Below are 54,920 nucleotides of genomic sequence, written 5' to 3'. Positions count from 1 at the left end.
TGTTCCCTGAGCAAGTTACAGCTATTTATTACAATATTATCCTAGGCGTTTTTCAAACGCCTAGGATAATATGGAATAATTAAAACGAAATGTATTTCCATATTTAAATGACTGATCATGTTTCTTCTGTCAAAAAAAGGTTGAGAGTAAAAAATTAAACCATAACAGATGGCATTGCAACAAAAATGACTTGTTTCAGAGAAATATATTATCATTTGAACATTTAAATACAAACACAAACAGTGAAACAAATTCAAAGTGCAAATTAACAAAGTGCAAATTATATTGAAACTATAAACAAAGTATTAGGAATATATAGAAAGTGCAAATGTACAAAGAGCAAATGATCTTCAAACTATAAACAAAATATTAGAAAAATATATAAAGAGCAAAGGAAATGTATCCACATTCATCATGGTCTGGGTCGCTCAGGTGTACAGCTCTGCTGATTGCCATGAACCGGTCTCTTGTCATGACAGAAGCAGGAAAGAGAACACTCAGGTGTGATCCCTTCCTCCAGTAGTCTCTTACTTTTGGCAGTTTTAGAAGTGCCATGAACATCATAAGGCCGACATACATGAGGAATTTTACCGGCTTTCCTAAACAAACTTTTCCCCCTTAGCCTGCTCCTTTTCAACATTTTTGTTTGTGTTCTTGCAGATGATATTTACAGTTGGGTTGTTAAAAAAATGTCTAAATATTTGTGCAGGAGTATACTCCACACCAACAAAACCTTGAAATCCAGGGGCTCTTTTCGGGCAAAAGTGTGGTAGTTGTTGGGCAGTATCTGGCACCTCAGGTCCGTTCCAAACAGCTCCTGGCTCTTCTGGGGTCAGAGATGTTTTTTTCCCTTTTCCTCTTCCTCTCCCTTTCACTGTCAGGGGGGCTGGCATTGGTTTGGCTTTTTTTCTGGATGCTGCACCCTCCTGGCCACATTCTTTTCCCTCTCGGTTTGAAGGAGGCTTACTGATGGGGACAGTGGCTTGTGCATCCCCTTTCTCATCCTCTGTACTAAAATAAAAGGGAGGAAAATATACAGATATAAATGTCTGAAGTTATTTTATTTCCTTTATTGCTTTTATTTCTCCAGTGTCATCCTATCTATTTTCTAAACACAGTCTCAACTTTTGATTTGATTCACACTTTATCCCTCTGCTAACATTACTAGTTGATGGAATCAGTAACTGAATTGTAATGCAATTAATCTAATAACTAGTGCTGTCAAAATCGCGTTAACGGCGGTAATTAATTTTTTGAATTAATTGCGTTAAAATATTTAACGCATGTGCAGAATGGCCCGCCCCATACGTGCCACCAGTGGCAGCGCCAGGGTATGGCTGGGATAGGCTACACCCATACCAAGAAATGGCTTAGCCCCACCATGAAAAATGATGTTAAAGTAAGCAAAATAAAGACTGCCAACTCGCGCGGAGTAAATTGCACAGACAGCAGTTAGTAAGATTGATTTCAGTAGCCACGGTTTTGAAAACTTTTGTCACGTAGTGATCGTCTTCTCAATAGAACATCTTTGATAACGGCGTGGTGTTGTTGCAGGAAGTCCCGACGGAGAATACTTTTGCTGTAGTACAGGGGTGCACATAACTGGTATGCAGGTTATGTGCGTAATCTGAAATGCGTACCGTCACTTGTGTCACAAAGCGCATTTACGTACCGACGTAGCCTACTTGTGAAGCTTTTCCAGAAGGCGGTTAGATCACCGGACGACAGAGTCGGTCTCCGTGTGCACAGACAGGGCTGCTGTTAACGTCGGTCTGTACAACGGAATTGTGCCAAAACTACGCCAACCGGCTGCGGAGGGAGACTCCCCCCCTTCACTGGAGAACTGCGCTAAAACAGCTGATCACAACGTTCACACTCTGTGGTCACGAAGTACTCCACTAGCCGCCGCCGCCCCCCCCCCCCTCTGTCGACTTTCCTGAAGTACTCCCCCGTTGATAGAAATCAACACGTAATGTATTAAGACCCCACGGTTTGATGATTGATAGGTGTGTGGGTTGTCTTTCATTTTGACACGCAGAAAAATGTTATAATAGGCAAGGCAAGGCAAGGCAAGTTTATTTATATAGCACTTTTCAACACAAGGCAATTCAAAGTGCTTAATAAATAAACATAGATCCTGTATGTTAAATGTATATATCCGCCTTCTTTCATTTATCTTTCCATTCCCACAACAATATACATAAATAAATGGCATATTTTGGACATAGTTCGAATGGTGATTAATCATGATTAATTAATTTTTAAGCTGTGATTAATCTGATTAAAAATGTTAATCGTTTGACAGCCCTACTAATAACATTAGACCTCATAACAAACAACCAAAGAGGGCAAGCGGAATGAGGCAATAAATGAAAGGTATTGCTTGACGTTTTTTTACTGAAATAAATAGTAGCCTCTATTGATAGTGAATCTTGAGCTCAGGACTTCACTTTATGATACAATTACGGCAAATGGCCATCCATTATAAAAACTCTTAGGACTAATTATTTTCGGCGTTATACAGAAACAACAACCGATAAATGCAACACAAACAATAAGAAATAAGCAAAGTTACTCACTTTTTATCTTCGAAGGGATCAATAACGTGATCATACTCCTCTTCATTGCCAGTTGTCATTGCTAAGCGGTCCGCCAGACAAAATAAATGCTACGGCTTCTTCCGTAGTGTAACGCCGTTTTGACATGTTGGTTTGAATTTGTCTTCGGATATGTGTGTGTGTGTGTGTGTATGTATGTGTATTTGTGTATGTGTGCGACTATATCTAGATATCTCGTGTTGTATTTATTTCTCTTACGCTGGCCAAATTACTCTTCTTTAGTATTACTCTCTCGTCTCTCTGTTTCTCTTTGTTTATCTCCCGCCGCCAAAAACATACACAGCAACCTATGTTGATTGGTCGAGAAGATGGTAGCATGGGCAGAGGTTTGCCTGGACCTTTACATTTGAAACCTATCCGGACACAGGGGGGTGGGACTTAGTCTAAAACCGTGGGTCTCCTTGACGAATCAAGGCTGTAAAATGTGATGACGTTGCCCTGATCACCTCGGAGCCTCTGAATCCCGGAAAAGGACATAGTGATACCAGCGAAAAGCCTAGAATAGCCGCTTTACCTCACTTTTTAAATCAGATGGATAGGATTAGCGGTTAAAAAGTTATTAAGCATTTTAGAACGCTACCTCTTTGAAGCCGCGGGCGGCTCGCTCGGCCTTTAAGGGTTAATACATGTTGCTGGAAGGCATCTTCTGTTGGGGGTAGATTTGCAGCTGATGAATCTGTTGTAGATAGTAGTGTGTACCTCAGCTCATCCAAGGTGGTGCAAGGACGGCCATCCTCCCTTTTCTTTTGGCCATACAGAGGAGGGCATACTTTCTTGCCACAGGAATAGCCTCCTCCAGACTTCCAGAAAGTCCAAAACTGGCCATCTCATTTAAGTCACTCAGATGGGTCTTAAGTCTTGTAAACACAGTAGCCTTCCCAATTCTGTACAAGCTGCTTGTGGTATCACAACCTGTGAGGGCGTGGCATGCAGGTAGACATGCACAACATGCTGCACCAAGCTTCTTTGCGATGGGACAGACTGGGACAAACCTCTCCCTTGGGCCATGTCCAGAGTGCATGAACACCGTTGAGGATCCAAACATTCCTTTGCTGGAATAATACACAAGCAAAACCAGTACGTCGGTATCATCACATCTGATGACGACCCGAGAATGAGACTCTGCTAGATGTATTGCATGTACTGCATTCGACACGGTGAATCATCAGATCCTCCTTCGCACTCTCCAAAAACTTGGAGTTTCAGGCTCTGCACTTTCCCTCCTCACCTCATACCTGAAAGACCGTACCTACAGGGTGACTTGGAGAGGGTCTGAGTCCGACCCTTGTCAATTAACTACAGGGGTCCCTCAGGGCTCTGTTCTTGGTCCCCTCCTCTTCTCCCTGTACACAAACTCGCTCGGATCAGTCATTAGCCCGCATGGTTTTTCTTACCACTGCTACGCTGATGACACCCAATTAATTCTGTCCTTTCCCCGCTCAGAGACCCAGGTCGTTGCACGCATCTCTGCTTGTCTAGCTGACATCTCTCAGTGGATGTCTGCTCACCACCTCAAGCTCAACCTTGACAAGACTGAGCTGCTCTTCCTCCCGGGAAAAGATTGTCCCACTCTTGACCTAACAATCAACATCGGCACCTCAGTTGTTTCCCCGACTCAGACTGCAAGGAATCTGGGTGTGACCCTAGATAACAACCTGTCCTTCACTGCAAACATCGCTGCTACAACCCGTTGCTGCAGATACACGCTTTACAACATCAGGAAGATACGTCCCCAGCTGACTCAGAAAGCGACTCAGGTTCTGGTCCAGGCTCTCGTCATCTCACGCCTAGACTACTGCAACTCCCTCCTGGCTGGTCTACCTGCATGTGCCATCCGACCTCTGCAGCTCATCCAGAATGCAGCGGCTCGTCTGGTCTTCAACCTTCCTAAATTCTCCCACACCACTCCGCTCCTCCGCTCCCTTCACTGGCTTCCGGTAACTGCTAGAATCTACTTCAAGACACTGGTACTTGCTTACCATGCTGCGAATGGATCTGGCCCTTCCTACATCCAGGACATGGTTAAACCGTACACCCCAGCGCGTGCACTACGCTCTGCATCAGCCAAACGACTCGTTGCGCCCTCGCTGCGAGGGTGACCCAAGTTCCCATCGGCGAAAACACGTGGGTTTGCTGTCCTGGCTCCAAGATGGTGGAATGAGCTCCCCATTGACATCAGGACGGCAGATACCTTGCACATCTTCCGGCGCAAACTGAAAACTCATCTCTTTCGACTCCACTTCGAGCGTTAGAACTATTAACGAAGCACTTTTATACTAATAAAGGATTGGCTTACCTAAAGCCAGTTGAGTAGCACTTGAAATGTTTGGCTCTATGAAACCTGATGTACTTATATGATTCTGTTTTCTTCAAGGTTGTGTCTTCCTGGTCGAATGTACTTATTGTAAGTCGCTTTGGATAAAAGCGTCAGCTAAATGCAATGTAATGTAATACCAATCTGGTGTCAGCCTCCTCTTGGTCACTATACAGATCTGTCAAGTTGTCAACACCTGACTTGCTGACCACTTTGACCTCCTCACCATTTTCAAAGCCACCTGCCAAAATGACTGTGTTCTCTGAGGAGATTCTCTTGGGCCCTGTATTGGCTATGTAGTTGCTTACAAAACTGAATAAAGCAGCCTTGTTGCCACTGACCTTGAGGTATTTCCTGTAGTTAGGAACTTTGGCTTTGCCTGTGATGACATGTGTAGATCTGCTTGCTTGGATGGTGCCTCTTCTTTGCCTTTCCAGGTCTTTGATTGAGTGTGGATGATCATACCTATCAAACACTAGAGCAACACAGTTGTTGTTTTCCTTTTCCATTAGTGTTGTGATCTTCTTCCAGACACACTCACCCAGGTCATTGAATGTCTGAAAGCCTGAGTCAGGGAGACTCTGTAGAAGAGCCATGTCTTCGATGATGTATGCAGATGATTCAGCAACATTAGGCAACTGCTGTGTCTCTTCAACTACTGACTCCAATTGTTTAGCAAGGTCTGCTTTTGTTGTCTTTCTCATGCTTCCATCATCATAAAACAAAGAGGGGGGGACAGCAGCAAGTTCATGAGACATCACAGTCTCCATGGATACCTCTCTTTGCTTGGATACAGCAAGTAATCTTCGAAAGAGCACATCTGAGTCCATGTGAACCTTTCTAGTACTGACTCCACCTGATGTTTTCATGTCTTTGAAGGTTGCACACTGTTTTCTTTTCTCAGGATCCCAGAAGCTCTTTGCCAGGCGTTGTTCAATAAAGATGCCATTCTGCTCAGCACCATCTTGGAGGAAACTTGACAGCTCTTTTGCAACTTTCTCAGATAAAACCTGACCACTTGCAATATTGATCAGTTCCTCAGGGATACTATCAAGGTCAAAGGGGTTCTGCTTCTGCTCCACAGCTTCCATTATCTTTTGTATGTCTCCCTCATCTCTGTCCATTCTAGAGGCTCCATGTTCTTTGTGTGCTTTTGGGCCCTTTGCATCAGTGTCACAAAGGTCTTTCATGGCATCCACGTATGCTGTGGTCACATGCCATCTTGTGAGAGCTGCCTTTCGCAATGTGAAGCCAACAACTCCACCCTGACTCTTGCCTTCTCGGTAAATGGTTTGCTCCAGTGCCTGATAGGTCGCCACACAGTTGAAGCTGTGATCCTCTGACCGGCGGACAGCAAATCCGCCTTCTTGCATGAATGTGTATGCTTCTGGTTGTTCATGTTCAAGAGCTTTCATTTCTGCAACGTAGACCGGCATGTACTTGGCATAATTGGTTCTTCCAGCAGCTCTGAACCAAGGGATGTCTTCACACATGCTATTCAGGTGAAGTTGAAAGTCTGCTTCACGTTCTGAACGAAGGATCCTTAGCAACAGATCAGCACCCTTAAGGAACATTAACCAATATCCAAAAGTTGCTGATTGCTTAGCCCCTTCACCTATGAAAGTCTTGATAATGTTCTGGATCCCAGTAAGTTCCGTCTCCACCTCACCGATAAGCTGTTGAGCAGTGGCCTTGTCATTACCATGAAATGCATGCTGTACATCTCGTAGGAGTTGCTCTTGTGCTCCAGTTATTGCACATTTGCCTTTCTTTTCAAGCCATGATTGCATGGCTTTCCAGAAGAGCCTGAACAGAGCCTCAGAGGCTAGCTTTATGCTCCTTATTCCTCTTGCCAGCTGCTTCCCCTGAAGCAACTGTCGGGCTGTGCCCTCTGCATACACGTCTGACTCATTGAGTATGTCAAACAGTCCACCATCACCATAGAGCTTTCCAATGCTTGCAAGGTAAGCCATTGTGATATGCATACCTCCTAGTCTCATTGTGATCTTCCCTTTTAAGAGCTCTGGTTTGTTCCACAATATCTGTTGCGCTTTGCTATAAATTGCAAGGTCTGCAGTCACAAGCACATGGTGTTGTCCCAGTTCTTCAGCTAGCTGTACAAGCTGTATCATAGCTGTATAGATGGTGGACAAATCTGAGGGCGATTCTCTTATGAAGGGCATGTATAGTACACTGGCTACTGGACAAGGTGTGTCTGATGTGAAGGCATTGAATGCAGACCACGCAGGAATATGCTGTTGATTCTCGCTCTGGTTTCGGGCCAGCTTCCATACCAGGTCTCTGCCTTCTGCTGCTTTGGAGACTGCTGTGTTTATGTGTAGTATCTCAGGTTTGGAAAGTTCGGGCGTTTCTGGTCGCTTTGGAGGTTTGATATATCTGTAACCAGAAATAATAAGATAAGCTTGTTATCATATGCATTAAATATCAACTCAGAACACTAAACCTCACCAAGTATTCATATTGAACACCCCCACCAATTAATTTGTACTGTGACTATACACATGAAAACGGAATGAATACAAATTCAAATAATCCAAACATATCTGTGAAGTTTCTCTCCATTCAAGTCAGCTGTGTTCAAGGTTGAGAGAGACCTCTCTGGGACTCGTGCTAGACATTCATATGCAGTGGAGACATGGCCTCTTCGGTACACAACAGATGCCATAGCATGAGTTGTTTGCTTCCCGTCCAGAGTATCCTCATTCTGATCAAAGTTATCGATGACTGCATCAACAATTCCATGTTCAGTGACTCCAGTGAGGCCAGTTGGGATGTAGACACCACTCTCTGTCCTTGATATCTGGTCTGCTGCCACAGATGTGAGGAACTGTCGAACCTCTGTATAGGAAACACAGTGCCCCATTGCACTGAGCTCATTGATGAGTGACTTACTGCCGAATTGATGATGAATCAAAATGGCAAGTCCCAGTGTGATTGGCGGATGGATGTGACGGCACTGTGCAATGAGATCATGGCAGATTGCAATGACACGCAGATTGCCCTTCAAAGCTGGTTCCTCATCACAGGTCTCGCAATTTCTGTGAGCATTTGAATAAACACACCAGTTCACAAAGTCATAAACATTGTTTGGTACATAGTTGCTGCAATGTAGACGTGATAGTCGATCACTGCTGACATATGATTTATGGTCATGGTCAACCTGCTCCATGCTCTTTCTCAATATGTCTGCAGCTCTATGTAGTATTTGCCTGTCAGAGAGACCTTGACTTTGCTGTTGTGTCTCACAGTATGCTGTAGAAGCTGTTGTCTCTTCTGGCTTGTCTTCGAGTTGTACAGCTCTCATTGCCAATCCCATGGGCACACTTTCAGAGCATACCAAATCAGACTTTCCAGCTCGTTCTACAAATACCAGCCTGTGCTTGTAATGCAGTAAGAGCTTTTCCTTCAGTTTCCAGGAGCTGTATTTAGTGTGTTGGACCGTCTCATCTTCTTCCCCAGACCTCAGTGTCATCAAACCTCCCAGCCAAGGAGTTGAGGGTCGTCACTTTCATTTATTTTGAGAAAACAGTTTTGTCAATGAGTTCAGTGAGCTTAATTAAAGCTTTGTCATAGATACTGGTCTGCTGTTCTGATTCTTTTTTTCGTCTGGCAGCTGCATATTTAGTTTAGAGATATAGTGTTTAAGGCAGCTTCTATGATATTTGGCATCATATGCAAAGAGATCTGGATATGAGAGCAGCCGAAGATGTACAACTTCATCAAGCCTTTCTGATGCTGCATGAAGGACCTTGTCTCGGGTACTCTTACCTGTACCAGTCATAATGGCTGTCAGAGGTTCTGGTCTTGATCTGGCCCTCCCACAAATGAAACAATCTCTTCGTATGTCAAACGATAATGTATCAACCCTACTCAGTCTTCTTGAAGAGACTGATGCAGGTATGCTCTCACTTTCAACATTTGCAACTTGTTGCTCACTGATATTGGTCTTACTGGAGTAGTTTGCTCTACATGATCGATGATATGATACCTTTATTTTAAACGAAAGTATATCATCTGTATATGGAGAGAGAGTTTTATGAACATCATCATCTCTCTGTTGAGCAACATTTCGTATACGTTGGAGGCCTTCTGCTGTTGGATTTTTGACATATGGATCTTGTTTCTTCCATTTTTCAAAATGTTTACCACAGATGATACAACGATTTGGATCCACTGTTTGTACATCACTCTCCATTCTGGTAAAATTGAAAAAAAAGAAAAAAGATACACTTCAGAATTTGTACAGTATCTATGTTGTACTTAAACTGTTTTTGTTAGGCTCTATTTACAGTATTGTTACCAGTGATACTAATTAAGCCATGAGAAACAGAGTCTATTGTGAATATAGGCTACTGGCCAGGCTCTGTTACATTAATGAAACATTAAGCTAGGTCACTTTCCAGTTAGCTAATTAGCCATTTTATTTGACAAGGTCCCATCTTTTCACAGTCCAAAAATATTTGCAATGATTTACCTGTCAGTTTGTGAAGAAACCCACGTAGGCAATGAGATGCAGATAAAGCAGGTGGAGTCAAATACTGTAGTATAACTTCTTGATTCTCTACAGAGCTGAATGACTTGCTGTTATGAGGAGCATAAGCTTGAGTTGTAAAATCAAGGTGTTGCAGTTCTTAGTGGATCAGTTTCTGACCACCAACATCGCCCGCGACGAGCTGATGTCCAACTACTACTTCGTTAGTAGTTCTATTGTATTTTAGGCCTGCATTTTCTCTGCACTAATGTTGAAGTTGCAATATTTTACTTAAAAAAATAACAATTCTCAAGTTATCATACCTTTTAGGAACTTCTACTCAAGATAATTTGTTATTATTTTCCACCCCTGATAAGTGAAGTCAAAATAAAACTAATTGGTGATACTATAGATTTAATTAGGACTATTTCATATTTTCCCCATTTGGGACACCTTATACGTTTAGTGACATAACTCCATGAGTATGTAAGCTACCTTTACACAATTAGTATTGCTGGATTCAGTAGAACCACACCTGTCTAACAAGCCCTCATATGTGTTGCTATGGCAATCCATGTCAGAGTCACTACAAAGTAAAGAGAACATTCTACATAGATTTACATTTCCGCCTATTGTAGGTATGTGTTCAAATGACTGTATCTCCAATTGACAGTAAGATATTGACATTCAATCTCTTCTATAATGCAGAGGGATGTCCTGACCTCAGGTATGCCAAGTTTTAAACCTATCAGACCTTCCATTGTAAATCTACATGAGTTTATATGCCTCAACCCCCAGACGGCCAGGCTTTATTTTTAGTTTGGGGTGTATAACTTTATATATCAATTTCACCACTTTTGCAGTAAAATATTTGTATACAACAATCCATTTCATGTATGGGAGGCCTTAGAGATGAGGAAAAAGTAAGTTGTGTTTTGTCCTAACTCCGGGAGCGGTATCTCGAAAACTAAAGCCCTTTTTGGCTGTTTGTCACAGGCCTATAAGGGCCGAGTCTGGAAAACATCTGCACGACGTTGACGTGCGGACAACAGTGGACTTGCGCGGATCGTCGAAGCCCCGCTCATCGCTGCTCGCAGCTTTAATTGGTAATAAAATATATTCTAATTCTGATTCTGATTGCTTCTACACTGAATCCCCCTGAAATTACATTTTGTTAACAGCGAAACACTGAAGTAATGCCTTAATATTTGATAGGGGAATTTGGGAGTTAAGAAACGTGGGGGTGTTCTGTATTCGAAAAATACCCTGATGCTGATGGGATAATCATCAGTTCTGCTAGTCATAACCAAGCCTCTAGAAGGGAGCCAGCCGTTGAAGCAAATTTTGGAAGTGGCCATACTACAATGTCGTTCTTATCCATGACGTCATTCGGGCCCAGAAATGTAGGGAATAACCTATATCAGTCATTAAAGGAAATGTCTGTTGACAGTGTTGAACCTTAATTAAAGCTGAACAAACTACAGTCTGACTGCCCTCAGATCAGAGCATATTTACAGCAGCCGCTGCACACTGCTTTTAAGTAAAGTAAAACAGGAACATTTGACATCATGAAGTACATTTTGAACTTGAGTTTGTTGGATGTTTATAGGATGGCCTAAAAATGTCAAGAAACAGCGATTTTTTTTAGGGCTGTCAAATGACTAGAATTTTTAATCAGATTAATCGCAGCTTAAAAATTTATTAATCATGATTAATCACCATTCGAACTATGTCCAAAATATGCCATTTCTTTATGTATATTGTTGTGGGAATGGAAAGATAAATGAAAGAAGGCGGATATATCCATTTAACATACAGTATCTATGTTTATTATAACATTTTTCTGCGTGTCAAAATGAAAGACAGCCCACACACCTATCAATCATCAAACCGTGGGGTCTTAATTCATTACGTGTTGATTTCTATCAACGGGGGAGTACTTCAGGAAAGTCGACAGGGGGGGGCTAGATGAGTACTTCCTGACCACAGAGTGTGAACGTTGTGATCAGCTATTTTAGCGCAGTTCTCCAGTGAAGGGGGGGGGGAGTCTCCCTCCGCAGCCGGTTGGCGTAGTTTTGGCACAATTCCGTTGTACAGACCGACGTTAACAGCAGCCCTGTCGATGCACAAGGAGACCGACTCTGTCGTCCGGTGACCGCCTTCTGGAAAAGCTTCACAAGTAGGCTACGTCGGTACGCAAATACGCTTTGTGACACAAGTGACGGTACGCATTTCAGATTACGCACATAACCTGCGTACCAGTTATGTGCACCCCTGTACTACAGCAAAAGTATTCTCGGTCGGGACTTCCTGCAACAACACCACGCCGTTATCTTGATTCTGATTGGCCAGAAGACATTATCAAAGATGTTCTATTGAGAAGACGATCACTACGTGACAAAAGTTTTCAAAACCGTGGCTGCTGAAATCAATCTTACTAACTGCTGTCTGTGCAATTTACTCCGCGCGAGTTGGCAGACTTTATTTTGCTTACTTTAACATCATTTTTCATGGTGGGGCTAAGCCATTTCTTGGTATGGGTGTAGCCTACCCCAGCCATACCCTGGCGCTGCCATTGGTGGGATATATGGGGCGGGCCATTCTGCGCATGCGTTAAATGCGTTAAATATTTTAACGCAATTAATTTAAAAAAATGATTACCGCCGTTAACGCGATAATTTTGACAACATTAATTTTTTTATTATAATGCTCTGCTGGAAATATATATTTGCTGTTCTTGGTCTTAATTTCCTGCAACATAAAGATAGGGGGTAAAGTAATAGCCTATTGGAATAAGTCATTAAAGGCACTGCTTGTTGCCAATGTTGAACCTTCATTAAAGCTGAACATATTGTCTAGAGCAGTGGTTCTCAACTGGTCAGGCCTCGGGACCCACTTTTTACTTGGTCAATACATCGCGACCCAACATTTTGAAGCACTCAAATCTATCTACCCCAAAAAATTGTGCTGTAATATATACGCTTTTCAGCATACAATGTTATTAAAAGTGAAGTACAGTGCATGTATCCTTTATATCCCTTCACAGAACTAAAGTATGCTTTTAAAAAAGGTTTAATGAGATGATGGAATCAAAGCTGAACAATATAAAAAGGCACACATGCTGAAAACCCAACCCCAGCAGGGGGGTCTGGGGGGATTCTCCCCCAGGAGATTTTTAGAAATACTAACATAAACTATGCATTCTGGTACACTCTGAGAAGAAAATAAATACATCTATTACTACCCGACATGTTAATAATATTGTATGCCATTGTTTGTTTTTCACTTTGTTCTGACATCTTGCTGCGAGAAGAGTAAATAGTCTGTGTGACTTACTTTAAATTGTGGGTAAGGGTAGAAAGCTCCCATTGTTCTGTGACCTGTCAATCATCAAACCGGGGGTCATATTTCATTATGTGTTAATTTTTATCTGAAGTTGTAACCATGGATGTATCAAGAAGAGTTCTACCACAAAGTTATTCTCCGTGGGGACTTCCGGCAACAATCTTGATTCTGATTGGCCAGAAGACTCGAAAAAAACATCAGCAAAGATATTTTATTGAGAAGATGATCACTACGTGACAGAAGTTTTCAAAACCGTTTATGGTCTCCGGTACTTTCAGTCCAACGCCGACTGCATGCACAGCGTTAGAAAATCGGGCCTTCAAAATAAAAGTTTGACAATTTTTTTTGTATTCACTCACACATCCGCGACCCACTTCAAACGGGTCCGCGACCCAAAAGTGGGTCACGACCCACCAGTTGAGAACCACTGGTCTAGAGTCTGTCAGCACTCACATCAGAGAGCAGGAGGCTGCACCCTGTTTGAAGATAAAATGAATACGAAATATTTGGCATCATCTTTAAATATATGCTCAAGTCCTACATCTCAAAATGTGTGCATTCGCTTTGAAACTAAAGTAATTTATAGAAGTCGAGTGGTTGATTGTCTATATGACCGGCTAAAAATGTCAGGCAACAGAGAATGAGAGAATCTGAGCAGCTCCAACAGTAGCTTTAAGCGTAGACCCAAAAGATAGAAAATCAAAGCAAGAGACACACACAGTAGCATGTGTAGTTCACAGCTTTAATAATTACTTTGGAAAAAACACATTGAATAATGAGAGGCACTTGATCTGCTGAATGTATTGCTATAAATACAATAACAGTAAACAGAGCTAGTTGTGATAATGAGTTCTTGATGAGTGAAGATCTGATGAACTCTTTAATAAACAGTGATTGAAATACATGAATATTCCTAAAACCAACAGAGCATCAGAATCTGCAGCTACAACACAGAGCTCTGGTTTCTTCTTCAGCACCATCAAAGCAAAAACACAAACAGTTACAGACCCAAGCAGCAGAGCGACAGCTGGGAATGAGTTTTACACACAACAAAGCACATGTTAAAGTTATGAAAATAATTGATTTGTTGCTGCTATCGGAAGCAGAACATAAAGCCAAAGTATAAGTAACCAGTGGCGAGCCGTCAGGGCCCTCTAGGCCAAGGGCGCCGGAAGCGTGGGGGCCAGGGGGCCATTGCCCCCCCCCACTTTGCGGCCCTGCCCCACATTTTCGCAACAGCGGATGCCGCAGAACACTGTACACATCCCGTTTCAATAATTCCCCTCTACTCTAAAGTCGCATCTAAAAAGAACGCCATCTGATCTAGCTGTGTATATTTAGTTATTTTGTATTGTTATATTCAATCTCATTAGCTACAGGCATTTTTTAAGCTTGTAAAGGGAAGAACACAGCTCGCCTCTCTGCTCTTCCGCAGCGCCGCTCCCCCTCCCTCCGCTGACATTATGAATGTAAGGCATATAGTCATAGATAACACCGTAGGGTCCGTTACAGTTTGTTTTCATCTGATTTCAATTAAACAAAGTCTTGGCTTTCAGAATATTAAACTTGTTTTGGCAAATTCAGATGATAAATACAGCTTTGAAGCTTTTAACGGCATAATTACAAGCGGAGAACGGAGTAACTTGACCTCACAGCAAGCATAACAACAGCCGGGGTTTCTCCTGAGAGTTTTCCCCAGGAAACAAACGCAAAAATACACAAACACACACATGTATACACGCACACACTCGCGAGCTTCCCCCAGACCAGTAATCCAAACAAAAATATCTTCCCCCTGTATTACTTTGATCATTTGCTCCGCTAATAATCAATCAGATCGATCCAGAGAAGAGGAAACTTTGAAGGCCTTTTTCTCAAAATGATGACTCGGTGACAGTCATTATATAATGTGACATATTTTGCTTAATATAGTACAAAAACAATCCTGATATCATTAGAAAGCTAGGAATCTCCTCTTTCCAGCAGTGTATACAACTCAAAATGTGTCTTCGGATCAATGCGACTGATTTCGATGGAGCAGGTCACTTTGCATTAGGTAAAATACAGCAGGCAGACATAACAGGAAGAATATGTACATTTTAATCCAATGAAATAGGACATTGTCACACCATTCAAATGTATCCATGTACATTACAACCAATAACAAAGCTTAGATGTGTTTATTTGTTACGTTGTTTAGTGTGTGTCAGCCGTTAACCTAGATAGATAAACTTGCAAACATGTCAGAAGAACCGGCGCATAAGAAAACAAAATACAGTCAAACTAGACTGAAATTCAACAACTTGAATGTCACATCCCTGACATCCACAACTCCGGAGCCTGGTCCTTCAACCATAGAACCAGCGCAGCCAGATGAACCCCAGCAGCAGCTCTGCGGCCGCAGAGGCTGTCAAAACCGCCGCCGCCGGCATCGTTGAACCGAAACAGGCTGGTTCCGACTGCATGGAGGTTTGTTGTCGGGACATTGTGACGGGCAAATAAAAGCTTATTTGGACAAAGAGAAGGTACTTCAATGCAGAATGGTACAAAAACCAAGAGTGGTTAATTATTTGCAAAACCACTAAACGAGCCTTCTGTGACATATGCAGATGTGCTGCTGTCAAACGGCTTGTAACTTTCTCCAAATGTGGAGATGACAGCTTTGTAAATACCGAGTTAATAACTGGAACTTTTCACAGAGCTTACTTCAGTCAAACACCAGTCAACATTCAGCTTGTCAAACAAGAGCTTAGCAGGAAAAAAGAAGAGATGGAATGAGCAACTGCGCTGTCATATGTGTGGGCTGGTCTGTATAGTTTAATGTACAGGAAAGGAGTGAGCAGAGGGTTGAGTTGTCCATGCTTGTTCTGTTTTCTCTGAATATATCTTCCTCCTGAAGACCCTCTCAGACTTTCATTTGCTCGCCCCACTAAAGAGACACATTACCATGGAAACCAAACAATGGTGTAGCTGTATTGAAGTCCGAGTGGAAACAGTAACATTTGGTGCGTTATGTTAGAATGAAACAAATCAGATTTAGTCAGAAATGCGTGATAAATATGACCCCGGGAGGAAAACGGGAGTTTCCCGAGAAAATCGGGAGGGTTGGCAAGTAGGCTATGTCACATACACACGCACTTTTTGCCCCCCCCCCCACTTCTGAAATGAATCCGGCGCCGCTGCTCTAGGCCCTCTGTGAGGGCCTAAGATATTCTAAAAAATAATATTTGAAAACATTAAAAAAAGAACTTTTTTTTAAAAAAATATTATTTTTTATATTTTTTTGTTGTTACATTTTTCATTAATTTTACCAAAATAACTTGATTTAATTGTATTTAAAATAATATTTCCAAAGAAATAAATCCTTCTAATCTGCCTGTTCAGTTTCTGTTGGAATGTGAAGGGTTAAATGCCGTCTCTGCGAGTTACTGTGAAGACGGGAGGGCTTGTTGGTCCCTCTCTACATTCACAGAGGGCCCGCTATAGTAACTCAACGAGAGAGTAATGTCAAATGACAGTACAATTGACCAATCATATCTTCCCTCTAAATGGGCGGGCTTTATTTTTCGCGGACTTTATGACAGGATCCGCCCGCTGTGAGGTCTATGCATGGATGTATAATAAGTAGGCTTGTTTGAGACGCGTTGCGGCTCGCCTCGAAAGTAGACGAGAATAGCCGATCGCAGCCGGGGGAGGTCTCAAAAAGCTCGCCTGAAGTCGGACAGCTCGGAGTCCATGCCATGGATGTATAATAAGAACTGGATACAGCGTGGGAGGCGGGGCCTCATTCATTCGTATGAGAGCTGCTCATTAGCGCATGATGATAAAATGGCTCAACTTTTGACAAAGTGAAACATCACAGATTACCCAGCATGCCTGAGAAGTACCCGTATGTGCACTCATAGAGCATGCGCAACTTTAACCAAAATGCTCGTTCACATCAAGCACGTCAATTTGCGTACACGTAACAGCACCGCGCGTTCATGACAGCATGGTAATGGATTGTTGTTATCATGGATTTGATATTAACGAGGCGGCAGATATTAGCTAGCGGCTAGCTAGTAATGATGCTAATGTACACATCAGTCGTTATGTACTTATATTACGCTGTAACAGGATCTAGTGATATCCAACAGAGCTTCATTTAGCATGAAATTATTATTGCACTGTATATATATATATTTATTAGGGCTGTCAAACGATTACAATTTTTAATCAGATTAATCACAGCTTAAAAATTAATTAATCATGATTAATCACCATTCGAACTATGTCCAAAATAAGCCATTTATTTATGTATATTGTTGTGGGAATGGAAAGATAAATGAAAGAAGGCGGATATATCCATTTAACATACAGTATCTATGTTTATTGCAAAACATTTCTGCGTGTCAAAATGAAAGACAACCCACACACCTATCAATCATCAAACCGTGGGGTCTTATTTCATTACGTGTTGATTTCTATCAACGGGGGAGTACTTCAGGAAAGTCGACAGAGGGGGGGGGCGGCTAGTGGACTACTTCGTGACCACAGAGTGTGAACGTTGTGATCAGCTGTTTTAGCGCAGTTCTCCAGTGAAGGGTGGGGGAGTCTCCCTCCGCAGCCGGGTGGTGTAGTTTTGGCACAATTCCGTTGTACAGACCGACGTTAACAGCAGCCCTGTCTGTGCACACGGAGACCGACTCTGTCATCCGGTGATCTAACCGCCTTCTGGAAAAGCTTCACAAGTACGTCGGTACGCAAATGCGCTTTGTGACACAAGTGACGGTACGCATTTCAGATTACGCACATAACCTGCGTACCAGTTATGTGCACCCCTGTACTACAGCAAAAGTATTCTCCGTCGGGACTTCCTGCAACAACACCACGCGGTTATCAAAGATGTTCTATTGAGAAGACGATCGCTACGTGACAAAAGTTTTCAAAACCGTGGCTACTGAAATCAATCTTACTAACTGCTGTCTGTGCAATTTACTCCGCGAGTTGGCAGACTTTATTTTGCTTACTTTAACATCATTTTTCATGGTGGGGCTAAGCCATTTATTGGTATGGGTGTAGCCTACCCCAGCGCTGCCACTGGTGGCACACGGGGCGGGCCATTCTGCACAAGCGTTAAATGCGTTACATATTTTAACGCAATTAATTCATTTAATTAATTACCGCCGTTAACGCGATAATTTTAACAGCACTAATATTTATATACAGTGCAATAAGCTTCTTAGTGCAATACGAAGCTACAGGGACGTTAATAATGTCGGTAATATTAACTTTATTTAATACAACATTTACGGTACAAGATTTAATCATACAGCCCATGTAGTATGATAATGAATTACAGCAAACATGTGCAATATATCCATTATTACAGCTCCGTGGGATGGCAGTAAGACGATATGGGTCCGTTCTTATTGTGCATCCATGGGTAAAGATAAACGCAACTCACATTGGTTTCTCAAACAGCATCTCTGTAAACTACGTGTATTCACTGAATTTCACTCTCTGCCTTTAACGGCTCGTTGTAGCTCCAATAGCTCCAGCCCCACCCTCCCTGTGTGCTCTGATTGGTCGGGACACGTAACATGAATAGGGGTGTAACGGTATCCGTATTCGTCCCGTACCGTCACGGTTCAGACGTCACGGTTCGGCACACGCAGTCACACGACGAATACGCTTTTTTTTACGAGTGGGAAAAAAGTCTGTCATTCAGGGCAGTATCCATTACACTATATATAATCCAGGGGGCGGTATTGCGCCTAAAAGATGTTTGCCAGCCGCCCTTAAACAACAAATGAAGAACAAGAAAAAACACAACAACAAAACGAACAAAATACAAGAAGAAAAGTTAGTATGGCGATTTCAGATAACACACAGGAGCTAGAACCCACCTGCTTCTTTTAAATCAGCTGTATGGGAACATTTCGGGTTCCCTGTGGACTACAATAACGGTGGAGTGCGAGTGGTGGATCGGACGAGGACGGTGTGTCGCCGTTGTTCTACAGTGGTGCTGTATGCTAATAGAAACACACGCCAAACATGCTAAATCACATCAGAAGGCATCACCCAGATTTGCCGGAGCCCGGCAAAAGACAACAGCAGTTCAACAGCTGATCCCCTCTGTTTTTAAGAAACCAATAGAAATGAGAGCCGAGAGACCAAAATAAATAACGGAAGCTTTTGGCATAATGTTTTTAAACGACTTTGCGCTCTTGAAACACTTTCTTATTATTTATGATGTCATATTTTCAAGACATTCTTTTTAGTTTTACAGCTTGATGAAACCTTTTTGTTTGACATCAGCCATTATAGATAATCTGGCCATCTGAGTGTGTGTGGTACTGTTTGTGGTTTGTTTTTAACTGTTTAATACAGTTAATTATTCAAAATGTCAGAGTTCTTTATTTTTAAACTGAAAATTGCACTACTGTTAAAAAATAAATAACAACAAACCTGGAATTATGCATTTGGGACTTTTTTTTGCTTTTTCTTGTTGTACCGTACCGTACCGAACCGTGACCTCCAAACCAAGGTACGAACCGAACCTTGACTTCTGTGAACCGTTACACCCCTAAACATGAACGTACCGGGCGGCGCGGTCCCGTGGGTTAGATGCACGTTCATAATGCAGAGGGAAATAACTCTCAGAATAACGTTATTAGCAAATGTTTACAACTTGAGGAACGAATGTTTTTAATAAGGGCTATACAAGTGTTCATACTGGGTAGTTTATTTAGTTTAAAAAAAATTATCCAACGAGTTACAGACCACTCTTTCCCCATGTAAGTCAATGGGAAAAAGTGTTTCCGGGCCTGGCAACCAAACGGAAGTGTAGTACCGCCGTTTGGCCAGCACGAATATTTTCATCTGAGTCCGGCGCACTTCCTGGGGGCTTGGTCCATGCTCGGGCTGCTTCTCAGGTCGATTATTTTCATTTCCTCGCTCCTCGGTCTCACCGGAAGTTGATTTGCCTGCGCCATCTTGAGTACCGTCCCATGGCTCTTATTTCTGCCGGAGGACCGAGGATCGAGGAGCGAGGAGCGATCATGGAGGAGCGATAACCGAGGAACCACCAGACCATCCTCCGATGAAATCCTCAGATACTCGCCCCGCCCCCTTACTGTGTATCGCTCACTGATTGGACGAGGCAGTGCATGCACTGATCTGATGCTTCTTGACATGAGAGCAGAGTGAAGAAAATACATGAACCTCACGGGAGTCACTCCTCAGTTTATACCGTGTTTTGTTTCAATTCATGTTTCATTTAGTTACAAATATGTGATATATCTGAACAACAAAGTGGTCAAAAATTATTTTATTCATTTTTTGGAAACATTTTCATGATCGCTTTTTTCGTTTTACATTTTCATTTATTGTCATTTCCATTCAGTCAGTCATTAAGTGCTATTGAAATGTTAATTTACTACATATCCAAACAAACACACAAAGTGTGCAATCCAATGAATGTTAATCTAACTGGGTTTTGATAGATAACATATCTCTTTTTCTTCTCTCAATTATTTTATTTCTATTGTGCACTCTAATCAATATTAATCAAACTATTGTTCGTTTATACATTTTAAGAATGGCGTTTATCTTTTTTGAGAATGAGTTCTTATTTTATTTTATTTATTGGGGTCTACAACAGATGATACAAATGTTTGTGTCAGTAAATGTGTACTAACAGAGGCGGGGGGTGTGTGGAAATAACGGGGACAGAGCTGCTGTCAGACGATCAGCTGTGCAGCGTCATCACAAACGGACGTCGCTTCACGTGACGCTCCGGAGGAAAGGACGTCCCATTGCTCTTAAAACTCATTTCCCTGCTTCGTGTGGTTTCCTTGCGTCCCTCCATGCTTCCCTGGTGGGAGGAACTAAACGCAGGGAAACGACGCAAGTGAGGGAAGCAAGGATTTCATTTAATCGACCTGAGAAGCAGCCTCGGAGTCGGCTTCGTCTTCTTCTTCTTCTCTCTGTTTTTTGGCGGATTGCAAACAACTTTAAGGTGCATACCGCCACCTCCGGAGTCGGCTTGACTCGGTTTGCATTTATAAAGAATGCACACATGTGTTTAATCGTTAATGTCAGATATGTACTAAGTAAATACATTTGTTCCTGCTCCAGATTAGATTCAACTTTATTGTTATTGCACATATTACAGGTACTGAGACAACGAAATGCAGTTTAGCTTCTAACCAGGTGCAACAAGCAGTAAAGTGAAAAGTAATGTACACAATCTACAGAATAAAATATAGAATGAATTTAATGATGAATAAACAGTGAGGTTATGAATACACTAGATATACACAGCAGCCTGTGAGCAGTATGAACAGTGTGTATGAATATGCTAAGATATATAAAGTATGAAAACGGTAAGCAGTGCAAGTATAGTATAAAATATATGGATATTCATTTAATGATGATAAATATTGTGGAACAATGATGAAAAATGTGAATGGAAGTGGCGACGTAAAACTGACACAAAACAACAACAACATTTTGCCCAGACAATTGGAGAGTTTCATCACCAGCACGTGGTAAAAACCACCAATGAGCGCTCAGCTCGAGATACCAGCGAGTCGTTTCCCATCAAGCATTTCGCTTCCGCAGCCCGTGGAGAGGAACTGCGCCGCCTCGCCTTGCTCTCAAGGCTGCAGGCGTCTTTATCCCGCGAGATTTCAACGTCTCATGTAGGCGAGCCTCCAGAGCAAGTCGGACACAATGACTAACCATCATGCAACGCACGAGCAAGACGTTGATCGAAATTGCGCAGGTCTGCGCAGGTCTCTCTTGTCTCAAACAAGCCTACTATGTAGGATGTATAATGGTCTATGCAAGTGGTGCAGTGACGCGTCCTAAAACCCGGAAGTAAGCTTCGCTCGGATTCCCTCGACAGAAAGCAGTGGGATTTTTCCATAGGATTTTGGAAAATAGCTCGAAATAAGGTCTGTGGAAAACGAACCTGTTAGATAAATGCACGTTGTGTTCAGCCGGATAATATCCACATGTCTATCCTACTTTTATGTTTTTTGAATCATAAATCTAAACGATAGATTTATGATCGATAAATTTATAATTAGCATAAGTTCGTTCATGATGGCTCACTTCAGTGATAGTGATGACATTGTTGCGAAATTATTAACCGAGTCATTTTCAAGATTGAGTTACAATGATAAACTGGAGTGGCAAAGGATCAGCTGAATGATCCGCAAGTGCTTCATCCAAAAGGACAGGAGGATGGACTTTGTGTTTCAGTGATTTGATCATCAAAGGTAGGCCTAAATCATTTTCAATGCGGGCCGCCGTGCCGATTTAATTCATTTGTAACGGCCCGTCCACACAGCGGCGTGCGTTGACGCTTGCCGGCGGGCGTGTCTGACACTCGACCAACAACCAATCACATGAATCTCCCGCCCCTGACACACAAGCAGCGGTTTGATTGGCTAGAGCTTGTACTGGCATATGATTCGATTGGCTGACGCTTCTGCCGAGGCGTCAAAAGTTGAACATTGCTCAACTTTTGCAGCGAGCCACGCCAGCAACGCTCCGCGTCGCTTCCCACGATGCAGTTCGGCTAAAAGTGACGTCACCCCATTCAAAGTGAATGGGCAGAAGCGTTGGAAGCTTCAACGCACGCCGCTGTGTGGACGGGCCGTAATTGCTACTTGGCTGTGGGTGCCCTGTCATGATAGGTGTTTATATAAATGATGTTGTTTTGTGTGGTAGAGGGTCGCTGTCATTGATGCGTTTTGCACCCCGGACCACTGTTTTGATATTCCGCTGAATTCTACGTTGAGACGTAATATCTCTTCTTTTTTTTCCGAGGGAAGGGGGGGTCAGAGGGCCTAGGTATAAAAGTCACGGCTCGCCACTGTAAGTAACAAATATTGCAGTTCCTTGAATGGCCACTTTAGGCTAGCTCCAAAAGCAAGTAAAGCTTCATAGAACCCTACGTTGAAATACCCTGCCTTATTAAACGTTTTTTAAGCCTGCTCCAAAAAAGGTTTGGTCTATTTGGCTATTTTCCTTGTTCATGAAAACTGCACATGGGGTGACTTTTTGTATAATTGCAAGTGAAATCCAGCTGCTAGCTTACCAGTTGACGTCATCATTGCGTTGTGCTTCTTCTGGCTAAGACTATAGCAGCTGCATATAACTGCTGCATGAAATTATTCTATATAAACTACTTGTTTGCAATCGCATTATAGAAAACTGCTGTAAAAAATGGCCAGAAGCTACCAAGTGTCAAGTTAAGTAAAGTAGTTTGGTTCACTTCTGTTTACAAAGTTAATTAGCTAGTACTCAGTGTTGATAGTCTGCCTGTCGGTTTGTGAATTAAAGTACAACTGTTCAAATGGACAAAATAGATGAACCCCTTTTTCATTTAATAGATAATAACTTTCAATGTTTTAATATGTGTGACCACCAAACCTGGAATTTCACGTTTTATAAATCTGGTGATTTGAGTAACAGTACAGAAGATAACATTTCAAATGAGACAAAGGTTTGAGGAAACCTCTACAAAACGCAACTGCATCCACTGGACCTACTGGGGTCAGTGATGACCAAGAAACAGCATCAGAGAAAAGTTGGAGCGATCATGACTTTACGTATGTCCCATTCCTGTAAAATTATATTTATAGTTATAATTTCCTTGTTGAAATGTCCAACTTTTGACCTCAAAGCGTTCCAGGTGCACAGCGCTCAAACAAAAACATGGAATATAATTTTGCTGAGAGATTTACCGTAACCAGACACCTAATTACATTGGCAACATATTCTGACATTATTTAAATGCAGAAGAGGTTTTTCTAGATGTAGCATTTTTTTATGAAATACAGGCAATTATAAAGGCCTTTTTCCTTGATAGTTAACCATTTGAAATTGTTGTGTGACATCAGAAACTAAATTATTCATAAAGCCGGATGCAATTGCCATGATGAAGTTGTTTAGATAATGTTGCCATTTGGGGTTTCTACAATTTAATTAGTAAACAAATGTGTAAAATCAGTTGAGTGGCCCTGGGAGAGGTGTTGTATTTTCCTAGATGGTCTCTAAAGTATTAACACACTGCAAAAATCTCAACCGACACCTTCTTTTCCACACTGTATGGAGCCAGCCTTGAAAACAAGAACAAACTATAACAGGCACGTATAACTCAAACACGAAAAACAGTTTAGGGACAGCCAGAGTCTCTTTACTTTTGTTGTCTGCAAAAATCTCCCAGGTTTAACAACTATAAGTCATAGTCTATAATGTCAATGGTTAGTTATCGTTCTGAGAATGTTTTGAGGTTCACTGGCGATCTCATTTTGAAAATAAGTGATGAATAAAACATAAAAGACAAGGCCATCAATTGCCAACAACCTTCGGACATAAGGGAATTTTCTTGGATAATGAACTCTAAAAAATATATTATAACTCAGCTCATTTATCCAAAGCCAATTAAACCAGGTCTCTCAAAAGATTCAATTTGTTTTAATCAATATTTTCAGTCAGCCAGCATCATCCTCCAAAGACACTCTTCTGCTCTGTATCACAATAGACATTTACATTTTAAATCCTACACTTGTTGTTGGACTTGTAATTGCTCTCAACATTTGAAATGAATGAAATTGATGAACATTGATCCAATACTTTTTAAATCTCCCACAACCATGCATCTTCCAAAGTGAATTTCTCACTTTAAACTGTTGAGTTAAGCTAATAGCATTGCATTGATGACCAAACGGAAATTCATGTGACACTCATAAGGTGACACTCATAAGGTGCCACTTGTTGCCGTGCAACCAATGGCTCTCATCAAGTTCTCATATCTGATTTGACATGTGTTTGTAAGGCTGATGGGAATGGCATTTGTTCAGCTTCTTGCAATGAACAATATAGCTTACGGATTCCAGTGAAGGCACACCAGAGAATCCAGGCATCATTTCCTGTTGTGCACTGACAGATCTTTTTCTCTGACTTGTTTTTCTTTAATTGCGCAGGTACTGATCTGTTGCCAACATTTATTTTCATTTTTTTCGGCTTTTATTGGCAATGTTTGATAGTAGTCATAGGACATATTTAGATCTGGACTGTTGAGGGAAGGACTGATGCCCAAGCACATGGGCGCCTCATACAGCTGTGGGTAATTGGGAACCAGGACTAATAGCTTGTTCTCAAAACTTTCCATCATTGTTGTTGCTGATGAGCAGCCATGCGCACGTGATCGCGTGCTTGGGGGGTAGCCGAGATTTGTTTTAAATGCAGGCTACAGAAATTAAAGGTATTGAAATGGGCTGATGAGCTTTGACTTGCACCAATGGTCTTCACAATTAAAATGTCACGTAGTCTATTTAGCACCCTCAACTTTGATATAGGTCACAGTAGCCATGAAACTACGCTGGAAAAGGCGGTCAGGGTCCGGAGGCTGGTTGTCACAGTCCAGCTTCCCCCTCAGAAAGTGTTTCCTGAAGCCTTGAGGACCAGCAGGGGGGGCGGTATGACTCGGCCCTGGTCCTTGTGGACTCGATGTAGTGCCTGGAAGACATAAAACTCACATAGAAACTTGTATGTGAAGAGCTTGTCAGATAAAAAAACTACCAAAAGGACTACTATTTAAAGAACTTGCTTTACTATGAGAAGTCAACACATGGGTTCTATTGGTTGAAATGGTTACTCAATTTACAAGTAACAGAAACTAGAAAATTCAGAGACATTATGACTGTGTGACTGAAAGTTGGGTGCGCGTCCCGATGCTAACATGAGCAATTATTAATAGCATTAGTTGTAATGTTAAGTACAACAAAGAATATCCATTAATTTTAGCTCACTTTTAGCTGACTAATTTAACTGTTTATCTATTAAATGTTTGGATTCTTGTACCACATTCCTGCATCGTTTCTGAACATCTTTAGAATACCACTGGATTTAGATAACGACGACAGGTGTTTTGAAAGATCAAAGCGTTTTTTTTACTGCTCCTCCCCCTCTAGCCGTGATGTCACCCACTCTAAGTCTTAACCAGCTCTCCCATTCATTCCTATGGGGCAAATGATGAAAACCGCTAGGCGAATCTCTTATAAAAGACATAGCAACCCGATCCCTGTAATTCCGCACGTTTTGATGTGTTTTTTGTGTGTTTCGTGTCAACACTGCCGGACGAGTAGCATGACAACATTTGTGGCGGAAGAAGGAGAATAAGATGAGACTAAAGAATGCATTTCCTGCTGAAAATGCATGCGAATGCTGTAAACTGTGTACATTTGTTGCTGAATTTAGCTGAAAATGCAGAAAAAGCTGAATAGTGTATTAATTGAATGGTCTCTGTAGCTGCTTTTAGCTACACAAACCAAGTAAGTGCGTTGCTGAACTTAGCGGAGAAATGCAGAAAAGTGAAATGATTTTAATCAACATGGTTACAGCTCAAATGCATTGCAATGACTTTGTTGAAAACTTGAAAGTGAAATGTTAAACTGGAAGAGCAGGAAAAATAGGGAAGAAGCTTAATATTTAAAAGAAAAGGTTTAAAAAAGGTATAAACAACAACACGTATAGCCTCATTTTCCTGAAATAGCTGAATAATGTAATAGTTGAATGGTTTCTGTAGCTGAAAGTAGGCTGAAGGAGTTAGATATTAAATGTAAGTAGTAGTGAATTAATGTGTATTAAGAAGAGAAAATAAAGTAAAAAGGCTTTGAAAAGCATCAGAATATTTTAACTGCAAACATTTTTCCACTAAAACCATATGTCACACATAATGTATAAAATATGTGGAACGTGTTGAAGTCAGTATGAAGTCTCCATCAGACAGAAAAGAATAGGCTGAGACAGTCTGTTAAAGTCCAGTATGTTTGTCAGTGTTTGTTTCTGTGCTGAGCACCTACTCATAACACCTAATCAAAAACACCTGTGTGAGCCCAGAGATCAAAGGTTTCCATGGTGATGTGCAGTGATCTGTGAGAGGAGAGCCTTTCCATTGATCTGAATGAGAGATAAACCTCTTACATTTAAAGGTTTTGTTGAAGAACCGTATCAGATATCAATGTGTGGAGCAGAGGTTGCGCTAGACTTTTTCGCTGCAGGACAGGATCGTAAAAGTTCCGTCAAAATCCAGAATTACCCGTCGGCCTTTACACAACTCTGACGAGGGGGGGGGGGGGGAAGCATGCTCGTGAACTGTCAACGGAGGGGGGAAGAGAAGAGACAGTTCACATGCGCCGTGTTATGCGTGGCTGCTGCACCTCGCGGGAGCGTGCACAGCATAAAGCCAAAACTCACAGACATTTCAATGATTTGTACGGCACAGTTAGGTTTGGAAACGGTATAATTTCCTTTTTGGAGGGCATGCATAACACGGCATAACACCGGAGCCTCGCTAAGGGGAAACTTTGGCGCTGTTCCGAGTTTGTTCTAATCTGTCAAAATGACGGACTGCTTTCAGATTTGTCCGTCATTGTTAAAAAAAATCCGTCATAGTCGGAAAATATTCGGTTAACGCGACCTCTGGTGTGGAGCACCTCAGGATCCTAAGGAGTGTCTCAGTCTGCTTTTTGTGTACTTTCTGGTCAATAATGTGGCTTTTTGGGCAGATTAACTAAAGGTGTGCGGCTGGTGCTCTGAGGAAAGATCAGGCTGAATTTACAATGGGCCTTAATGGAGACATGTTGAAAGTTTGTGTCACGTCATGCCCTCAAGAGGCATTTTGTTTAATTTTTTTGCTTCATTTTTTTTTTTTAAACCTAAGAGAGGTTTTGCTACAATTCAAGCATACAATTATGTCCCAGGAGTGTAGGGTTTGGGAATTATGGCAGTTTTAAAAGAAAAATGAAGGTGAATTCGAAGCTCTCCTCCACTCTATCTGTGACATCACGCACTCTAAGCCTTAACGAGCTGCGCAATACACACTCATGTTAAACTCTGAAGAAGGCCTCTTTAACAAGCTCCAAACTAAGTTAAATATCTCAAAAAATGTAAAAGATATAAACAATCTGAATAAAAGGTCAATAGCTGAATGTCTTGTGACCGTTTTAAAGTTGGAATGAAGTCTCTAGCTGAAAGTATGTGGAGTAGCATTTTGTGCAAGTTGTAGGTAAAAGAGGATTTGAAGGTTCCTCCCATTGAGTTACATGTTAAAAAAATTGTTTATAAAGCTGAATATTTCAAAAAGTATAAAATATTTTGAAAAAGTTGAAAGTTTCCCATCATCTGCTGAAAAGGCTGAATATATTGATATTTGAATGGTTTCTGTAGCTGAAAGTATGCTGAAGTTATTGAGAGCCAAACTTTTTGTTGAAATAATAATAATAAGAAAAAGATGCGGAAGAATAAGTATACAGTAAAACAGCATTCCACTAATAAGTATGTTCAATACTATACTGTGTGTGGCTTCGCCGGTCACACAGAATTCAATTGTGAAACACGCCCGTACAATCTCATTAGACATCATAGGAAAATACATGTGTGGGTGTACTTGGGGTGCAGAGATTTTAATTGAAATCGTTTAAAAGTCAAATACTTAAGATTTACCGTATATTATTGCTTTTAAACAAAGCAGCAGTTGTCTTACTGTCCATTTCTAACCTATTTAGATGACATATAACGGCCCAGATGCTGCCCCTCTGATATACAGTATACTGTATACGTATATATACCTAATGTTTCTGGCATTCTTTTATTTAAAGAAAATTGTGAGAATTGGTTATTTCACTGTTCTCCTATCTATTATTCCATTACTTTTCCATTTCTGCTGATGACCTTTGTCATTATTGACAAAATGAAAAAAGAGCATTGAATGTATTAGCAGTCAGTTTTAAGAAGGAAATAACAAGCTTGGAACTCTGAAAGGTCATTTCTTTCAAAACCTTCAGGGTTTTATTGAGATTTTAGCGGCATGCCTCCTGCAGAGAGACGGAGCTGCGGTCAATACCTGGAGCTCTGAGTGGCAGCCCATTGTCCAGACCTCTGGGTTTAGTGGTGATGAACAGATAGCAGAGGACACACAGAGTGACGATGAAGGCCAGAAGAACCACAGCTGCAACAGAGAGACCTACAAGAGCTCCAAGACTGTAAAGCAGAGAACAAAGACACAGGAGGACTATTATACATACCTTGCTCTGAAAGACTATAAATAACATTTGCAACCAACTGCAAAAGTTTAAAATGTGGACACTGATTAGAATAGGTAAATATTGCTATCTATTTTTGATTAAAGGTGCAATGTCCAATGCCTGGACACAAGCTACAAATAAATAGGGGCAGACTATACTACTGAGTTTAGGATGGCTAGATTAAAGCTAGCGACCAAATCAATGTCTGATTCGTGTGAGAAGTTAAATAAAATGATGCGGAATTTCAGTACATGAGAGGGAATCTGAGTGAGAGTTTGCTGCTAGTGAGCCAAAAGTGGTACCAAACCCATCTACTAGATCTTTACAATCTAAATTAACAGTCATTAAAAAAGCCGATGAGAAACTAACGCAAGGTCTAGAATCTGAAAAAATACAAACCAAACTGCTGAAACTCTTAGAGCTGATTAAAAAAAAAACAAGTCCACGAGGTAGTGGACTAGTTTAGCCATCTAAACATAATTTACATGTTAGAATGCTAGCGTTAGCATTGAGCTCAAAGCAACACTATGCCTCAGTACAGCCTCACAGAGCTTCTAGCATAACTAATTTGGGAACATCCAACTTACACTTTCAATTACCAGTGCATACGTGCATTCTCACTGACTAGTGCTCGGATGGTGTACTGAAAATGGTCGGAAAGCTGAGCGAAGAGCGCTGGACACTGCACTCTTATCGGTCGCCATCATAGCTTTGTATGGGGATGGAAAGTTCCATTAGCAGTTGCTCTGGTGAAACAGCACTTTACAAATGTAAGTTAAGTACCGCTGTAGCCTATTGTTTTCGGATTGAAGCCATCAGTAGGTTTATTGGGTTGATTTAGGAATTAATTTAGTCTGTAATGATTTGGTACTGTGAACAATAAGGATGCAAACGGAGGCAATTGTTATTTCCGTTGAGTGTACAGCAGCCGTGATTAATCTGAAGACTGGCTTCCTGTCTGTCAAATAATTTATTTCATAATACTGCTGCTGGTTTATAAAGCATTGAATGGTTTAGGGCAAAAATACATTCCTGATCTCCTGCTAAATGATGAACCATCCGGATCTCTTAGGCCTGCTTTCTGTCCCCAGAGTCAGAACTAAACGTGGAAAAGCAGCGTTCAGTTACTAAGCTCCAAATATCTGGAACAAACCTGCAGGTCCGCTGCAAGTCTTACTACTTTTAAATCCAGGCTGAAGACTTTTCTTTTTGTGCAGCTTTTAATTGAACTATTCATATCTCACACTGCACTGTATCTTTTATTAATGTATTTTCTATGTTTATTTTATTATCTTTGTTTTTAATGACTGTTTTTAAAGGCCATTTTATAATGTTTTTCTGCTGCACAATTTTTATGTTTTCATTTTTGTAAAGTAATTTGAATTGCCTTGTGTAGAAAGGTGCTATATAAATTACATTACATTACATTGCATTTAGCTGACGCTTTTATCCAAAGCGACAATAAGTGCGTTCGACCAAGAAAATACAACCTTGAAGAAAACAGAATCATATACGTACATCAGGTTTCATAGAGCCAAAACATTTCAAGTGCTACTCAACTGGCTTTAGATAAGCCAGTCCTTTATTAGTATATAAGTGCTTTGTTAATAGTTCTATAGCTCGAAGTGGAGTCAAAAGAGATGAGTTTTCAGTCTGCGCCGGAAGGTGTGCAAGCTATCTGCTGTCCTGATTTCAATGGGGAGCTCATTCCACCATCTTGGAGCCAGGACAGCAAACCCACGTGTTTTTGCTGATGGGAACTTGGGTCCCCCTCGCAGTGAGGGTGCAGCGAGCCGTTTGGCTGATGCAGAGCGTAGTGCACGCGCTGGGGTGTACAGTTTAACCATGTCCTGGATGTACGAAGGGCCAGATCCATTCGCAACATGGTACGCAAGTACCATTGTCTTGAAGTGGATTCTAGCAGTTACTGGAAGCCAGTGAAGGGAGCGGATGAGCGGAGTGGTGTGGGAACATTTTGGAAGGTTGAAGACCAGACGAGCCGCTGCATTCTGGATGAGCTGCAGAGGTCGGATGGCACATGCAGGTAGACCAGCCAGGAGGGAGTTGCAGTAGTCTAGGCGTGAGCATAAATAAACTTGCCTTGCACTGTTGACATGCATGCACTATGCAAGTACTGTGCGCAAGTGTACACAGTGTATTTAATGGAAGTGTAATAACGGAAGTATCCAAACTGAGACGCAGTTGTTTATACAGTGCTGATGTGCTGCCCACTATTCTTGCAAGCGTGTGTATTTTGTTTAATTTAGTTTAAAACTGATTATTCTTACCCTTTTCTGCTATCTGGCTTTTGTATTTTCTATTTACAAACAATACTCAATCAAGGCAAAAATTGTCAGAATGTGAATTTGGATCCTGTTGCTGCTTATTCTCATATTCAGTGAGTGTGATTTGGTTTGAATAAGTGAAGTGTGCGCTTGCATCCTTAACACTTCTGTCCAACCTGATCTCACCAGATTGCGTGACTCCACCACGACTCCTTAACACCACATTGCGTGGTGGAGTCACTAACTTTGTTACATTTACGTGTCGGCACCACGCAAACAACCCCAATGTAAAGTGAATTACCTTGGGCGTGGTGCACACACGCATTTCTACAACGTCCTGCAGTGAGCTTTGTATTCTATAAAACGTTTTTTAAATCTACTTTATAGCTTGTAATAACTCACGGGAGGCTTCTTTTATTTTATTTGTATTCATAATCATTTGTATTTTTCGTCAGAATGTAGGCCTATTATGGCGCATTAGTTACCAATTTTTGTTCTCAAAAAACAGTGCATTGTGTGTCATGCATTCTGGTGAGATCAGGTTGGACAAAGGAGCCTCATTCACTTTACATTGGGGTTGTTTGCGTGGTGCCGACACGTAAATGTAACAAAGTTAGTGACTCCACCACGCAATGTGGTGTTAAGGAGTCGTGGTGGAGTCACGCATTCTGGTGAGATCAGGTTGCTTCTGCCAGGTGTTAAATGATGTAAAGATGTGTTTAAATATTCATTGTCTCTGTTTGCTAGTGTTCTTCAAATCTAAGAAGCCGATTAACTGAGTGATGTGTTATGTATTCATGCCTCATTATACGAACGTCTACTCTATGCTTTGAAACAGTGTAAATGTGCTGTATTATTCCAAATGGAATTCTTTTTACACATAATTACTGCTCAGAGGCGGTTAATTTCACAGGCTCAAAGCTCCTTTAGAAATGTGTTGGTAACATGCTACATGACTTGCATTGTGATAGGATTACATTCAATAACTCCTGTCCGGTGTTCCCAGCAAAACCCTGAACAGGCTCCAGTACATCCAGAACTCAGCTGCCAGGGTTCTCACACGCACCAAGCGCTGGCAGCACTTCACCCCCACTCTCCTCAACCTCCACTGGCTCCCGGTCAAGTCCCGCATCACCTACAAACTCCTCCTCGTCACCTACAAGTCCCTCCATGCCCTCTCGCCTCAGTACCTCACAGATCTCCTCCACCCATACATCCTGTCCTGCACCCAGACTCTGGCCTGCTCTCCATTCCCCATTCACGCCTCCGCACCTTCTGGGACCGTGCCTTATGTGTCGCTGCCCCCACCCTCTGGAACTCCCTCCCTGCTGAAATCTGTAACGCCCCTTCTCTGAACATCTTCAAATCTACCCTGAAAACTCATCTGTTCAACATCGCCTTCCAACAATAACTCACTTCCCCCCCCTGCAATGTAACACTTCCATTTCTGCCCCTGTTTTATGTCTTGACTCTTGTCCTTATATGTTTCTTGTTAAGCAACTTTGGGTTAATGAAAGGCGCTATATAAATTAAAGTTATTATTATTATTACTAATAATACTATCCAATTGTATCGTGAAAAAATTATCTGACTGTCACAACATTAATTGTAGGATCTAAAGCTCATAGAGAAGAATATCAAGCTGTGATGCCCCTGTGGGTTCATCTGGAGAGGGTGTGGCTGTGCTGCATCCAGCCTCCTTGATTGCCCTGCAGTTATTTAAAGCCTCTGCTCCTCTCTGCAGGCACCTGGTTGTGTTGAGTATGCTATGAGTTTCTTCAGTTGCTTCACTTTGTGCACTTGAACACTCTCACTCATACATGTCCATACAATCCTCACCCTGCATTTACACTACTGATACCACTGACGTCCACACCTCATACTTTACTTGTTTGGCACTTAATTAATTTGGTTGATTTGAATGTTTTGCTTAAATAAACATATTTTGTTAAACGTTGATATGGTGTGTCTCCTCTTTGTTGTGGCTTTTTGAGCCAGGTCATAACAAATGGGGGCTCGTCCTACGGGTTATTTGTAGAACGTTTGGTTAAAGGTTTGTGTAGCGCTCAGAGCACATGGTGTCATTGAGCAGCTGAGTAGTTGATGTAGTCCAGCTGTGTGCTGGCTTGGCGCTGCTATTTGGGGACACATCTTGTCTTTTGTGTTTCAGGAAGCCTTAGTGTTTGACATGGCGTCAGGTTTTGTGTGCCAATCAGAGGGTAAGATGTTGCTGTTTGAAACGCTTTTGTAAAGGGATTTACCCGCTAGGCTTACAGTAAGTGGTGTTTGCCCTTTGGTTACGTCTGTTTGTTTTTTTCATAGTGTTGTGGTGACATATAGTGTCAGCTGTTTTCGGACAGCTGTCTCGGGGGCACGTCCGCGTGACGAGCAAGAAACCTGTCCTTAAGTGAGTTTTACTGTTCAGGGTTTGTCACCAAATCTGCATTTCATCATCTCAGAAATAATAATGGCATGGGACCAATACTGTCCCTAAGTCAAACAAAGACTAATGCTGTGTCTAAATTCAGACATTTCCCTTAGTACAACAGCATGTTCACTGTGAACTAGTGATGGCAAAATGAAGCTTTGAATGAAGCATCGAACCACTTGGACAATTGTGTCGGAAATAGGTTCATTTCTCGAAGCTTCAGTTACAGCGACCTCTCCTGGCGAAGTGCAAGGCTGCAGTGGGTTTAACGTATCTTTGCCTTGAAAAATATTCGATGCACACAAACCAAGACTGAATATCATGTTCTATTTGCAATTAAAGATTGATAATTGTGTGTATTGGGTTATTGAGAAGAGACTAGAGAGTGCTGGACATTTTTTTGGGAGGAGAGGGCCTTTTATCAGTTATTAAAGTTGAAAAGCAATGATTAAAATACATCCATTCCGGGCTTTGAACCAGCTGCGCGGAGGACATCGCTGCATTCGGGCCGCCGGCTCGACCCACTGGGTTATCTATTCCTTAAAATATTGAACTGTTTTTATATTACTGATAATTGTCTTTTTGTTCACAACTTCTCCACATTTCGAAGTGTTTCCCGAGCCAGAACGACCTATCTTTCTTCCTGGCTTGCTCTATAATGATACTACAATTAAAATGCAATACCAACAATAACTCAACAGCAACAACGCAAACTACGACAACAACCCACACATTGCGCATTGTTTAGAGCGGTCATAAAGTGTTGAAGTGCTCAAATTTGAAACTGTTTCAACCTGTCACCTGTCAGAATCGAGACGAGGCAGTGCATTGAATCGCGTGAATGGACCGCGAACCAGTCAAGTGATTCATTCAGGAAATGAAGCAGTTGCTGCTTCGGACGTCACATGTCACGTGATTTGAAGCAGTTGCTGCTTCGGACGTCATATGTCACGTGATTTGAAGCAAGCTTCGAAGCACTAGGCTTGTTTGAGACAAGCGAGACCTCCGCAGACCTGCGCAATTTCGATCAACGTCTTGCTCGTGCGTTGCATGATGGTTAGTCATTTTGTCCGACTTGCTCTGGAGGCTCGCCTACATGAGACGTTGAAATCTCGCGGGATAAAGACGCCCGCAGCCTTGAGAGCGAGGCGCGGCGAGGCGGCGCAGTTCCTCTCCACGGGCTGCAGAAGCGAAATGCTTGATGGGAAACGACTCGCTGGTATCTCCAGCTGAGCGCTCATTGGTGGTTTTTTCCACGTGCTGGTGATGAAACTCTCCAATTGGCTGGGCAAAATGTTGTTGTTGTTTTGTTTCAGTTTTACGTCGCCACTTCCATTCCCATTTTTCATCATTGTTCCACAATATTTATCATCATTAAATGAATATCCATATATTTTATACTATACTTGCACTGCTTACCGTTTTCATACTTTATATATCTTAGCATATTCATACACACTGTTCATACTGCTCTCAGGCTGCTGTGTATATCTAGTGTATTCATACCCCTCACTGTTTATTCATCATTCAATTCATTCTATATTTTATTCTGTCTATTGTGTACATTACTTTTCACTTTACTGCTTGTTGCACCTGGTTAGAAGCTAAAGTGCATTTCGTTGTCTCAGTACCTGTAATATGGGCAATAACAATAAAGTTGAATCTAATCTTGAGCAGGAACAAATGTATTTACTTAGTACATATCTGACATTAACGATTAAACACATGTGTGCATTCTTTATAAATGCAAACCGAGTCAAGCCGACTCCGGAGGTGGCGGTATGCACCTTAAAGTTGTTTGCAATCCGCCAAAAAACCGAGAGAAGAAGAAGAAGAAGAAGACCTAGCCGACTCCGAGCTGTCCGACTTCAGGCGAGCTTTTTGAGACCTCCCCCGGCTGCGATCGGCTATTCTCGTCTACTTTCGAGGCGAGCCGCAACGCGTCTCAAACAAGCCTACTGCTTCTATGGAATAGGAAGTCCAGGGTTGAAGCTCCGTTCGAAGCTTCAGTGTCAAACTTATGGAAGCAAACAAGAGACAGAAGTATTTGAATTTTATCAGACACCGAATTTATAGCATTGAAAATAATTACTTTGAAAATCATTTTGCTCCGAATGTACCTATGTGAAATAAAAATGTTCAAATTCAGATCCCAAAAATTCAAGTGAAAAAAATTCGACTTCAAATATTTTGGTGTTTAAAATTCGATGTCAAAAAATTCGGTGTATAAAATTCGATGTCCAAAATTGCGATGCAGCATCATCCGGGCTACTCAGACAGGATAAGCAATCGAGCCCGAATGCAATCAAACCGACTTCTGGGGGACAGTGCGGTGAAGCCCAATGCTGCAAACTGTGTAGGCGATGGATGCAGATGGGAGCAATTCCCGTAGACCCTATGTTACTTAAAATGTCCAACTTAACATCAGAAAATGAACATGTTTCTAGCCTGGATCCACAAAAACATATTCTGTATATAGTTAGATTCCCCCTTCATGACAACGGGACTGCTGCTCCTGGTCTCACTGCTAGCTCCGTTAGCTCCGTGATGCTACAACGGCTCAGCTCATGAGGAGAACACTACTTGAATTCGGCCGTGTTTGTTGTGTTGGCTCCTGGTGGACTATTCGTCATGCAAATATAGGATTTATCTGCAGTTAAAACAGACCGTCCATGAATGCAGTTTCTTCGGTAAGTCAACCCTGCGTACTTTGTTATGTTACTGGTGTTTTTATTAAGCTAACGTTAATGAATGTTTAGAGTTGGGTTAGCATTTGAGCAATCGTAGCTCCATCTGTGCTAACGATGCTATGCGTAGCATCCAAGAGTATATAACATTAAGTGGGATGCTACTGTATACCAAAAGGCTTCTGTGCAAGGTTGGTAAAATAAGGTCATCCTTGTACGTTAGATAGTTAGTTTTGCTAGTTAGGTTACTGTATGCATGCGGTTCATTTCAATTCGCTATGCTCTCAGTGTTTCCCACAGATATGAAATATACTTGGGCGGGTGGTGGCAAGGAGGGTGGGGTGCGCGAAAAAAAAAAGAAAGTTTTAACAACATTATTTATTGACTTTTCATTCCGGTATAATCATTTTGCGCAAAGATGGCACTGTTTGTCAGAGCACTTCATCCTTCTGGGATTTCATGAAGAACAGCTCCAACGCCTGTGTGTATGGGAATGCCTCTGGTGCTGGTCCATTAACTGCCAGTGTTTCCCACAGATCTGAAATATACTTTGGGGGGTGGTGGTAGCGGGGGGGGGTTGAGGGTGACGTGCAACAACAGTAACATTAACCTTTCTGTTGGTCGCTTGTTAGCAGACCCTTCAGCGATGGCAGAGCGAACAGGTACAGGCAGGGTCCATAATGATAGCCCTATAGTTTAAATCTACTACCCACACATGAACATATGGAAATGGGTTACTATTTAAAAAAATAAATGTATTTATTAATGTATTTAGGAACCTATCCATGTGATTTTTAGTGGGGGTCGACCTCAAATCCTCTAGGGGGGTCCAGGGGCATGCCCCCCCCGGTAAGATTTTATTTTTTATTTTGGAGTTAAATGCATCAATCTGGTGCATTTTGAGGGGAAAATAAAGAGACTAGATCTATGGAAACACCTATATTAAACAGAACTGTATACATTTCAATAATCATAAAATCAAGGCCATAACCAACAACATACCATTTCCAATATGAAAAAAACACTGAAACTTGTTAATTTATTTTTGGTTCATTTATAGTTGGGAGTGAGGCTCCTGAATCAGCCTCTCCTGTTTCCCTCCTCTCCCCCCCTCCTCTTTGAGGCAGCAGCAAAGACTAGTTTTCTCTCAACAAGTTTTAAAAGTGTATCTTACCTTTTTTCACCTAGTTAACTTTTTATTTATTTATTCATGCATATTTTACTAATCACATTTCATTTCATTTAGCTGACGCTTTTATCCAAAGTGACTTATAATGACCGATTACAGGGACATTCTCCCTGGAGTAACTAAGGGCTAAGTGCCTTACTCAAGGGCACACTAGTGGTGGTGTTCCTGGCGGGATTTGAACTCACAGCCTTCCGATCTTCAGCCCACCTCACTATCCATTAGACCAATCACTACCCTCTCAAATGGAAATATGTGTTTACATAAATGGTGACCACACCGTTTGAGACCCACTGAGAACTTAGACCAAGTTAACTATCTAAACACTCAGAGAGTCCTTTACCTCTCCTGAGCTGAGGTTATCCCGAGCTTGAATGACACACAGAGACCAATCAAGGGCTTTGATTTATGATCTGTATGACAGTGGCCATGTCGGCAGGCCACATCATGTGGACAGCCAGTCACCCTGTGTGAGGCAGGCCACTTAACAGGCCAGAAGGAGGCGAGATCAGAGCAAGGGAGCGAGGGATCATTGTCTACAAGTTAATCGATCGCAGATGGCGTCGTGGTCACGGACGAATAAAAAAAAAAAAAACATTAAAAAAAAAACTATACCTGGGCGGCCCGCCCAGGTATAGTATATGTGTGGGAAACCCTGGCTCTACTATAGCATACAATAGTCTAACGTCAACGTATTGTTGAAGAGAGGCTTAGTTTATATTAAATCAACCTCACAATGAAATGTGTGTGTCTTTAAAATATGAACGTCACATTTCAAGATGGTCCAGAAATAACGCTCCCTTAGATATTGTAATATGGTTTGTTGAACTGGAGTTATTTATTGCAGCTAACCGCCAATCTGACGAACGACCCAAACATTGTCGTTTTTAATATTATTATTACCAATGCCTGCGGGGCGGGGCGGGGCGGGACCATGGATGTATAATAAGTGGCAGGGTTGGGAAGCAAAACTCGGTTCCGAGTAGGAACAAATAACAATTGCATCAATCCCGGGACCGGACAATTGTTATTTGAGTTGTGAGGACAGGAGGCGAGGCCGAGCCCCGCGGACTGCAGCTCTCTCTATGCTCGGTATCAGCTGATCGCTGCACGGTGCAGCTCAGCGTCTCTCTCTCTCTCTTTCTACACACAGAGGATCCGCTGCCCGTTTAACAGCCTCATCTTTGTCAAACTTTATTATGTTCTTTCTCTAACACATAATGAAGGTTATTAAGCGTTTTAGCTCCTGTGTTGTTAATATTGACCGAATGACCGCCATTTCCTTTATGAAGTGAAGCAGCCTCCCTGTCTGTGTCCTCGCGCTGTCCTCACATCCCCGGACCCCCAGACTCGGAGGAGCACAGGGATGTCAGTATTGTTTATGAAGCAGGGTATAGAAAGTACATTATTGAAATGAAAATACTATTTATTTACTTTTACAAACAGTGAGCAGCTGCAGCATGTGTATTGCAGGACATGTGTAAGCGTCTTTGAGTTTTAGAAAAGCGCTAGGCCTATAGTCTATAAATATAATGTATTATTATTAGGCCTATGTGTTGGACATGTGTGGTTGGACTCTGTCTCACAGGCAGGTTGCAGCATGTGTGTTGCAGGACATGTGTTGGACACACAGACTGTGTGGTTGGACTGTGTCTCACAGGCAGGTTGCAGTGTAACATCAGAGGAGACTGGGCCAATTGTGCATTCTCAAACTGCACCACTTAGAACTAACTAATCAATGCAGAGATTATTTTTATATAATTGTATTCAATAACCGTAAGAAATTAAACAGTATGAAGTGATTTGTAAATAGGAATACAGATTTGACTTAATGTTTTCATAAATATATTTTTCTCCCAGTTTGTCATGGGACTTATTTTTACCCTCTTAAGAACCGGAATCGAGAACCGAAAATAACTGGAATCGAAAAGCAGAACCGGAATCGTTGAAATCCAAATGATACCCAACCCTATGTGTGATGCAGTAAAATCTTACCGCTCACTTATGTTAGCGGTGTCGTAAAAAACGTGGGAAAATGTAAAATACGATGATGAAGAAGAAGATTCCAGTGGCCCCAATTTGTGTCCATTCTGGACAAGTGAAAAATGTATTCGGACAAGTAAATTGCCAAACTCACTTGTCCATGGACAAGTACTCTCTAAAAACTTTTTCTCACACTGACACTGTTGGATTTAAAAAAACACATTCAAATCAAAAAATCATTATATTTATAGCCCCTGAACAAACAAACACACATCTTTCTTAAATAACACACTTGCTCTGCAATAATATGTTTTTTGATATTTCTGTTAGGAAAGGACATGCCTGAGAGACAGGACTGCTTCACCATTTTCTCTTTCTCTGAGGGTCCAGAAGAACATCCAAGAGGGAAAGGAAAAGCTGATGTTATGAGATTTAAGAGCAGTACAGGACACTAATGGCGCATTTCCACTGCAGCGGGTAGCCCCGTTTAAGCGTCCTTAACCGTCCTCAAGCGGCCAGGCCAGTTTTTGGTGGCCTTTCCATATAGCCTAGTACCGGCTAGCGGGTACTTTTTCCCTCTTTTTCCGGCCCCATAAAATCGTGGTTCTATCAGACCAGGGCCAGGGCTAAACTAGTGACGTCAACACTCTCGACTGCTGATTGGTCAGAGAGAATCGTCACAAGATCGCGCGCGAGTTCATCCCTAGCGTCGCATATATATTTAGAAGCAAGCTTGCAGCATTTTTATAAACAGCATTTTGTAAACGGAGGAGCTACAAAAATGGCTACGTCTAATAAGAAAAGCACACCGTGGTCGACCGAGGAGGTGACGACGTTCCTATATCTCATTGGGGATGATAAAATCCAGCAGGAGCTCGACGGAACAACGCGAAATGTAAAAGTGTTCCAGGATGTCTCTGCACAGATGTCCGAACGCGAATTTTCGAGGACTTTCCTGCAGTGTAGGGAAACACTGAAAAAGATGAAGAGTGAATATCGCATAATAAAGGACAACAACAACACGAGTGGTGCGGGTCGCAAACAATAGAAGTGGTTCGACTTGTTGGACCAGATTAACGGCCATAGACCGGCCAACGTTGGGAGGGAGGGAGGCCTGGACTCTGCAACGGCTTTACTGGAGTCCCTGCAAGGTACGCTCACTTCTAACGAAGAAGTCTATTTTATCCTTACATTAATGTTCGACAACCCATGCTTTTATGGAGCCCCGAAGAGCTACATAGCTAGCTAAGGCAGATCGCCTAGGCAGATAGCCTTAGCTAGAGCTATTGTTTGCTAACACCATATGTGCCATTGTTTACGTTCAGTTTTTCTTTTCTATAGTTGTTGTCGCTATTTAGTATTGTGCTGCAGTAGTTTGTGGAATTAACAAGTCATTTTGCTGTTCTAGATGATTACATTGGGACTTGTGAGGAGGAACATTCCCGAACAACGGGTGATGGCAGTGTTCCCTCCACATCGTCATTGAATCCAGAACGGACCCCAGCCGAAGACCCTAACCCGACTCAACCACCAACGCCGAGTGCCATCACGACACCGCAGCGTGTGGTTCTAGGTAAGAAATAGAAATGGCAAAACGACTGGAATTGTGTTTTGTTTTTTTAAACCTTGGATCATCCATCGTCAGTAATTAAAATAAGCTATACCACTGTGTGGAAATGCTCTGTTACAAGTAAAGTCTTAGCTAGTAAGCAGCTAGTACAGTTGTGTGTAACATCCAATCATATACATCAGTGACGTGCGGTGAGGTTCATGGCTGGTGAGGCACTGACTCTTTCAGAGTCAGATTTACAAATATTATATTCTGACCTTAATCGAAAGATTCTGTTATTTTGAAAAGCTTTTTTGGTCTGATGTTTCGGTTCATTTTAAACAGACCGTTCAACAAAAGGATACCCAAAATCTAAATATTGGATTGTTCTTTCTTAGTAAGAACCAATTTTCATTACCAATTGTGGTCTTACCTTGACTTGAAGATGAAGTCCATGCTATCCTTCTGGACAACAATCTATATTACTTTTTTGTAAAAGTCCTCCTTATCTTCCTGTAGTTTCAAAAGTCTAGTTTGTTGTTCGCGTCCATACCGTCTCTGCGTAGAATAACAGTAGCAACAAGGACCTGTGGGCTCACGTGCGCCCCCTTCAGTGAGGCAGAGGTTATGGCTGCCTCTCCAGGTGCTTTTTTCATTGCCGTTGTATGATGAGATCAGCGAGCCTAAATATCATATATACGTGAAATAAGTTATTTAGAGACTATGGATGGCGAGGATAAAATGTAATAAAGGGATCTACAAACATTACATTGGTGACATACAGTGAGATGGTGCAGGCATGCGCTTAGGGCCCGCTTTCCAGACAGTTTCTGTGGGGTGACGCATTCTGAGGTGAGCCAGAGCTCATCTGTGCCTCACCTCACCACACAGTAACTGGCTTGAGCGCGCTCACAAAATAAGTGCCCGCGCTCCATTAGTGCCCGCGCTCCAGCCAGTTACTGTGGGCTTACGAGAGGCAGAGCTCGTCCCTGCCTCACTTCTCATCGCTACCCATAGTTGTAGCGGAGCTCGGCCAATTTGCTGATTTTGACTATAAAAAGCGATTGGAATCAAACAGAAATCACACTTACAACACAGATCAGTGGAGACATTTTATTATTATTACTATTTAGTTTTTCTTTAGTTGTTTTTCCTTTACATTGTAGTATGGCCTCCCCTGACTGCACGTCGCTGATATACATATATTTATATTCATTATCAACAGGCTGGACATAATGTAATTCACTTTCACAATCATTGTAAACATCTAGGGCCAGAACTTTCTTTAGTTCACCTTACTGTTGTTCTGTTTATACATGTTATTCTTATATCCTTGTGTGACCTGTAACTGTCCTGTGTTTTTTCCTTATTGCTAATTATTATCTTATTGTCACCTAGGCAAGAGGAAACGAGGAGGAGAGGATCGGGCCCAGCAGGAACGGCACCGTGAACAGCACATGGCCCAGCAGGAACGGCACTTGGACTGGGCCAAAGTGTCTGCTGAGCGGAGATGGGAGTTGGATGCGGCCTTGAGAAGGGAGGAGGCCGTCTTGAGAAGGGAGGAGGCTGCTCAAACAGAGACCTTCAACCTAGCCTTCCTGCGCACTCTTGGGGAGGTGCTAGGGGGACTGGGCAGCCGACGTGGCCCGTCTCCTCCTCGTCCAACTTAAAATAACCTTAATAGTTATTGTACATATTATATTTTTTTTTTCTAGTTAATTTTTAAATTTGTACTTTCTTGTTTATTTATTTTCTTTAAAATGTTCATTTTATTTTTATTTTTACAATGCCATGTATATTTATGCTGGCTGCAATACAGTTTTTAATTTTTAATTTGTATTGTTTAATGGCATGCCTTTTTGATACACCATTTTTTTTTTTTGTATACTGCCATCAATAAAGTACTTATTTGACTTATCTTATCTCTTGTTGATAATGAATTGCACCCAACAGAAACAAATCAGATTCACAGAAGATATAAACATACATGAATTTATAAAGCAATAACAAACACCATCAGTTAGGAAAAAGCCCCTTAGTTTTAAGAGATTTAAAGCAAGAAATTGAGTTTGCTAGCTTGAGGTCCTCCTCTAAAACATTATTACATGTTTATTTTGTAATAGTATTAAGAATACATGATAAATACATAATACATGTAGAAATTGCTCAATTGTAATACCCTCGTTCTACTAGACTCAAACAACACATTCCTTATATATTTCAAAGACGAGAGAACAAAAGAAACCTATAACCCATTCAAGCAAGCTTTTAACATGTCTAGAAGAAAGATCGAGGTTATATTTTAATATATTATTTTATGTTGTGGATACTTTAGCCTCCATCCATGTTTACAATTGTCCACACTATTTTACACTTGCATTTATGAATATAGTTTTGCTGTGTTTTACACTTTAGTATTTATGTTTATAGTTAGCTTTGATATTCGCTTAATTTATTAGAAAGATTTTCTTTTCATGATCTGATATTTCCTCAAATGTTCTTATTATGGGGCAGTACTTACTTGTGCTTTCAAATATTTACTAATATTCAATTCAGATAATATTTGTTTAAAACATTTGACAAACACATGTATATGAAAAAAAAAAAGATTTATTTATGTTCAATACAATGAATACAATACAATGCATATTTAGTAGGGGTGTAACGGTACACGTACCCGTACCGAAATGATTCGGTACGGGCCCTTCGGTTCGGTACAGGTGTGTACCGAAGTGTACCGAACGAATATAACGTTAAACGTAAAAAATTGAGAACGTGAACAACTTTTTGGAAGTAATCTCAGGTGCTGCGTCGCAGCATTCAGAGTAATTTGCTCACATTGGGTTCAACGCGTCATAGAGCGAGCAAGTCATTTCATTGGATGAGAGGCATACTATGAGAGCTGGACAGAGGGATGCGTTCAAATGTAGTCAGTAATTTGAGGAACTGTCGAAAATTAATGGCGAACGCAGATAAAGTTGAGCTCGAAAATCCTCCAGCATCATTGAAGTCTCCGGTTTGGGAACATTTTGGTTTCGCAGTTACGTACAAGGATGAAGGACAAAGACAGGTGGACCGAACCAAAGCTGTTTGTCGGCATTGTTCAACTAACATTGGTTGCGCGGCTGGCAATACATCAAACTTGCACACTCTTGAAAAGGCATCACCCGAACGTGAATATCACCGGTACCAAAAGAAAAAAGACTGAAGTGCAAACCCAACTCCCACTAGCATTTAAGCCTCCACCACTCGCAGAGAGTTTCAGACCGAGCCAAAGCTATTACAAACACCAAATATCCTTATGTTGCCATGTTAGCAAAGCGCTACCTGGCTGTATCTGCTACCTCTGTCCCTAGAGACAGGCCCGGACTGGCCATCGGGAGGACCGGGAGGTTTCCCGATGGCCTGGCCTGTTAAGTGGCCTGCTGGCCTGAGGATTTTTTTTATTTTATGTATGTATTGTGAACGCAACGCTGCGCAAATGTGGGTCAGACTCTGCCTCACAGAGGGTGACTGGCTGTCTACATGATGTGGCCTGCCGACATGGCCACTTTCATACAGATCATACACTAAAGCCCTCGATTGGTCTCTCATTCAAGCTCGGGAGGGTGTGTATGTGTGGCGGGCCTGAGCGTGCGAGAGAGAAAGCGCGCGCACCGATTACGTGTTTTGTTGTTGTTAGCATCTGGTGCTAGCTAGCGGCGCTAATGGATATAATGAGCTGACTGTCAACAAGGTGGAGGAGAGTCCTCTCCTGTCAGACTGAGAGACTGATAACTACAGCTCAGGTGAGGTAAAGGACTCTTGAGTCTTTAGATAGTTAACTTAGTCTGAGTTATCTCTGTGGGTCTCAAACGGTTTGGTCACCATTTATGTAAACACATATTTCCATTTGAAGGGGGAGTAATTAGTAAAATATGCATGAATAATAATTTTTTTTAAATAACTAGGTGACTGGCTGTCTACATGATGTGGCCTGCCGACATGGCCACTTTCATACAGATCATACACTAAAGCCCTCGATTGGTCTCTCATTCAAGCTCGGGAGGGTGTGTATGTGTGGCGGGCGCGAGCGTGCGAGAGAGAAAGCGCGCGCACCGGTTACGTGTATTGTTGTTGTTAGCATCTGGTGCTAGCTAGCGGCGCTAATGGATATAATGAGCTGACTGTCAACAAGGTGGAGGAGAGTCCTCTCCTGTCAGACTGAGAGACTGATAACTACAGCTCAGGTGAGGTAAAGGACTCTTGAGTGTTTAGATAGTTAACTTAGTCTGAGTTATCTCAGTGGGTCTCAAACGGTTTGGTCACCATTTATGTAAACACATATTTCCATTTGAAAGGGGAGTGATTAGTAAAATATGCATGAATAATAATTTAAAAAAATTAACTAGGTGAAAAAAGGTAAGATAAACTTTAAAAACTTGTTGAGAGCTAAAACTAGTCTTTGCTGCTGCCTCAAAGAGGAGCAGGGGGAGAGGGGGGAGATGAGTGAGGCTGGTTCAGGAGCACAGACACACTCACAACTATAAATGAATGCCCCGGACCCCCCTAGAGGAATTGAGGTCCATCTCCACTTAAATATGTTCACATGGATAGGTTCCTAAATAGATTTGCAAAAAAAATTGAAATAGTAACCCATGTCCATATGTTTATTCTGGGGTAGTAGATTTAAAGTGTAGGGCTATCACTATGGGCAGCAACGCTGTAAATATTGACAAATACATCCAGGAAAATGGCACAAAAGAAAACTGGTAGTGGCCTGGCTGGGTGTATAATTCCCAGCCTGACTTATTGTCCCAGTCCGGCCCTGCCTAGAGAGAGGGTGTTCTCCACATCAGGAGACATTGTTAGTGCCAGCAGATCTGCCCTTTCGGCAAGCAATGTGGACAAGTTCATTTTTTCTTTAAAAAAACATGAAAATACAATGACAAGCAAGTCCTAATGTCAAGCTGGCTGCTTAGGAACTAGTACAGTACAGTTCAAATACAGATTATTTCAGTTCATCGAAAAGCTGCACCTTAATGTTTATTTTATTATATTTTGTATTTATTTGAGTGAATATTCACAGTTTAATAATAATTAAAAACCCAAAACTAATAGTTTATGTTTTGTGAGTACTAGTAGCCTACAGTAAAGTTCAAATACAGATTATTTCAGTTCATCGAAATGCTGCACCTTAATGTTTATTTTATTATATTTTGTATTTATTTGAGTGAATACATTATTCACAGTTTAATAATAATAAAAAAAAAATATATATATATATGTTTTGTTTTGTGAAAAAAAATTCTGCTGTACCGAAAACGTACCGAACCGAACCGTGACCAAAAAACCGAGGTACGTACCGAACCGAAATGTTTGTGAACCGTTACACCCCTAATATTTAGATATTCAGGTAGCGCATCAAACCCTCTCTGATGTCAGTGCCCTCCTTCTTTGCCCCATGAGCTACTGCTACCCCAGGCTCTGCTGCTGCATTCCACCCATCATCATAGTCCTCTCCATGACTCTCGCAGAGGTTATGCAGAGCACAGCATGTCAGCACCATGGATTTCACATCACAGTCATTTATTTTCATGAGGCAACGCCACCTTCCCATCAGTCTACCAAATGCGTTTTCAACCACTACCCGTGCGTTGCAAATTTTCTTGTTGTATACCACATGTTCTGCTGTCAGCCGTCCAGTGTCTGGGAAGGGTTTTAAGAGCCAGCTTTGCAAGGGATAGGCATTGTCTCCCAGCATGTAATAGCCAGCATTCACCCCACCAATGTCCCTGGTGCAAGGTGGAAAGGAGTTGCCACGACTGGCTAACTCCCACAATGAGGACAGCCTCAAAACCCGAGCGTCATGCATGCTCCCAGGCATTCCTGCAAACACATTCCAGAAATGTCCCTTTCCATCTACAACTCCTTGAAGGATGATGCGTGCCAGCCTTTCCGGTTGAAATAGTCACAGTGGTATTCCTGTGGTGCCAAGATGGGTATGTGTGATCCATCAATAGCACCTACACACTGTGGGAGCCCCCACCGGTTCTCAGTGTAGGCAGCCATTTCTGCAAACTTTTGGCGGTCTGGTGAACGAATTAGTTCCGGTACTAACAACGCCTCTGCAGCAGCACAGAAGTCTCGCACACACCGGCACACAGTGGTGTTGCTCACTCCGAAAAGATGTCCAATGCTTCTGTACTCTGAGCCGGGTAGCAAGCTTCCACAGTGCGATGGCCACTCTCTTCTTTAGAGGTATACACACTAGTGCTGTAGCGACGCGTCGACTTCAAAATATCGTCGGCGACATATTTCCGCGTCGACGCGTCGCCACCATAGACTGTATATATGGTCGCCACACACACGTGGGTCACCCAAAGCAACAAGCAGTTCGCAATCGCACTTCTAACACAATGGAGACTGAAACGGCTATCACCTCCTCCTCACAGGATTGCGCACGAAGCCCCCAAACGAAAACATCTCGCCCTAGGTCTTCAAAAGCATGGGAATATTTTAAAGTTAGTCCAAAACGCAAATATATTTATATCTCACTGAGACTGCTGCTTGACCGGAAGCAGCAGCTAGCTGTGGTGGCAACCATTAGCAGCTAGCATTTGCTCTCCGATTTTTTACATAAAATGGAATTATGGATTATAAATTCAATAATTTGTTTATACATAGACGTTAAAAACCTATGGATTAACCGATTCAGCCGCGTTTTTTCTCATTTGAATGCCATTGAACACGTATTTTTGATCAGATTGACAGCTACGGCGGTGAGACGATCTCCCTAGAAGCTCTGTGAAGGTACGTGTTGTGATGACTGTATTTGCTTCCCCTGTCGCGAGTCCGGATCACTCAGTGATGATACTATGTACCTACATAATCTGTGGAGTCTCAGCTTTAATCGGATATCTTGTATGTGCAGCTACGATAAGTAATAAGGGTACTTTTATCTTGAGTTCTGTGCCAATGTCCGTTAGCATTTTTCGCTCAGGGGTCATTTAGATAGCATTTTAGTTTGCTTCTTATGAGACTTGTGTTTTGTTTTGGTAAACATGGTTTGTATCGTCAGTTAGCTGAGATTATTTCCGTTAATCTGGTATAACACATTAATAGGTTCTTAAATATTAAGATCCCCTGAGACACAGTATCGTGAAAAATACGTTTTTTTTACATTACGTTTTTTATGAATTGAACAACAGAAAAATAATCGTTCGATTAGTCGACTAATCGATCAAATAATCGCCCGATTAATCGTTTTCAAAATAATCGTTTCCCCCCAGCACTAATACACACGCGGAATGTTGTGTCCTGTCTCGCCATCGCTGGCCGCAGTTTGTTGCACAGGTAGGTGTATGTTTCCTCAGACATCCTGAAGTTATCCACCCACTGAGTGTGTGTGAAAGATGGAACTATCACAGACCACCACTCGGTAGAGCATCCAAACACATGGTCTGCGGCGACGTAACTTCTGAAATACACAAACAAAAGCATACATTACATTACATTACATTACATTACATTGCATTTAGCTGACGCTTTTATCCAAAGCGACTTACAATAAGTACATTCGACCAGGAAGACACAACCTTGAAGAAAACAGAATCATATAAGTATATCAGGTTTCATAGAGCCAAACATTTCAAGTGCTACTCAACTGGCTTTAGGTAATCCAGTCCTTTATTAGTATAAAAGTGCTTCGTTAATCGTTCTAACGCTCGAAGTGGAGTCGAAAGAGATGAGTACATATTTTAATACGTAAAAGTGGTAGCTACAATTAATTACATATTTGAAACACTTTGGTCGTATTGTGAGCGTGAGCCTAAACACATGGCTAGTTAGCGAACGTTAGCTTACCGAGTAGTAAGTCCTGTTGTAGTCTCTGCAGCGTTGTAGGACTTCCAAAACTCTCTCGTCAGCTTCTTCTGCATCTCGTCTTGCTATACGCAGCCTACTTTGAAACATCACTTTCCTGCTTGCTGTGATCACTTTCCTTCTTGCTGTGATCACTTTCCTTCTTGCTGTGATCACTTTCCTGCTTGCTGTGATCACTTTCCTGCTTGCTGTGATCCCTTTCCTTCTTGCTGTGATCACTTTCCTTCTTGCTGTGATCACTTTCCTTCTTGCTGTGATAACAAGCCACACACCAAGAAACAAGTAAACGATCGCTTCCACATCCTCCATTGTTGTGTGTGTTTTGTGAGTTGTGTCGCATTGAAGATGACGCCACTGCAGTTTTACCCAGCGTCGCTCCGCCCAAAAAGCTGATCGCCCCGCCTACACTGCGTTGCTACCCCAGGTCCTAAACTGTAATGGAAATGCGCCACGGCCTCGGACGGCCAGCGAGGCAGCCTGAGCGAGGACGCTTAGGGACGCTTAAACGGGGCTACCCCGTTGCAATGGAAATGCGCCATAAGAGACACTTAGGCCCTTTCTCATTTCACTAATTCCCCTCCTCGAGACTTAGTCCCGCCCACAGGAGATACGAGCGGAGGAGCCAAGGAGGGGAACCGAGGAGAGAGGAGGGGAAGCAGCAGGCGGTTAGAGAAATGAGAACTCCTCTCCTCTGAGCGGGTCATTTTAAAGAGACGTCCATTAATGATGACAGGAGGCACAGCAGCCCTCTGTCTGATGGACAGATGTGTTCATGATAACTTATATATTTACTTTGAATTCATTCACAGTGCGGTATAATGAGACAATAACAGGCTACAGATGCAGACACACACACATATATATAGCCTATGTATATATTTATATAAATATATATATAGCCTATGTAGGCTATATATTTATATAAATATATACAATTTCAGAATCAAACAGAGCACTCTCATAACGTAACACTATCAGAGTATTCAGAGTATATCAGGTATTATATACCCAAATAAATGGTGCCAATCTTCAGTCAGATGTGAATGTGTAACTTAACATTTTCAGTAAGAATAACGGACAAAAGGAGTACAAATACAATTGATTGAAATGTGAACTAAAAGTTATCAAGCATGAACCATCACAATTTTTTTTAAATAAAAACGAAATAATATACATAAGTTACTCTAAATGTTAATCTGTTAATTAAGTAAACACATTTTGTCAAATAAAGTGACAGGCTAGACCTGTGCAGGTGGTACAGTAACAGCTATGCCCAGCATGGGTAGTTCTGCAGGTGCAGCTGGTGCAGGTCCTCCTCCCTCAGGCCTGGTCCTCCTCGCAGGGAAAGACCCTCAGCCCTCTCTGGCCAAAGCAACAGACAGGACGTTCATAAAACTGAGGTCTCCCCCAAAGTCTCTAATCGTCTATCCTGTGAATATGAGAGGGGAAAAATAGTGTAATAGATGCTTTGGACAATAAGAAATATAAAGTTAACTGTTGAGTTGCTCAGTTTTTTAGATTGACAGGGTTTAATAATACAAACAAAAGGAGAGGCACCGTAAAATAAAGATTGGTCTTTCAATAAATTGTGTTGATTTTGTCTTTTGAATTGTTTGTGTAAAGTCAAGTAGCTAGAACTGTTACTTATAGTTTGAATGATACACTCTGGTTATAATGTTTGGAGGAGGCATCACAGGTAAGAGCACCATTTGTTGTGTTCCATCCACAACAAATGCACACAGATTGATGTGTGTGTATTTATGTATCTACTATTTCTTGAATCATTACTGTCAGTCCAAAACAAGAGATTTTGTTTTAGTAACATGTTTTAAAAACATTCTCTTTTCCACTACACTATCTTGAATATTTTAGTTTTTACATCACTACATTTATCTAACAGCTTTAACATTGTAAAGGTGTCACTTCAGACTCTGGGTAATTATGACAGCATGTCCTATTATTTTGAGAGTTTGAACAAACCAGACCTTCATCTATTAATGTAGAAAATAGTCAGCACATTAAACCATTATGAAAGTAATCATTAGTTAGCTCATTGTTCAAAATGAGCTCCAACTACAACAGTTAAGTCAACTCTTGCATTGGTAATAATAAAACAAATGATATAATATAATAGTATAACTTGTGTCTGCTTTAAATACTTTAACAACACTTATACTAGCATACTTTTACTAAAGTAACATTAACATGTTTAAATGCAGGGCTTTTGCAAGAGAGTATTTCGTATAGTGTAGCATGGTCTACTTCAGGGGTATCCAACCAGTCGGGTCGATCGCGAGGAGATTCCCAGTCGATCGCGAGATGTGTCTAAAAATAGAACAACAACATTCTGTTTTATCGTTAATGTCCTAACATAATGTTCCTGTGCCAGAATAATGCACTTGAACGCATCAAAGCTTTGTGATTGGCCGGCGTGACCCCATGTGTCGGGGCGTGGCTGGTGGGCAGTGGGCACTATTTCGCTGACGTTGTTGTCCGACCTTGTCAACAGGAGTGCCAGTCCGCACACACACAAGACCGCAATTATGGCAGAAGCAAAAAAGCCCAAAATATATAATTTTCACTCCGAGTGGGAGGATGATTATTTGTGTATCTATTCCAATTCAAAGTCCATCTGTCTCATCTGCAATGCGAGCGTGGCTTTATCGAAGAAGGGTAATTTAGGAGCGGCATTTCAAAACAGTCCAAAAACAAACGCTACGAGACGGAACTCCCTCCTAATTCTGCCCTACGCTCCCAAAAGGGGAGGGGCCTGAAAGGACAGCTAAATACACAGCAGTCCATTTTCACCAGGCCCAACAACAAGAGCAAGGCTGCTACCATAGAATCTTAACGTGTCAGTCACGTTCTTGCGAAATACATGAAGTCTTTCAAAGATGGCGAAGTTGTGAAAGAAGCATTCCTGGAGGCTGCTGACGCGCTTTTTGGGGACAGTAAAAATAACAGTAGCATTTCAACAGGTTTTTGATAAAAACTCAAGTTAGATACCGTTATTAATCAGCTGTAAGTTTTAGTTTGTTTGAACTTATTCATTATAATTATTGTACAAAATGGTATAAGAATGCAAACATTAAGATCTGTTTCTGTTAAATTGATTATAGTCTATTATCAATTCAGGTTAAGAAACTAGTGTTGCTTGCATCCTATTTTAAAGGCATTTATTTTTATATTCTACTAAAATGCAACAAAAAAATGGTTTGATTCTATTAATTTTGTCTATTTATTGCACTTTGGCAGCAGATTCCTGTGTTAGCTTCAGATCTGAGTTGTCTTATTAGTAAGCCTAATTTATACGTACGTTACTTTGCAAACCGCCCCCCCCCCCCTCCCCACACACACACACACACAACACACACACACAAGGCACACGGTAACTGTTGTATTCACTTAATTAATGATAACTACGGAGCTTGCTAACAGCAAGACACAAGGCTACTTCACTCATTTAGCTAATGTAAGATAAAAATGCTGTGGAGCCCTCACTGCTTGTAAAATAAAGAGCACAAACTGACTACTTACCCGAGCCCCAGGCTGTTCTCCGTCATTTTTCGCCCGGGTTGTTGTGATCACATGACTGACAAAGCCGTGTTCTGATAGGCCAGAAGTGCGTGTTTGATTGCAATTAGGACTCGATGCTTATCCTGTCTGAGTTAGCCCGGATGAATGCTGCTGCATCGCAATTTTGGACATCGAATTTTATACGTCGAATTTTTTTTCACTTGAATTTTTTGGGATCATGATTTGAACATTCACATTTTTTTTTCACTTGAATTTTGACATTTTTATTCACATAGGTAAATTCGAGCAAACCAAAAAAACATTTAGATACATGATTTTCAATGTAATTATTTTCAATGCTATAAATTCGGTGTCTAATAAAATTCAAATACTTCTGTCTCTTGTTTGCTTCCATACAACTGCCATCACTACTGTGAACACTTTTGAATTCCAACCATGTAGTGTTGATGGCTTGCTACTTATGTACTGAAAATAGAAATAGATGAGTGCTGAAGGAAGTTTAATAACTTAATCCAAACTGATACGCCATTCTTCTAACTGTAAAGTTATCAGTGATGCTAGTAATAACTTATATTGCTTTTGTGTCAACTGACCTTTTTTTAACCTCTGCTAGTTTGTATTTAGAATTAGATAGACGGTGTGTTGTTAATTGAGCACCCTTGTGCAGCATGTGAATTTCGACCGGGTAGCATTGTTAACTAGCTATGCCATACTTCACATCAGGACACACTTTTGGCACACGTGAGGGCAGAAGGACACAAATTAAAGCACAGAATAATCCTTTAATATCACACTGGCCAGATTACTGCTCCCCATTACAGAAAGAAAGAACGTCATCAGATTACAAATATACCTAGTAATAGGGATTACTATCAGGAATAACAGTTCAAAATACAATATAATGGTGCCAGCAACAAAACTTCCTAGCTAAATACAAGGACACAAAAATCAAAATTAATGAGTCAGGTAATGCTAAAAGACACATACGGTTTAAACAACATATTAGTAACTATATATATATAACACTTTTCAAATCATTTTTAACACCAGCAGTAATGGCCTTTGGATTGATCAGTGACAGAAGTGGGAAATGTAAACGATTAAACTGAAAATAATTTTTGTAATTATTCATGTAAACCTTTTATGTGATGACCGGTATCGAATGTGCAATTACTTTAACGAGGAATCGCGAAAAAAACTGCCCCCATGTTTTGCAAAAAAGTATAAAAACTCAAAAAGGTTGGGTTCATTTACGTATCAACTCAAAGGAACCAATACTGTGACCAAAGAGTTGTCTGCACATAGCTCGACTATGGCAAGTGGCTGCTTTAGAGAGGTTTTTTTATTGATGTCATTGTAAATGGGTGATTGGTTTTTAAAAGGACATTGATGTGGCATAAACGTGTCATCACTTGGGGGCCCCTTACTACCCGTGGCCCTAAGCAGTTTCCTTTTATTTTATCTTATAAATACTACGAGCATGCGTTTTTTTTATATAAGTGTTCTATTTTCTTCATCTCTATTTATACTTTCCTGTAACAACATACATTTCCTCTTTGTGGGCTAATAAAGGAATTCTAAATTCTGATTTCCTTGGCTGTTCACATTCTGCATGTCTAAGCCTCACTCCACATTTGCATATTTTTTCAGAAGAACTACATTAGAAAAAGTCCCTTAAAAAAAACATTTATGTCGTGGATGTGTATTATCTAAGAGTCAATAAGAGCATCCTTAGATCTATGGCATTTACTGAATCAAAGGCAAGGTTTCCCCTAATGGTATTGCACTGTGTTCTGAACTCAAAGTGACCCTGCATTACTAAATGCCATTTGAGCTTTACAAATGACTCTTTTATCCAAGCATATTAGCCTAATTTGAGCCAAACGTGAACAGACTGTAAAATACCAGCAACAGGTTGGCTCCTGACAACACACCAAAGATACTTGCTTATCAACCCACAAATGCATGTGATCCAAAACAGCACAACTTGCATAATTATTGTTAACTGTAGGAGAAACTATGCTACAGTATAATGCACATGCATGTTATGTCATGCATAAATAGTAAATGTACCCACATTTATAAATGTAAAATACGGAGGTAAAAATATGCAACACTTTCATTTGACTGTCCTTACCTCAACCACCACATGTATCCATATTCGTAAGGGAAGAAGCTGTTGGGGTCATCGCAACAGTACTTCAAGTCACTGAACCCGCAGCAGAAAAGTGCCGTGGCATCACTGTCCGCTTTCGGACACGTGAAGCCCTCCACGAGCACATCTGCCTCGGTGTAGTAACCTTCACAGTCCGAGCTCATATCCGACACACACTGTTCGCACATGGACTGTCGAATGCGGTGTGGCACACATTAAAGCCCTGCTCTGCTGATACACGACCTCCCATCGCTGCAACTCCACATCACGGAGTCCTGGAGCTGCACACACACAGGTGCAGGTGCTCTCCCCCCCCCCCCCCCTCTCTCTCTCTCTCTCTCTCTCCTCTCTCTCTCCTCGCTCTCTCGCCTCTCGCTCTCCTCGCTCTCT

The 54,920-nt window shown here is 41.5% G+C and overlaps 1 protein-coding gene and 1 long non-coding RNA gene across 2 annotated transcripts; one reads left to right on the top strand and one right to left on the bottom strand.

Moving 5' to 3' along the window:
• Positions 1-24,507: 24,507 nt before the first annotated feature.
• LOC117545942 (protein shisa-like-2B) lies at positions 24,508-54,788 on the bottom strand. The gene is made up of 3 exons (XM_034215983.1): positions 54,513-54,788; positions 28,677-28,813; positions 24,508-25,288 (listed from the first exon to the last, which is right to left on the bottom strand). Exons 1-3 carry the CDS (start codon positions 54,716-54,718, stop codon positions 25,101-25,103), a joined length of 531 nt encoding a protein of 176 aa, XP_034071874.1. The 5' UTR covers positions 54,719-54,788; the 3' UTR covers positions 24,508-25,100.
• Positions 40,263-42,734, top strand: LOC117545943. The gene is made up of 3 exons (XR_004568903.1): positions 40,263-40,577; positions 40,835-40,999; positions 42,374-42,734. It is a non-coding gene; the product is annotated as an uncharacterized LOC117545943 (long non-coding RNA).
• Positions 54,789-54,920: the final 132 nt, after the last annotated feature.

The sequence above is a fragment of the Gymnodraco acuticeps genome, unplaced genomic scaffold (assembly GCF_902827175.1).
Source record: "Gymnodraco acuticeps unplaced genomic scaffold, fGymAcu1.1, whole genome shotgun sequence".
NCBI lineage: Eukaryota > Metazoa > Chordata > Actinopteri > Perciformes > Bathydraconidae > Gymnodraco > Gymnodraco acuticeps.
The sequence above is the reverse complement of the archived record's forward strand: the minus strand, read 5'-3'. Positions and strand labels throughout refer to the sequence as shown.

Excerpts from the sequence above, each read along its gene's own strand:
- LOC117545942 (XM_034215983.1), bottom strand. The coding sequence starts at position 54,718 with ATGTGCGAACAGTGTGTGTCGGATATGAGCTCGGACTGTGAAGGTTAC. Across the intron at positions 28,814-54,512 it reads GGATACATGTGGTGGTTGAG|TCTTGGAGCTCTTGTAGGTC; the intron begins GTAAGGACAGTC and ends TCTGCTTTACAG. Across the intron at positions 25,289-28,676 it reads GCTGCCACTCAGAGCTCCAG|GCACTACATCGAGTCCACAA; the intron begins GTATTGACCGCA and ends TATGTCTTCCAG.